This window comes from Nesoenas mayeri (assembly GCF_963082525.1).
Source record: "Nesoenas mayeri genome assembly, chromosome: Z".
Classification (NCBI taxonomy): Eukaryota; Metazoa; Chordata; class Aves; order Columbiformes; family Columbidae; genus Nesoenas; species Nesoenas mayeri.
This window is the reverse complement of record NC_137542.1, coordinates 55165289-55226236: the sequence shown is the minus strand read 5'-3', so window position 1 is coordinate 55226236 and position 60948 is coordinate 55165289. Positions and strand designations below refer to the sequence as shown.

The 60948-nt window shown below is 40.0% G+C and overlaps 3 protein-coding genes across 5 annotated transcripts; 2 read left to right on the top strand and 1 right to left on the bottom strand.

Annotated features, from left to right (window-relative positions):
* Nucleotides 1–505: 505 nt before the first annotated feature.
* Nucleotides 506–15374, top strand: CCDC152 (coiled-coil domain containing 152; the record flags this gene model as incomplete). Its single annotated transcript, XM_080363097.1, has 8 exons — nt 506–568; nt 1503–1608; nt 10158–10226; nt 11298–11362; nt 12835–12937; nt 13642–13769; nt 14687–14773; nt 15252–15374. 8 exons carry the CDS (start codon nt 506–508, stop codon nt 15372–15374), a joined length of 744 nt encoding a protein of 247 aa, XP_080219223.1.
* Nucleotides 15375–16739: 1365 nt separating this feature from the next.
* On the bottom strand, nt 16740–24102 carry SELENOP (selenoprotein P; the record flags this gene model as incomplete). Its single annotated transcript, XM_080363010.1, has 5 exons — nt 24058–24102; nt 22403–22606; nt 20466–20678; nt 18162–18279; nt 16740–17276 (listed from the first exon to the last, which is right to left on the bottom strand). Exons 2-5 carry the CDS (start codon nt 22591–22593, stop codon nt 16740–16742), a joined length of 1059 nt encoding a protein of 352 aa, XP_080219136.1. The 5' UTR covers nt 22594–22606; nt 24058–24102.
* Nucleotides 24103–35649: 11547 nt separating this feature from the next.
* Nucleotides 35650–52888, top strand: ZNF131 (zinc finger protein 131). Of its 3 annotated transcripts, XM_080362432.1 has the most exons (8): nt 35650–35758; nt 39214–39352; nt 40725–40826; nt 41641–41785; nt 43934–44294; nt 44397–44619; nt 48868–48998; nt 50954–52888. In XM_080362432.1, exons 2-8 carry the CDS (start codon nt 39229–39231, stop codon nt 51605–51607), a joined length of 1740 nt encoding a protein of 579 aa, XP_080218558.1. In that variant the 5' UTR covers nt 35650–35758; nt 39214–39228; the 3' UTR covers nt 51608–52888. The 3 variants fall into 3 exon arrangements, with proteins under 3 accessions (XP_080218558.1, XP_080218557.1, XP_080218559.1); XM_080362431.1 differs by having other exon boundaries at nt 43934–44619; XM_080362433.1 differs by lacking the exon at nt 40725–40826 and having other exon boundaries at nt 43934–44619.
* Nucleotides 52889–60948: the final 8060 nt, after the last annotated feature.

Here is a 60948-nt window from a genome sequence, read left to right as displayed (position 1 = left end):
AATTGCTTCAATTGATTGAATTTCTTACTCTTTAAAGTGAGGAAGGGAAGACCAGTCTGTTTTAGCAGCATATCTAAAGAGAAATTGGATGTATGTTTTAACAGAATGCTATATGCAGATCACTAATATATTTAGGTAAAATTGCATCATTTTGTCTGTGCATGTGAATTCAGGTTTGTTTTTTAATTGCAGAAAAAAGTTCCAAATTCAACTATATCATCTAACAGTTCGATTGATAGGTTTTGGTTGGGCTTTTTGACATTCATGGTGTTTTCTAGAAATGCAAGATCTTAGGTTGTTGAAATTTAGCTTCACATGCATGCAAAAATAGTTTTAATTTTTTTTTTTTTGAAGTCTTATTTGTTCTGCTTAGTTTTGTGCATATGAAATCTTTCTACATAGTATGAATGAGAAATATATTAATTCATAAATCTACTTTTATATTTACAGTTATTATTGGATTGTAAGTTCAGGCAAATAAATGAATCACATCCATGAAGAAACTATGAAGAAAATCAGCGTAGTGAACCTTGATAAACTTTTAGATAATTTCTCAGAGATAGAAAAGGTACGTGAAGAAGGCAAAGAGTGTTGAAACTGCTATCTGTAAATATTTTGTGACATTTTAATAAACTTTTCAAGTGAAAATTTATTCTAAGTGATACCAGCTTATTAATATGCCTTGTAATATGAGCTTTGTTTGGAAAGTGTCTTGACTTTATTTCAGAGTGATGAGTGACTTCTGTGGAGTCTGAGAAGCCTTTGTTTCTGTGCTAGGATTTTAGTAGTGGAGAGGCCAATTTTGGCTTCTCAGGAAAAGCATGGAAGTGTCCCTTTGTATCAGAAGCTGCTATTGGAGATAACAGTATTACACAGCTCTGCCTGACTGTCCTTGTTGAAATTGATCCTTGTTCTAGAAAAATCTCATTGCCATAGCAGGAGCATCTGTTCTTATATTCCGTATGCATTGAGCTCTCTTTATTTTGTGTATATAGCCATTCTTAAAAGATTGATCCACTGAGGAATATTGATGCTGTATTTCTTATTAGACCCACTCTGGCTAGCTCTCTGGTAATTTCCTGATCAGTAAATACCTACTATAGATAATATAAATTTAGCACTACTTATGGGAAAAAAAATATCAGACCAGTTCCTCTTCCTGTGCATTACTCATATTGGTGTTCAGCGAGGGCATTGACAACCTCATATGCAAAGCAGTAGAAGAAACCTTGCTGAGGACTCATCCAGACTGTGAACTACAGAACTGAGAAGAAACCAGTTTATAACTAGTGATAGGTTGGCATTTTTAGTTCTGTAGGTTAATCTCACAATAGCACAGGCTCTCAAGTCTAGCATCACTCTTCTCTATAACAGAATAACCAGAATGGCAAATAATACAAGTTTGTGACTGCAGTGTTGTGAATTGTTAAATTTTATGTTAATTTAAAACTCAAGATCTAAAACTTAAAATATATTAATATAATCTTTTTCCAATTTTCTAGAAAATATCGGAAATTAACGAAGCAAATAACCTACTGGTTCTTCAGCTGGAGAAATGTAACAGGTTGTTAACATTAAGCCAATCGAAGGAAGAATCAGTAAAAGAAGGTAAATTTTTTTTTTATGATTTTTTTTTTTTGCATATATTCAGGAAGTTCTGATTAATATTTCCATTATTTTCAGTCATATAAAATACAAAAAATAAATTAGCAAGGATCTGAGATATTGCCTGAAAAGCAGTAATGCTTAATCTTGGGTCATGTGTTAGAATCCGTCTCATTTGCTTAAACTAGAGAACTTTAATCCACAAACGTATCTTGAGAACTACATTAAAGTAACTGTTTTCCACTTGATGTTAATACCCATCCACTTTATGATTTTTAAGTGCATGCAATACTGAAAAAACTTTCCTTTTGTATTATCTTTTTTTTTCTCTTCATCTTTTTTCTTTTGATTGCATTATTTCTTTTTACAAGGAAAAAATATGTTGACAAGGACAAAAGGAGAGGATCAGATGAGCTTAATATACCTGATGATATTATTGTCCTCAAATGTTTACCTTTCCCAGCCATACAGGCCCAGAGCTTCTAGTAAACTGACACAGTTTACAAAGACAGTATTTTTAAGCAACCTAACATCAGTAGTTTTACTTTAAGTGATAGCCTGTGACTTATGTTCATCCATAAGCAGCTCAGATGTCTTTATAGAACAACAGGGTCAACATTTGGGAAAAGTAAGGTCAATACTGACACAGTTGTGCCCCCCCTGAACTGTTTCATGGGTATCAGTATGACACGTTATTTCTCACCTGGTCACCAGGAATGTTTTGCCCAATGAGAAATGAGCCACATGCATTCTTGAATGCATATTTTGCTGCTGTCTGAAATGTCAAAGTTTGCCTGTAATTGGAGGGGGTATGTCAGACTGCTGGGGCTCATGCTGTGAGATAACATGAAGAATTATATTTCTTAGTTGCTTGTGTGATTTGGTTTGTTTAGGGACAATTTGATGGCCCAGTTTGGGGTTTGGAATATATATTCCCTGTAACATGCTGATTGGTATACTAAAGCTTTAGTATTAGTCTTTGAACTTTGCTCATTTATACTTATTCTGTAAGGGCATTGGGTATTTGTGGAATCTCAGTGTCTTGTTCTGCCTAGGCATTTGTTTAACTTCTAGAGGACAGAACAGCTGTCCAAAGTGATTATACTTTTTATGTGTGAGATTAAATCTCTGAAGAGACCAGATTAAACAAAGTGACATTCCATTTTGTGTTTATAATGTCACCATCAAGATTTTTCTCTCAGTGACATTTCCAATTCAGTAATAAAGTGTAAGGAATAGCATTTAATCCTTCATGTTTGCGTTCAATTAAGCTGATACCACTCATGTAAGTTTATTCCATAGGCTGTACTCGTGTTACTGTCATCTTTGACGTGATCAGTTTTGGTCATATTTCTTTTACTTTGTAGAGCATGTCATTATGAGGCCTGTAACTAGAGGAGTGCCTCAAGGGTCAGGACTGGGACCAGTATTATTCAATATATTCATCAATGACTTGGATGAGGGAATAGAGTGCACTGTCAGCATGATTGCTGATGACACCAAACTGAGAGGCGTGGCTGACACGCCAGAAGGCTGTGCTGCCATCCAGAGAGACCTGGACAGGCTGGAGAGTTGGGCAGGGAAAAATTTAATGAAATATAACAAGGGCAAGTGTAGATAGTCTTGCATCTGGGTAGGAACAACCCCAGGTTCCAGTATAAGTTGGGGAATGACCTGTTAGAGAGCAGTGTAGGGGAAAGGGATCTGTGGGTCCTGGTGGACAGCAGGATGACCATGAGCCAGGACTGTGCCCTTGTGGCCAGGAAGGCCAATGGCATCCTGGGGTGTATTAGAAGGGGGTTGGTTAGTAGGTCATGAGAGGTTCTCCTCCCCCTCTACTCTGCCCTGGTGAGACCACACCTGGAATATTGTGACCAGTTCTGGGCCCCTCAGTTCAAGAAGGACAGGGAACTGCTGGAGACAGTGCAGTGCAGGGCAACAAAGATGAAAAGGGAGTGGAGCATCTCCCTTATGAGGAAAGGCTGAGGGAGCTGGCTCTCTTCAGCTTGGAGGAGACTGAGTGGTGACCTCATTAATGTTTGTAAATATGTAAAGGGTGAGTGTCACAAGGATGGAGTCAGGCTCTTCTTGGTGACAACCAATGATAAGACAAGGGACAACGGGTATAAACTGGAACATAGGAGGTTCCATTTAAATTTGAGAAGAAACTTTTTCATGGTGAGGGTGCTGGAGTACTGGAACAGGCTGCCCAGGGAGGTTGTGGAGTCTCCTTCTCTGGAGACATTCAAAACTTGCCTGGACACATTCCTGTGCAACCTCATCTAGGTGTTCCTGCTCCGGCAGGGGGATTGGACTAGGTGATCTTTTGAGGTCCCTTCCAATCCCTAACATTCTGTGATTCTGTGAAATCGTTATGAATGGTAAAAATAGTTAATATTAAGAGGGTTCAAACTGTTTCATGGAAGCTAAATAATGAAATGGCATTTAGTGTTTTACAAGTGGGAATTATAAGCTTCTACATCATAATAAAAAACTTGGCACATAAAGGAGGAATTTAAGACAAAACTATTAAAGATTTTTTTTCTTATTCTAGAAGTATGTCTTTTTAGATGAGTATTTGAAAAGAGAAATAGTATCTGGTACTTACCATAGATTTGTGGTTGCTTTTTCTTCTATAGTTTGTAGAGCTGCTGAAAGGTGCATCTTTTTGTAGAACTTTGGTCTCTGACAAGTCAACATGCTAAAAGTTAGGAAACAGGGTAGCAATACATTTATGTCCACACTGGAGTGAGATTGCCAGTTGAGTTTTTTAGATCTTCACTAGGACGTAATTAATTTAGCATGATCAGAAAAGCTATTGAGTGAATGAAGTTTGCTAATGATGCTAATCTATTCTGTTATACTAAGAATATCATTTCACAGAATGACAAGTGATAGAAAGTGGAGATGAAAATCAGTAGCAGTGCCTATGGGAAGCATTTTGTATCAACAGTTGGCCTTAGTTGGCTACTTCTCAGGATAGAGATCTTGGAGTCCTTCTGGACTGAAAATACCAGTGGTCAAAAAAGCAAACACAGTGGTAGACATGTGATCAGATTATAGAAGAAACAGAGAAACAAGCATCATGTCTTTGTAAAGTCTGTGATTTTCTTGTAATGTTCTGGTCTCCACATTTCAAAACAGACAGACCAGAACTAGAAAAGATAACAGAGAAGGTGGCACAGTTTGGTATTGTCAGGACAGGAAATCGGGACCAATCATATAACAAGGCCCACAAGGTAGGGGCTTCACCAGCCAAGCTTCACCAGCTTCACCAGACTCACTCCTACTGTACCCATGCAGAGCTGGCTAAGTGAGGGATGCCAGGGATGGCCAAAAGTTCACATTACTAAACAGGTACATGGTGATGGAGCAGCTCCAAGACCAAGACAGGAGGCGAGTCCTGTCAGGTCCAGAAATGGTAACAAGGGCCAGACATGGTGTAGTGATAATTAGCAGGTTCGTAGCAATGAGGCAGGTCTGAAATCAAGCCTGGAATTCACTCCCTAGGTCATGACCAAGGTCTAGATCTACATGGTAATGTGGCTGTAACACAGCTGCAACATAGCTCAAGGTAGGCCCAGGGCAAGAGCCTCATCTTAAAAGCAGGCCCCAGGGGAAGGAGGGGCAGCCATTTCTGAGTTGCCTTCCAGCTTTCTTCAAACAGCTTTTCTCAAGGTCATCAGCTGCACTCAGATTTCTAAGTTGGCCTTGAGCCTAGCCAAACACGCAGGAGGTAGGGGGCAGAAGAATGCACTTGGGGCCCTCACAGGTCTGGTCACAGTTTTGGAACGTCTGAAGAAAGACTTAAGTTGACTGGAAACTTCTCAGCCTAAAGAGAAAGAGTAGAGCTGATATGACTCATAGATGCAAAATCATGAATGGCATAGAGAAAGTGCCTAGAGAATGAATATTCACTGTTTAATGTAATAAGAGAACAAGATAGAAATCAAATGTGTTGATTGATTTAAAGCAAACAGAAGGAGGAGCTTTTCCGAACATAACAGATAAAGTTAAATCAATTCCGTAGAAGCTTGTGGGTAACAAGTAGAGATCTGTCCAAAAAGATTAGAAAATTCATGTAACAAAACCTAACAAATTTATTAAACACAGACAGTACATCTCACTCAGATCTCCCTTATTTTTGCGTTTTGAAACGCTGAGATTATGTATTAAGGGTAGCGTTAGTCCAGCTTTTTTTCCTCTTTCCTGAAGTATGTTCTACTGGGTATTGTGAAGTGGGATCGTGAACTGGATGGAACTGTTCTGACTCATTAGAGCCACTTGTTTCTGTGTTAAGCATAAAAGACAGTGCAGGACAGTCATTCAGAAGCAGGTTAAGAGGCTTCATTATTGACAAAAAAGAGGGAGGGGTTTTTACAAAACACATTTTTAAAAGGGAAGGGAAAAGATGGACAAAAGGAAGAAATTGTTCTTGTCATAAGACCTATGGGATAAAAAAAGCAGAGAAAGAGACAACTCGGGAAATCAGAGCAGCTGGGATGACTGCAACAAGGCCTGTGGAAGCAGAATGGGCTGAAAACAAATCAAAGAAGAGAGATTTGAATTTTTTAAACAGTAGTGCTTCACTACTGAGGAGGAGATAGTTACGCTGATATAACTGAAGAGAGCAACCTCTGGAGTTGCTTTGAAACACAATTGGGAAAAAATATGGATGGCAGAAGTCCAAGTAAAAATGCCAGTGTAATTAGCATGAAATATGAACTAAAGTTTTAGCAGCAGGGATACTCAAGAAGAAACAAATTCAGTAATATTTAAGTCATAGTAGTTGCCCAAATTAGCACAGATATAAATAGGCAGGATAGTTGGAAGACTAGGATTCTGATCAATGACTAAGTGAGATTGGAGAGCTGTTAGCAACAGTAACGAAAAAAGTGAATAGCTGGCCGTTGGAACAATGTTGGACATGCAAGAGGTGGTTCTGAAAGCTACTTGATTATAAGGAAGTAAAAGGTAAATGAGAGATGCCAAAGGGATATAATGTATCTAGAAATTAAGACAGTTATCATGGCTGTGCTGTTAGGTTAACCTGCTAACCAAGAAGGTAAACACTTCAAGTATTGTGGCATGAAATGCTTATAAGTTTACATTTTTTAACTGGATTTATTAACGGTGATTGGAAAGCAGATTCTCACAAAACATCAGGGGCAGCAAATTGCATAATCTGCAGCAGATGCTATCAGAGGAACCTTCAGGTAAATAGTTACCACATTACTGAAGGTCAGCAGTGACTATAACATTAAAAGTATTTCAAAAGGACATTACGGTTGGTGTAAATATTATAATATTATAAAGTATATAGTGTTTCTAAATGATTTTGCTTTTCCTTTTTGAAATTTATGTAAATAGTCTTTGCACCTTTATCAAATTCACCTGCAACATTAACCCTTGATAAGGGGTAATGGCATACTGTGTATTCAGAATCAGAGCACTAAAAGTGTTGCATCTAATAGTTCAATTATTTGTAAAACCTTTTTGAAAGTCAAAGCACTGTGGGATTTAAAAACATTATTATTGATGGGCTTATAGAGGGATCCTGTGCAGAACTGAATAAGAGGCAAGGACTAAATGTAGCATCGATACTTGCATTCTTACTCTAGCAACAGTTATGCTAATAGACTCTAGTTGTGAGAATGACTTTTATACAGTGATGTTGCCAACTGTGGCTTGGAAAAAAGATCTATCCTGGCCATATGGCCCAAGCTGTTTCCCAGAACCCAGCTCAGCTGCATTTCCTGAAAGTATCATTTGAACAGTTGGTCCAAGGACAACTGAAATTGCTGGGTTTGGACTGCTTGATGAACAGTGTAAGAACACAGTCTCAATGTACATACATTCTCAAGTTGAAGAGCATTCTCAAGTTCATCCTATTACAAATTTAAGGCAAAAGCAAATGAATTTACAGGATATGTACACAACCTTAGAATGAAAGGCTTATCAGTAGACAATTCACAGAACAGCTAAGGAAAATACATGAAACCACATGCTGATGCATGGTTCACATATGATTCCAAATAAATATGCTGCTTATAGCGGGGGAGCAGAGAGAAAGAGCACTATGGAAGGATAGGCTGTTGTTCCCTGTACCCAGAAGGGTTTGAGGCTGTTAGCGGTAACAGGGTGAAGGAAGTGGAATTTTATCCTGGCTGAAGAACTCTTTGTTAGTATGAGAAACAGAAACAGGAGTAGCATTTTGCACCCCAATAAATCTCCAGCAAGTGTGAGAACCTGAGGGCTACTTGATATCCTTGATTGCCGGAAGTCTCTCTCTAGAATTATTTAAGGTAAGATTGGGAATTCTAAAGGAAATGCAAAGAAGAAAGAAATCTTCTAAAACTCCGAGGGGAGAGGAGAGTGAAACACTTGAACCATAGACAAGGTGGGAAAACATGAGCAACTGGGCAAGGGTATACATGTTCTGTAAGGTCATAAGGTTCTGTTTTGTCTGGATATGTGCTTTGCTAAACAAAGGTAATACTCAGGACCACAGTTTTGTTTAGTGTAAATCACCACAGATCCAGTAAGACAGATGCAGGTCTGGCATTCTATTTTTCTGCTGCTAAACCTTTTCTATGGTGAATAAATGGACTCTTGTGGTGCAGGTTGCAATTTTGAACTAAAATCTACTGTAATTTTTAAAAATAAAGCAATCACATTATTGTCTATGAAACACTTAAGGTTGCTCTATTTAGCATCTTCCGGCTTGTGTTATTTGTTGTGACTTAGTGTTTTAAAGTTGTTAAATTAACAAGTGGTTGATGTAACTACCCCATTAAAAAAGCCAATAGCTCCTATTATAAATGGAAATGGAAGAAAATGTAACAAATTTTATATATTCAACATGGAAAAAGATCATTTAGGGAGTATATTCTTTACACGCAAGGAACCCCACAGAATCCATAACATGCTATGCCAGTGGTCCAAAGGTGCAACCATTTAGCAAAATTTTGCTTGTTTTTCCCTAATGTAGGCAAGCAAAATTTGTTCCCAGTAATTTTTCCAGTCACAACTGTAATTGCATAAGGGATTTGACAAGATACGTCCTTTAAGGATAAGAAAGATAAGCAGATATTCTTAGGACTGGACAAAAGAGCAGTTTGCACTTAAATAGCTGCGATTCATTGCATTACTAGCTGCTGTCCTATTGTATACTCAAATGCATAGGTGTCTTTCCAATTTGTGCATTAATTAGAAGCGTTTGGGTTTATTTCCATACATTTTCAAATAGGAGAAAATTTGTAGTAGAACTAGTTGGTAAAATTGGGCATGCTAACCTAGTGCGTCCAACTTTGAATAGGATTTTTCCGGAAGTGCTTTTGAAACAGTACAGGAACTGAGGGCAGGCAATGTTTCTGTGCTCTTCGTGCTCCCTCTACTGTTTTTTTGGAAGCATAGAATGGGAGAATGAATGCAGCTGGCTAACGTGCTTGGCTGCATCAACAGCCGGCTTGATGGAAGGGTAGGCTAAAGGTCAAAGAGATTAGTGGAAAACTGGATCTCTGGGCTGGGGTCGTAATTCATCTTCCCAACTCCATTATTTCTAATGCAGTCTTTAACTGTATGATCTACAATTTTCAACAGAACTTTGATCTTATGAGATGAGCAACAGTTGTTTAGCATACCTTGTCTGTTGCAGAAATAAAAAGCCACTTAAGAAATGCAGCTGTGCTCTGGAATTAGTAAGGTTTTAAGAGTAAGCAACTTCAGTTTTAGTGTCCCCAGTCTTTGAATGGTTTTTAACTTTACTGACAAGGTTACAAGGAACATAAGAGATAAAAACAGTATTTCATGAAAGCCAAATGTTGTATTACAAGTAGTCCATATAGTGTTCCAATGTTAAACATACAATTAAAAAATAAAAATATGAGATAAAAATATGTGAACTGATAGCAAGTTGCATGTATATACATACATACATACATAATTATTTTGTTTAAAATGAAATATAGTAGCATGTTATGAATCTCCCCAAGTTTGTGTTGAGCCACAAGGTGTATGTTAATATGTACTAAAAACAGGGAGAGGAACTGCAATGAGTGGGTAGTGTTGGTCTTGTTAAAAAGAATCTTGGCAAAAACACTGTCAGGAGAGTAAACCTCGGTTTCATTAATTACATCAAATTCCTGGAATGCTTATATGGAAAACTTCCATTATTGCCCAGCAAACAAAAACCTCCTTGTTTTATGTCTAGAAACAAAAATGTAATAGCTTTATGAAATTATTCATATTGTTTGATGAAATTGGTTTTAACCTATTGTCAAACTAAATGCTAAAATGTAGCAGTAACCATGTGATAATAATCTGGGTTATTTCTAGTCAGTAAGAAGATTTAGACTAACAATCAAGATAATTATAAAATACTTGAGAAAAGTTTATAAACAAAATAAAAAATTAAAATTGTTAATAAATTATTCAAAAATAATTAGATAATCAAGATAATTATAAAATACTTGAGAAAAGTTTATAAACAAAATAAAAAATTAAAATTGTTAATAAATTATTAAAAAATACTGTTTTTTCATTTCTTTTAGAATGTACTGCTCTACAGAATGTGATAAAGGGTCTAACACAAACAATTGAAAACCAGTGTAATGTGAAAGGTAAAAGAATAATGTTCTTATATATACTGTACTGTACTGTAACTAGGCTAAGCAGGCATTGAATTGTTTTGTGCATATTTACTGTTTTTTTCAGAGAGAGAAACTCACTGGCAGACAAACAGAAATGAAAAAAAGTATCTAAAATCAATCTTGTGCAGATTTTGGTAGTCTATGTGCTTAAAGAGTGTCTGTTGCTATTATCCTACTTAGAATCCATGTATAGAGAAGTTCTGCCTCAGCGAGGTTTTTTAATCAGTAGTTGGGCTTTAAATTTATTTCAGCCTAGCCCAGGCAATTTTATAAAAAGTGAGAAAGTATCGTTCAACTTTGGACTGTAGTCTATTACAGCATTTATACATAGTTTTTACCATTTTGTTAAACCAAAGGGTCTTAATCCTCAGTGTAATGTCAATAAGATTTAGCTGTTATCCATACATACCTGACAATTACTGATTGCTTGCTATTTTAAAATAAAATACATAAGTATTTGCTATATCTTTATACTGCAGCTTAGTTGTACACCAAGTAGGTGATTTTATACCCATTTTGTGTCCAAGCCATGTTAGCATAAATACTAATAAATCTCAAAAAACTGGAAATATACAGCTGTTTTTAATACTCAAGGTGACTTTTGACAATCAGAAAAACATCTGCTTTTTCTAAATTCTGTTTTTGAGATACCAGCTTTCTAGTTTTAGGGAAACAAGTACTTTAAAAGCAGCATCTTCCCATTAGAAACTGCTGTAGTCGTGATAATAATATTCTGTTCTCTGAGTCAAAGAACTTTACAACTAGATTTTCTTGAATGCATCAGTTATCAGAAGGCTAAAGACATTTCAAAGTAGTAATACCAGGAAAATATTATGATTAAACTAGGAACCTTTGCCCTAGAAAAATGATGACTGAGATTATGTAGTTCTGTGAATTATTATTACGTCTACAAAAAAGTTTCTCGAAGTTCAGACAAGTCAAACAATGAAAGTAATTTATTTATTCTGCTTCCATGCTAATAATACTGTCAAACTGTACTTTTTAGTGTATCATATAGGTTATTGGTTTTTTTTTACATAGATGAAAATGATAGACTGAAAGGTACCATTCACATCTTGGAACAGAAATTAAAGGCTTGTGAACAGGTACATCACAAATTATCATTCTTTAGGTAGACGAATAATATTTTATCTCTATAGAAGCAGTTCATATATTGTTGTATTCTTGAGTTTGCTACCAATACCATTATTGTTGCACTTTTGCTAATGTTTATAGTGTAAAAACAGAAGAGTTGTTCTCATCACAGTACCAATGTGAGAATGTGATAGAGGTCAAAACAAGTAAGTTCTGAGAACCCTGTCTCAATCTAAGATGCACTTTTTTTAAATCTGTTTTTAGCTTTAAATTCAGCTTTACATTCTAACATGTAATCCTTTGCATTAAAATATATTCTTGTGTGGAAATAAGGTTTTGATATTCACAATGCCTGCTGTACTGCCAAAGAATCAAGAGGTGTCTGAATTTTGTGTATAGTTTCTTTGGGAGTAGATGCTACAAAGATAATAGATCTCTACTTTTTATCTGTGTCTCATAATAAAATTCCATTTACCATCTCTCTCTATTTTTTATCTATGCCACTCATTTTTGGAAAGGAGGTAACACCAGCAGGTTGTGATAGTTCTCTCTGCTACGACTGCAGATCCATTACCTGAATAGGATTAAGAAGCTCGCTGCTGATTGTCTTTGCCTGTGTTTATAGTAACTATGAGTTAAAACTAAGTTTTTATAACAATCGAGTTGTTGTCTTGACAGTTTGAGAATAAAGTAAGTAATATCTTCAGAAAGACATGAGGAAACTATGATTTTATACATTATATACATGTATGGGCATGGTGAAACTGCCTGGTGTGGCTGAAGGCACTTCCTTGACCATGTCTGTATATATTATCACCACCAATCAGTAACTGCCTTTGTGAGTGCCTCCAAGCATTCCTCTGGTGAGTGGCTACCTACCTGGTCAGAAAGCTCGGAAGGGCTTTGGAGTAAGCACCACTACAGTGGCAGCCACAGCCAAAACCTGAATAGTTCTGGAGTACTTACTGGAGCAAACTTAAAATAGGTATACTCAGACTCTTCACTTGAGTATCAGTGCCAGCAGCCTCACTAATGCTGGTATCACTGATGTTTCTACTGCTGCTAGTATGAAGTTGCAGAAAACAATATTAACAAAATTCATACTTGAAATATGATTTTTGTTGAACAGTCTTGCAGTCAAAAATCCCCAAAAGTAAAACTGTAGTCACTTAGCTAACTGCAGCATTTTATCAGATCCTGGCTTGGGGAAAGAAATAGTACCTCTCTATTTGTCTCTTAATAAGTACAATTTCTAATTCTGTATTAACTGATAGCTATAATACAGTGGAATCTGCTGCATTTTTCATCTTTGGACTTCAGCGGGATTGTGTAAGAAGTAATTGGGCATTTTGAATTTACTAGATGGAGGATAAAACAAGTACTGAATTATAGAGTACTGTACATTTTGACATTAATATTGTGCTTTGCAGAACCTAAGAGCACAGAAACGTCAAGGTTTTTATGAAGCTTTTTACATTCACAGGAATATAAAGATCAGATTGAGAAACTTATGCTAGAAGTTAAAAACAAAGAGGAAGAACACATATTAGAAATAACACAGTTGAATTGTGAGATAAGAAAAAAATGTAAGTCCTCTGAAGACTAAATGCTCTAGCATTGGGTAAAAAGATGTAACCTGTAGGAGCTATACTTCATCTAGGATAAGTGCGAGTTCCACTTAGTGGAAGCATGAAAGCTAGAAGTGGACAGTGTTTAACGGAGTTTTATCTTTGCTCAAGAGAGTAAACAGTAGCACTGAGGCAATAGTACAGCAACACAGGATGAGCAGAAATTCCCAAACAGGTACAACAGCCACTGGGAACTCGGACCTAAAAATGTGAAGGAATGAAATTTTGGGTTGAACTGTAGGCTGGAAAATTGCTTCAAACTATAAGCTAGACTGTTGTTAAAAAGTTCCACCTATACACAGAGTAGGACATTGTTTTCACAAATAATACTGCAATGGGAAAAAAAACTTATTTCAATATTAATTATTTGCAATACTGGCACAGCGTTGAAGAGTAGGATTTTTTGGTCATCCACTTAATTGAAAAAAGCCAGACTGATTCTTTGTAAAATGTGATGCTTCTTTAAAGAGACTCCATCTTACTAGGATGGAACAGGGTAGTTTTCACATAGTTTTGAAGTATTGTTTTTTGCTTGAATGAAATTCTTTTCCCATGAAATATTGATCTGCTGCTAAAGAAAGTTTTAATATTTGGGAAATTATGTTATTTTTCCATCTAAGCATCTTCTGTAATCATCGTATTTGGTGTTGCTATGTTACTAGTTGAAGTAAAAGAAGTGGAGTATAGAGAACAGAGAGAGAAAAAAGAACTGGAAATATTAGAGCTAACTAGACAGCTGAAAATTCAAAATGAGGAGAAGCAGAATGAAATAATTAAACTCCAGATAGAGGTATGCATTACAAAGCTCAGTTAAAGATCAGTTGGGCATTGAGTAAACTTAGAAGAGACTGTGTAGTGAAAAATGTTAATTAGTACTTAATGAAGTAATATGATGCAATCTAGGAAACTTAAAAAACAGTTGTCTTTGCAAATATCACTGGTGTGTGCTCCCTTCCTTAATGGTACTGAGTTGCTTCTGCTAAGGATTCAAGTTCTACCTACTGCATAGGGAGACTGAAGTTTGCTGTGTTCTTGGTTTAAATTAAATTATTTTGAAAATTTTTCTAGTTTTTGAGCTATAAAAAAAAATTCTTAGTGTTATTCTTTTGAATTTCTGAACGTTGGGAAGATACATTTTAAACTTCCAAGAGCTTAAAGACTTGTAATCCTGCAGAGATCTGAGTCACAGAATTCAACATGTATTTCATAGCTCAGGTTTTAAGCCACCCTTATTACAGAAATAATTAAGGAAGTACTTCAAACCTTTCACATATGAAAAAAAATAAATAAGGTGTGAAAGTGTTTGGGCTCAGTTATCTTCGGAATGTGAGGGAAAGATGATGGTTTTAGAAGTTTTTAGCATCCTCTGCACTTTCTCCTCCTGCAGATATTTGGCTGTGTAGCCTCCATTTTTTTTTTTTTTTTTAGTAGTGGTCTTGTTCATCTAAATGGATTTGGTTTATAGTGTTTGTAGTATTTCCTTTTTGCAATATTTTTATGGGTTTTTTTGAAGAAATGTAGCTTGTAATCACATTGTTTTAAATAAAGTAACTTCTTTGTACTAGGACTAAGTAGCAAATAAACTTGCTATTACTACTTTCAGGAACAAAATCCAATTTTTAAAAAAGTGAAAAATATACTTGTATTATTTAACATTTTTTTTTTCCTGTTGGTTCTTAATGTTTTGTCTTTTCCTGATTCTTTCAGTTCAATGCTAAATTAGCACAAGTTCAGAATAAAACAACAAAATCATTTTCAGATGCTTCTGTTTTGCCACAAAGTGTATATCGAAGGGTATGTGCCTGTAGTCTGCAGATACCAAATACTATTACAGCCTGTTTGAAAGGGGTTTTACTTTGTCCTGCAACAAAAGTTTGGAGGGTGGGGAGGAATTTCATGCCTTATAGATCCATCTTACTCTCCCACACACTGCTCCCACCTTTAGACAACTAATTTAACATCTCTCTGCATTGATGTTGATATAGCTGGAGTTCAACAACAAAAATTCAGAATTGGTAGTCTGGGAACTTAAGACAGAACTGACATAAATTGACTGATATAAATTACATGTGTGCATTATTGGTTTTGTAGCCTTGGGACTTTGGGATGTCACAAAAATAGGATTCTGGAGAAGTCATCTTTGTAATTTTGTGATATAAAATACTGAGAAAAATATTTTTACTAGAATATTTCTCATTACTAATATCATATTGTATTGTTACTTAAGTCTATGTGATATTTAACAACTGAGCCTTTGCATGTATTTTTACAGAAGCTGCAGCATCTCCAGGAGGAGAAAAATAAGGAAATTGAAGTCCTCCGGAACACCATAAGAGACTTAGAGCAACGTCTTAAAAAAGGCCAAGACCTGCACCTCAAACGGAGGCGATTTTGAGTAAATTACATGAAATATTTCAGCAGTACACAAAATGAGAAACAGAGTATTTCAAACTTGAAACTTGCACCTGAAAGTAAAAACAAGACATGAAAAAATGCAGAAATTTTTTTATTGAAAACACTCTTGTCAAATATTCCAAAGGCATGCATTCTTTGAATATCCAGGACTGCTTTCTTGCTAATCAGCATTCACAATAAAAAGATTCAGGTTTCACAGGAGTAATAATTTCCCTATTAAACCATCATTAATTATGGTGTATGCTTTCAAAGCAGTTTTCCATTCTTGTATATTCTCTTCTTCATCCAGGAATCCTTCAAACAATTCTATTTTTACTTCAACTCAGTTAATCAAAGGTTAGGGATGCTAAGGTACGGACAGAGAAGTTATACAAGTTCAAGTGGTACATTACCTTACTAACCAATACAGATTAATCAAATTCAGCACTGTAATAAACAATGATAAACATTAAACCAAGATTAAATGTTTCATCCTTCCCTCTTTTTGAGACTGATAATGATTCTGCATGAAGTTAACGCTGCTTCTCTCTTTAGGCACCATCTTCCTCGTTTAGTGGAATTTTACAAGCTGTAGTAGTATGTATTAATGGACCCTGATACCATCTCTAAGTCACAAAAGTTAAGCATATAAATCTGTTACTCTAAAATAATGCAATTACTTGTTGTATGCTACATTTGAGATAAAAAGTTATTTTGGCACATTGTTTAGGAATAAGCTTTTCTCGTACAGAATTTCTATCCCCAGGTTAGAAAGAAAAGCAACAACTTTTGAATATATTCAATCTTCTTAATAATTAAAAAAAAAAAAAAAAAGATTAAAATATCTGTTTTGGTTATCTTCTGTTCTTGATTGCAGAACATCAGACAGGAGCCCCTAGGTCATAGTTTATGCTCCTGGCCTCACAAATGCAAACAGAATGTTAGAAGACAAACAAGACAGACAAATTAACCAAGAATGCAGACACCTTCCCAGTGCAACTGAAAAACAAACTAAGGGTCAACTAAATTCCTGTATTTTATTAAGTTTTTTAGTGATCGAATTCGACAGGTATTGTGTAATTTTGAGAGCACTGCTCTAAAAGTGTAATTGTTTGCAACATTTTAACTCTACAAACCTGTCTTTGTATCATTTTAATTGGAGGCAATAAAAACACTTAATCCGTTAATTTTTCCACTCTCACGACCATGTGAATTTAGCTGGTAGGACTCCCTTGCATTTTTAAAGTGCTTAGTTTGTTTTTCAGGCTCAGTTTCTTGCGTTTTCCTGTCACTGTCAGGTGTCACTAGTTTCACTTCCTCCTGCTGCTGGCAACTGCTGTCAGGCAGCAGTGAGCAGACGTCACTGTCAGGATTCAGTGATGTCCTCTGCCAACAGCTGCCCGTGTCACCTGCAAGAGTTTGGAAGTGCTCCGCGACACTGTCAAGTGACAGAATTTCTTACCTCTTCAAACAGAAGGTGTCGACAATGACAGCATCAGCTACTCGAAGTTGAGTCTGATGCTGTCTGCCAGTTTCAAGTTAACTGGTTTTTACAGCTGGTTTTCCCCTTTTTTCATAGCTTTTTATCTTGTGTAATTTCTACACCTTCTCCTGGAAGAACAGTGTCTACCTGTTCATGACTACCTGTCTGATCATGCCTGTTGCGGCCAAAAACTCTATGACGCCGACCGCTGTGAGGATGATGCCTGTGAGATTCAGAAGCCTGATGGTTTTCATTTTTGGAGTGACGACCACCCTCACGATGGTGGTGGTGGTGGTGATGTCTGTGTCTGTGCAGGTTGTGGTAGTGTGAATGTTGACCAGCTGGCTCAGGTGCTATCTCTGCTAGCTCTTCTTCTGCTGTTTTAGTGATGTTTTCACATAAGCCATCAATATCAGGTTCCTGCAAAAGAGAAGCTTGTGTTAAATTCAAGGCATTATTTTGATTGAACTAGTTATAAAATATTATCTTAACATTTTTGCAGATCCTGAAACCCAATTTTAAATCATCTGTGCTACTTTCCTGAAGAAAGATATGAATATATCAAAAGGAACCTTGTTTTACACCACCACTGATAACTAGACACGGCTCTTCATATAAACTTTTAGGAATGATAATTCAAGTAATTGTTGATTAAAAGTATTATTTTTCTAGGATTCCATATCTGACCTAAGGCCTGCATTTAGCTGTGAAACTGCATGATGGGATAAAAATGATTCTTCTCCTTGAACTTTCATGACTATCCAGGCACATTTCTTGATAATCCTTAAAGTAGTTCTGATCTTCAGTTATATATAAAACAAAGCTACCCTTCTTCTGCAATCCTCACAATAATTTTTTACCTTTTATTACCACTTTTTAAAATACCCATTGGACACTGTGTTTAAACTAAAAGGAACAGTAACTCAAACAAGCTGAGATTTGATTCCCGGGGTGGGGGGGGAGGATTTAATTACTATTTGTTTAAGTACCTACCTGTACCCAAAAACTAGGGTGGTTCACTGCTCACTAGCTGTATGTAACCCCAGAAACAGAATTAGCCTCCAAGATTGCATTTAGATTTCTGAAAATTATTTGCATTTCTATCAAGGGCAGGAATTCAGATAATCAGTCTATTATAAATTAGATCTAATTTACTTTGAAAAATCTTTAAAAGCTTTCTGCCAAGAACCATGAAATGTGTAAATTCTAAATCATATCTTTGGGATTAATCACACTGAAGTAATTTAAGTATCAGCCAAATCTGGTCTCCTTTCCTAGTATATATAGAGTGAAACAAGGAAATACCGTGTAAGAGCAGTTTCCACACTTGTTTTCACAGTACGCAATCTTAATAGCTTCTTCTACATATTGGAAAGACAGGAAGGAATAGGGCAGACCCAGGTGATACACTAAACGGCCGCACCTAAGGAGAGAAAGAACTTTGTGGTTACCTATACATAAACACACACCTAAAATTAAGTATCTCTTCTTGCTATACTGTATTTTATTCACATCAATCTGCCCACACTATACAGTCCCACAGAAGGTGTTTCTGTCCAAGGGGTTTACAGGCAAAGACAATATCTGCCTTACGCACGTTTGCCCATTCAACTGCATCGCTCAGTAGTGTGAAGTGTGATCTCTGGCTGACATAGTAACTCTACTGCCAGAAACCTCTCGTTTAGCAGTATTCAGGCTAGCAAAGGTTACACTCATTACAAACCTATCTTGCTAATGAGGAGGGTTGTTTGCATAGTGGTACATGTCGCCACTTGATTGTTGCAGTCTTAAAATAATATTTTTGTGCCACATAACGTGTATTTTGGTTGGAATGTGCATTGCGGTCCCTCTGCATTGCTGATGCAGTGTGCACAAGGAGATGTTTACAGCACCTATTTGCTCCTTGTCTGTGCTTGAGGGCTCTGGTCTGCACTTGTCTACACCACTGGTACCTTTGGAGGAGGTGGAGTAAATGCAGGACTTGAACACAAGGGCACCTGGCTATGTACCCCACCTGCAATGCCAACACGCAGTCCTCCTGCCTGGCTCCCTACACGTCTGCAGCACGTGTCTAGGAGCAACACCAGCCAAAGGCTTCATTGCCAATGAAGGCGCAGTAAGGACATACGTTCCTGGAAGCAGAATGGGTCATGGCCAAACTAGTGCAAACCAGTTCACAGTGTAGGTGTATGCTATGTGGCGGCAGCTCGAAACTGTTCAACCTTTCAAAGGCCATGGGTTTGAGGCCTCTCCACAAACTACTTACAGCTCTGTTCTGTTTATCATATGACAGGAATGGCCCACACTCAGGTGTATTTGCTGCTGCTGTAACATGCTATCCCTTTCTAAATTCTAGTGCTAGTTTCATCCCACAAGCCTAATTTAGCTAATTCATTTAATTTCATCATATTACAAAAAAAAAAAAAAAAAAAAAAAAGTAACTTTCTAATTCTTCATTATACTTAATTATGCTTCATTATGAACTGAGAATGTTTCTTACAGTAACAAAATAGTAATTAGGATGGACATGTTAGGAGTGCAGGACTTCTTGAATAATTTCCATCACATCAAAACTGAAAAATCATAATTTCAATTGAAGAGTTATTACTGGTTCTGCCAAAAAATACGTGTTCCAGAATCCTATGTTCAAAAAGCTATTTTCTTTGAAGGTTTTAAGTTTCACCTAAATACTATTTTTTTCTGTATGGCTACACGACATTTTCAACAACTCTGGTCAAAATGTTTTCATAATAATCCAGATAGCTTTTCTCATTTGTTTCTTCTCTCACATGCAACGATGTAATGAAGTTGTCTGAAAATAAAACCAGTGTAAAAGACCAGAATCATGCTGTCAAACTCTACACTCAGTTATATTAGTCTAAATCCACAGTATCATAGAATCATAGAATGTTCCAAATTGGAAGGGACCCACCAGGGTCATCAAGTCCAACTCCTGTCCCTGCACAGGACAACCCCACAGTTCACACCATGTGTCTGAGGGTGTTGTCCAGTCTCTTCTTGAACAGTGCCAGGCTTGAGGCCGTGACACCTCCCTGGGGAGCCTGTTCCAGTGCTCCACCACCCTCTGGGGAAGAACCTTTTCCTAATGTCCAACCAAAACCTCCCCTGGCACATCTTCCCGCCATTCCCTCAGGTTCTGTCATTGGTCACTAAAGAGACGAGATCAGCGCCTCCTGCTCTTCCTCCCCTTGTGAGGAAGCTGTAGCCGCCATGAGGTCTCCGCTCAGTCTCCTCCAGGCTGAATAAACCAAGTGACTTTAGCCGCTCCTCATATAGTTTCGCCGACAAACCCTTCACCAACTTCATGGCCCTCTTCTGGACGCTCTTTAGTAGCTTTATATCCTTATCAGTAATTGTAAAGAAAAAATAATTTATCCCTAACTTACTTAAGCAAAAGTAACTTTTTGTTTTGTAGCTTCCTTTTTCCAGTAAATGCAAGTACTTTACTTAGTGCAACTCAGAAGTTGATTATGTCTTTGTTGTGGGGTAATCAGATTATTTGAAAATCAGTTAAATAATTTAGAGATTTACAAAGCATTACTCTAAACATATGCAAATATTTTCCTGTGTTCCCCTCTAAACACAGACCTGTCATAGATGAGAAAGTCATCTTTGTTTCCATTTAAGGTAGTCCAGACATCATCTTGCTGTTCATCTTGCTGGTAGACAGTAATATTTTCTGAAACACTTTCTTTCAGTAGGTGAAATTTCCTCTGTGAGTGAGTTCCCTGATGATTGACAACAACATACGAGATATTGACCAGTCCTTCATCCTTTAACTTCACTCGCAGGTCCTCCAATCTAGTGGAGAATGTAAAGAAGCAAAACTGTATTAGGAAAGCATAAATTTTGCCATATTCAACAGAAGTTAATATGCTCCATCTTGATTTAGTACAGTGAATGTTATTTTCTGAGTTTTAATGGCAACAATCTAACACTATCAAAACAACTTTGCCATTTGCCATGACTATTAACTACACTGTCACCAAAGCAGACTCTGCAATAGCTAATATGTCATGGGCCCCGTCCTTGTAAGTAGAATGCAGTACTAAGTAAAGAAAATATCTGTTTTCAGGATGAATTCAGTGTTTTTATTTCAGTTCTTTCACGCTCTTCATGGTCTAACACAGTTAGTTTATCTGATGTCTTTATTTAAATGCTGAGATTTTGATCACATATTTGGTTAAAGAACGCACACTATAAATACAGGAGGAAGATGAATAATCAAGAAAGCAAACCTGCAGTAAAAGGCCAATATCTGTCCCACTCATCTTTTCTGTAATAGCCAGAAAATGCATATTACAGCAACTAGATCAAAAGGATGGCTACAGAATGTGTGCATGACCTGTCTGGCAGTTATTAGTCTTTCCCTTTGGCATCCCTTCACAAAAGTCTTTCTTTGGTCTATAGTACAGAAAGCTGCCTCCTTGCTGTATCATGTGGGTTGTTTTTTTCCTTTTCATTTGTATTGTTCCTATTGAACTGCTCTGGAAAACACTTTTTTTTTCCATTTTCAGGAAATAGTCTGGAGCTTGAAGGATTCTTTAAAACATACCTAAAATGTACAGAATCAAACCCAAATGCCTTGAAAAACAACCACGAAGCCCATTTTTGACTTTGATGGACCCAGAGATTTACCACTGCTTTTTCAAATCTAGATATTAAAAAACTTCCAAAGGCTATTATACTATGAAGTCATGCAGCCTAGAGGGGAAAACTAAGATGTTATTACTGTGATTAAAATCAAGCTCTGAAGCCAGTACTACGAATTTTTAAACCAGAAGGAGGATTTCACAATCACTAAATGAATCCAAGACACGAGGTGTATGCAATTCCTGTTTGGGTCAACTCAAAATTATTTTTTTGTTGCTGTTACTGTCATGATACCTAATTATTTGCACGGAAGTAGGTTCTAGAAACCAGAGCACCAACGTCCCAGGTCTTGTATGAACAGAGAACAGTGATGATTCCCTTGAGTGCTTCAACTATTTTGAGATGGCCATTCTCTACCTTACCTTCTGTAATACTTCTTCTATCTAGGACGTTTGAATAGGGTCTGGGAAAGCACATTAAAAGTGCATGTTTTGATTTGCCTTTTCCCCTACAGATCATACATAACAAATGGGTGATCACAGATCTCTCTTTCAGCTGTACTAGTGGTGTCAGAGAATTATGATGTTCCTTGTCTTCAGGATCTTTGCCACATGAATCATCTGTTGCTAACTGAAGTATAGTCTTGAGGAACTGTTTCTGCTGGGTTTTCGTGAGTCTTAAATTCATCATACTTTCATGCTGTAAGTACAATCTGGAGAAAATGATCTGCCAATCAGCACTAAGTCAAGAGACAAAGAATCTGAGCCACTGCCCAGAATGCTCCTGCTCAGTGTTACATTGGCCCCTGGGCCACACATACCAGCTGGGATGGTGGCATTTGAGGAAAGCAGTGATCACCGACTGCAGCTGTAGTTGGGCACATGCATTACCCTGGCATCAAAAGCTGACCTGTCATGTTTTAACAAAATTACCTGGAAGCCTGCAGCAGGCACAAGTATCAGCTAGCCTGGAGAAGAGCCACCACCGTCACGGAGCCCCTGGAGTTCAGCATGGGGTTCTCCTCCCCGATGCGCCATTCTGGGGCCTCCTTGCAGTTCTGTGTCTCTGTCCCTCCTCCTGGGAGGAGACAGAGAACCAGAACTAGCCCCAGCCTTGCCCACATGGCTGGGCTTTATCTGAAGAGAGAGAAAATAAACAAAACAAGATCAGTGCCTGAACAAAGTTCAGACTCTGAAATTCACATAACAAAGCACAGCAGGATATTCAGTTTAAAAAAAAAAAAAAAAGGAAGAAACACACAAAACAAAACCAAAAAACTCTAAGAATTAACTTGAGCTATTTTGTTTACTGCTTGATCATATGCCTTTCATTTTGCAGTGGAGTTCCCCCAAATAGGCAGTACTTTTCGTGTTGTTGTTGTATGTAAACAGCAGAATATAAAGTGTTCAAAATAACTGGATTTTCTTTTAATGCTACTAATCACACTACGTTGTTCCTTCCTCTTTGTAATTTCTTCTTGACTGTTTTTAATATTTCAGCGATTTTAAAGTAGCCTCATTTCTTGCATTTCGAAATCACTTTTGCTGAGCCAGTTTACACCGATAAGCATCAACACCAGTTCACTCCAGATTCCAGGGTAATCCCGTTGCCTTAAAAGTACTTGCACCAACAGTGTATTTTGTTATATAGCAAGTATTAAAGAACCTGGCAGAAATAAAAAACAAGCAAACGAAAAACTCAAAAACTTTTACAAGTCAGTCTGTAGTATTTGGCTCCCATTGAGAAAAGTCTCTTAAGAACACAGGCACTGGAAACAATTTTGCAAAAACACGAAATGAAAACTGAGTTTCAGGATTCCTCAGATTTTATAAAATCTCCTACCCACACTTAATCCATTTAATGTTTATGAAAATCAAAGCATACAAGACATTTCATAATTACCTTTTCCTTTTATCCATTACCATAAAAAATTTTGGCTTTGTATGTTCAGAAAATACCCACTATCGAAAACCACATAAAATTATAAAACTGCTCCCCAGCATGTCATAGGTTGTGGAATCGTATCATTTGGCCACTCGCATCGAAGTTTCAAAGTAAGCACAGCATGGTTTGGAAATACTAAGTTGTGATAAATAACACCCATTTCATCAATCTTGTCATATTCTAAAAAAGTTTAAATATCTTACTAATTGATCTTCTAAAACAAGAGCCAGCCCCTCCAAAGCCAACACCATTGTTAAATCTCTATCTGTCCCTAATGTTTCTTTCCTGCAGTTCTAACAAAAGCATTTTAGGTACACTACTTTGAAGATTAAACCATGATCCAGTAGGTATCAACAGGGCCGTTTTTTCGCTCTTTCCACACATCTGGAAAGCTACCCACATTTATATCCATTGTAAACACATTAAACTCTTGTGAGAAACTCCTTGAGGTGGTTGTGTGCAGCTTGCAGCAGCACCGGCGCACAGCTGTCTGCTCTGAACTACACTGCTCTTCGCGTTTCAACTTTCTACTTGGTTTCCAATGGAAATTTCCACAGTTAGCCGCCTCAGACAAGGAAATGAGAAGAAACTTTGCCAAATCTTAAGTCGCGAAGCTGTTTCACAGCAAAACCTGCACACTTACCCTTTGCTCCCCCGCTCCTTGGCAGCTTCTGCTCAACTCCGTGGCAGAGGAAAACAGCGTGAGGAAAAGGGCTGTGGTATTTATAGGGCTCTTGTTTATCTCGCTTTGCAGATACGGTTCAAAGTTCAGGGAGCTTATTCTGAACGACCTTGCAAGCAAAGCAAACCTCTTCAGCAAAAGTAGCCAAAATATTTCTCCGCTAACTAATTCCAAGTGGAAACCATTTGTCGTGCAGAATGGTGTGGTGTTTTTCTTACGGTGACTTTGAACACCGGGGTATGCAGTTTGTCAGTCACCCCAGTCAGCTGGAGGCAGTGGTACAGTCAGAGCAGGGGGGTGGGCCAAACAGCCATTATTTTGTGAGCACAGTGGTAACCGCAGTGAGCGGGGGAAGGTTCTTCTCTATTTATAAAAACGCTGACCTAGCAGGTTTTCTCTCATATGTTTTATCTTATATTTGTCTTAGCAAATGGCTCACAGCGTCTAAGGGCATGTGAGCACAGAGCTCCTTTTGCCCAGCTGCTCTCGATTACATCACTTGGTTCTAAAACTTGTTTCTGCAGAACGTGCCAGTCTACCAATTTATGTCGAAAGTTAGAGACCAGATCTTCAGCCATTTAAATCCATGTAGCCCCATGAAAGCCATGAAGCTCTACCGACTGGGCATAGTTACCTACCTCTCTGTATTACTCTGTTATGTTTTCTGAACCCCATGGTCACTGAGGTATGTGTGGACACTCAGGTTAAACTGCTGGCCTACTCTCTTTCCTCAGTGAGAAAACTCTTTATGCACAGCATGTTTCAGTCTGACAGCAGCATCCTTGAGGTTTTTTCCCTGCAATGCACGTGTTATGTGTGCTTATGGAGAAATAAATGTTTAAAATCATGGTGTGCCCTTAGAGTTTAAGGTGGTGAGATTTATATGGCTTAGCTGCCTCCTGCGGAGATGAGATTTATGCTTCTGTTTGTGTGCGAGTTTGGGGTTTATCCTGTAGAAGTCCTATGCTCAAGCCAATGGAAAGAAGAACAAAAATCTGAAGTTTTATTTGCTAGTCTTGGAGGACAGCATGCGGAAAACACACATCAGACTGGGACAGATTTTTTTTTGAAGGTGGAGTGTGCTCACATTCCTTATATTGTTAGGGAAACTTGTCTTTGTATTCCTTGCTGGGTTGGGACCAAGCCCTCATAGCTCTGAGGATGCCCTTCACTATTCCAAATGATAGATTATTTGCTGGGCCTGCTGCCTTAAGATTTATTAAGGAAAAAAGTTCTCTGTGCTAAAGCAAGTGGTAGGGTATATTATAATTCTGGCTGTGAGTTTAGATAGATCTAATTCAGTTGTTTTAGAAGTATATACACCCTAAATATTTTTAAACTTCAATCTGGAGCATTACCCTTTCTGAGTGGAAAAAAATACACTTCCAGCTTTTTTTACAAATAGTACAATAAAGATGTTAACAAGTGTTAAATTTACAGTCTAAGAGTCTGACCATTCCATTTCTTATATTAATTCCCTTTGAATTCGTAGGCTCCTGTTGCCCTTTGTCCATAGCTTCTAAAGAAATAATTGTCTTAAATCTTAATTTTGCTTTCCACTGCAAGTATTTTCTTAGTTGTTGAGTATGTTCCAATTTCACTGCAGGAGGCAGTTATGAACTCTAATTTGGATAAGACTTCAGTTTCAAACAATTTTTTTAATTATCATCCTCTTTCTACTTACTTTCTTATTTGGGAAAAATAATGGTCCTGGTGGAAATAACAGCACCCTTCCCTTCTTATTGAACATAACTATCCCCTTTTCTGGCATGTTTCAAACTTTTCAAAGCATTACCACACAGAAGTTATAGTGTCTTCGGAAATTAAGTGGTTTTTGTTATTTCTGTTATCTAGATTGGTCTAGGTATTTCTTAAAAAAAAAATTTCAAATGCACACGGAATTATGAGGCTGTCAGTAATTAATATTCTGGTGACATGTGCTGTAGTGATTTGCAACATGTGCAAATAATGACAGAACAGAGGCAGAACGTGGACCCAGCAGGAATTCTATCATGAGACCTTAGGACTTCGGTGTCTGTTTTGCTCTTGTGACTGAGGGATGTCACAAATGGGGAACTCAAAGTCCATGGGCAGATTGTCAGTCTAGTGATTCATCTCATGTCTTCGCATTTTATAACAGTGTAACCATATCAGCTCAGTGGGGTTACTCATCCTTTATAATGGAATAAATTACAACAAAAACGGGCCATTGAGGTTTACTTTCTGCTTACATAAACAAATTTATGTTTGTTTATGAGGCCTTAAACACTTGCTTAAATGCTGTAAATAAAGGGTAATTTAAGTGAAGGCTGAGAAGATATATTAAAGTAAATTCAGCAAAATAATTAAAACCACAAGATCATTAGTTAAAGTAACTCCAGAACGAAGGATGGTGGTGCAATATTGGTCTCGTGATCCTCTCATGTGAGATCCAAAGCAGCAGAAGATATTAATAGCTAAATGCATACTTCTCAGAATTCAAAGGAAGCAACAAAAGCTGACATCCTCTGATATAGGCCTGGAAATTGTCCCAGTGAATGAAGGAATAGCTAATACATGCATGTGTCTACTTAAAAACAAAATGAGATTTCATCTAGTAGATAAATGTTTTGTTTTTCTGTTTGGAAACTCCATTATAATAATGAAGTGTCTGTCTCCACTTGAACCAATATGTAGCGCACTGTAAGCAACAAGGAATTTATTGTTTTTGTCAGGCATGCCGTAAGTCATAATCACTGCACAGATTACAAATGCAAACTGACCCAGGTTGCTGAATACCTATATGTATTCTGAGTTATCTATTGGCCCTGTTTACTTACTGCATTTATCCTGCAATAATTCTATCAGCCTGCAGGTTCCCCATGTCACCTCACTGGGCCTAAAACCAATGGTCCTCTCATCCTTTGAAGGACAGACAAATTACCTGATGATACCCAAGAGGTGGTTAATAAGAGCGTAACTGTACAACTTCTGTATTTTTTTATCTTTCAGTGTATTTAGTAATACTTGACTGTCCTGTGATTTACAGAAGAAAACAGAAAATTCCTTCAGTTGGGCTCCTGGTGTTGGGGACAGTAAATCAGGAAGATGCAAATATAATACCCAAAGTAGGGTATCTGTACAGATCTCCTGTATGGATCTCAGATCCCACACCATGATCAGTGACCCCTTCTTCTGCAGTAATCATGTAGTTGCATGAGGAATTCGGCAGGCAGCTTTAGACTTTCCAATACATTGAGTCAACACATAACTAAAGTCATTCAGGATCTGTACCAAGGAATATAAAGGAAGTTAAACAAAGGCTTTGATTTTTCTGTATTCAGACAGTTCTCTTTACATTGTCAGGTCTTCAATAGGGTGTACCTGTACTCATAACTTCAGAAGTATCATCAGCAATACATAAAATTCCCATCTAATCTTTGTACAAAATAACTCTCCTTAGGAGATGCAGAGGAAAACAATTCATCAGCTAAACTAACAGCAGTTCATGCCAGGTGACTTTAAAGGCTTCTCATCAGAAATACCTGTACAAGCAAGTTCTTGTTAATGTTTTATGACAGATCATCCAAGCAGAGTTCACTGCACTGAACCCTGGCCAAGGAATGGAAGTTACGACAGCACAGTGCATGGGATTCAGTGACAATATACAGTGAACCCTACAGGAAGTTCAAGTCTGTTCTTTGCTTATCTGTTGTAAAATACATGAAAATTGAACTGAAAACTGAGTCCAGCTAATGAATAAGAGAGAGATTTGTGTTTGTAAGGGAGCCTAGGGACAGATTCAGATAGCTGAGTGCAAGATGGAGATTGTTTTACATGAAATGGAGTCTGACGAATTAAAATACTCATGGCTTCAGATACATGATATTGGAGGTTGATTGCTGATGATACTGCTTTTCAGATGGCATAGTCCTGGAATGCTGAACTTTGAAAAAAATACTGTGTGCTCTTCTTAAGGCAAGAGTATGTGAATGTGCCACCAGCAGCAATAATGAAGGTACAATGTCCAAATCAACACCTTTGGAAGCCAGCTGCACTACCCTACATCACTGCAAATAGCAAAGACATGAAAAAGTCTGCCCTGCAAAATTCAAGCAGCCACTATTGGTTGCTTCTGTGAAATTGCTGTTATTTTATATGATCACCTGTGTTTGCATGGGCCTCTTGGCCTGTCTGAGAATTCACATTGAACAGGCTTCGTATCATGTTCTCTAGTTACAGGTAACAACAGCAATACCCACTTTTGAGTCTCCGTTCCAAAAGCACTGGCTCAACTTGTGGAACTGGAAACATGAGTCCTGGTCCTGACAAGAAATAATCACCACACTAAGCCTCAACATCTCTACAGTCAATAGAGGTTTGCATGGCTGCTCATTTGTAAGGACTCTTGTAGAACTATAGCAGAGAGAGTCTCAGGTTGCCATTTTACTTCAGTGAGTCCTCATCTCTAGCTGACCTCTATTTTAACTTTTTAGTGGCTGTCTCTTGGCAGGAAGACATTCAAAATATTACTCATGTATGCCTTATATTATTTACTAACTATCATTTAAATATCGGGCATAAGATCCAGTCTTAAGAACTGGATTTACAGAGGTGGTGGTATCCCCAGTAGAGCCCAGAGTCAGTGTCTCATGGTGGAACAGCTGAGCAGCTCCGCACACTTGTCTTTGACCATCAGCATTTTATACAGCCCTCTAAACTACAAGTGGAATTTCTCGGAAATATTTCTTGTCAGCAAAACAGAAAAAAAAAAAAAAATAAAGAAAAACAAAGTAGGGATTTGTGCTGATCCTGCATCATGTTCATTGCCAGATTTCCTGTCAGAGCTCAAGAAGAGGAAACAAAATATGAATGTGACTTGAAAAAAACTTGTAGCACTTTAAAAATCATGGCAACAAAGCTGCAGAACATTCTCTTCAACACAGCTAGCAGGCATTCAGGAGGAGACGGACCAGAAAACCGAATGCATAAGTGATCCCATGACTGCAGTAACAGTAATAATTAACAATAAATGGTTTTTAATTATATCCCCCTTTTTTGCAAAGACTTCATCATGTCTTGCTTGTAAATGTTTCAAGTTAATAATAAATTGTTTGTTCATTCTTTAAAACACAGATGTGTGGAAGGTAAGTTGCAAAACACATAATTAAATGATCGTGTGAAATTTCAGATGTCTAGTTGTCCTGAAGCCAAATGTAGGACTTTGTTTGCCGTTTCTCAGGCAAATCATGGTGCAGTCAGTGGCTCAGGCACTGTTTGAGGCTTACAGTGTGGATTGTGTGTGAGGCTGGTCTTCGGAACTTAAATGGCAGAACAGACAGCGGCTGGGTTCTCTCTCAGTAGCGCCAGTGCTTTGGTAGCTGCTCCATCTGTGTGTCTGCACAGGGAGCACTTGAGCTGAGGTTACAGTCAGCACAGTAACAGTCCACATGCCACACAGCACACGCGGTCCTGCATGGATGAGAGATGCACTTGGCGGATGGAAGGCTGTGCCAGAAAGAGAAAAGCTCCTGAAGAAAAAAAATCTTCCCCTAGATACTGAGAGGAATTATTTCTAGGTTGCACAACTTTCCAACTTTTTATTGCTCTTAATATTATCTTAATTGTGTGTGGAATGTTTCCTTGATTGTCTCCAGGTTCTGAAGTAAACCTTCATCTTTAGCGAACATTTTATGGACCTATCAGGCAGACATAATTTCTTCCAGTAATAATACGGTCCATAAGTCTACGGCTTTCTAGGAACATTGCATGGCCTGAAAGGAGTAATCTAAAATTATCTGTTAATATTTCTGTCTGTGTAATACATTGGACTTCAGCACTGATAGTGTGCTAGGTCAAAACCTTTTCTGCCAGTTTAGCTTTAATCCTTTCCAGACTCTGTAGATTTCCATGGATTATTAAAGACAGCTAGAAAAACCACCATATTTCATGTCCTGATGTACTATGTTCACAGTTGTTTATCAAAACAACAGGAAAACATCTTTACAAATCAGGTTACAGATTGCCTTGTGAAAAATCTCAGTTACCTCTAAAGAGGTAGTATCTACCTATACAAAATCTTTATGAACAATATGTATGTATGTTATTTCTACTCACGATGCACAATGCATACCCATGCAAAAATGGCGTGGTATGTATTTATTTTAACCATTAAGACAGGTAACTTTTTAACAGAGGTTTTCCTTAAGGCATTTACCCGACATGTACTGACCTAGCCAAGGCCTGCTGAATTTATATTGGAAGCTGAACTAGATACTCTTTAAAGGACCATGCCAACCAAGTCCATTCTGTGATTCTGCAATTCTATGATTCTATAGTCTGCAATAAAAGGAAAAAATAATAAAGTACTTAAAACCTACTGTTATTTAAGCACTAAGCCACTATACAATTCTTTTAGGCGTGCTTCTCTTAATTCCGCAGAATCCAGATTGCTATAGTTTATGAAACTGATAGGCATGAAGTTCTTAGACTTGCTTCTTCTTCCAGATTTTTAAAATAATATAGAAGAAAATACTTGGGTATGAATGCTAGAATTCAACCACCCTGTCTTGCAATGTTCACCAGACACTGATCTCCCTGGTTTCATTAGTCAGCTGATCTTCATGGGGTCACAAAAATATGAAAGTTGTACACAATAGATAAGATTTGGTGTGGAGCTTGTAGGGCAGCAGATAATACTGAGTAGATACAAACGCACATCCTGTCCTAACTGCATTTCCTCTGAAAACATAAAGATAATGCAGGAACAAACTGACATCTTTGTGTCACAGATGTAAGTTTTAAGGATTTTTAACATCAACTGACAATTCGGCACATTACAGTTCTCAAGCACTGCATTTTACACTGTCATTTTGGCTTTCATTAACTCCTTTTATCTTCCCTCCCCTCTTGAAAGAGTAAAGAGATGAGGAGGATTAACAGAACAGCTCTCTGTTAGAGGAACAACCCATATTTCTGTTCTTTTAAAACTTTATAAACAGTCACTGGTATTGTTTCACTAACCATACCTATCACGGGGGCTCTACAGAAATGTTTTTCTCTTGCATAACAGAACACGTCTGGCCTGCTCTGGGCACGGCAGTAAAGCCTTTTCATGCACAGAACACGTCCTTGCGCGATGAAGACATGCTGCGTCCACTGATAGAGCGATTTCTTACAAACGATTGATATCACTACAGGAATGGGCGGTTGATTTCATAACACTTGTTTTAACAGAAGTGACCAGAAAAGACCACGTGGGAGCTATCTGAATTCTGCCCCTCTTCGGGTGAATCATTTGGTCTCAGTGTGGGACAATGTGGTTGGAGATCTGTGTCTGTAGCAAGTGTGTTAAGTAGTTTTCAATACTGTTTGGGGAGCCAGGCAGTGCTCATGAGCGCACTGGGCACAGGTCGCAGACTGCTGGGGGAAAAGCCTTGCACTAGATAAGCTTGTGGCTCCATTTGTCCTTCACTTATAGTCTGGATCAACTGCTTTTGGAAAATAGTTATTAATATCTACTCAGTCTTGCACATAAGCACACCTTCTGAATTCTTAGTTTCACATCTGCAGTTTATTAATTCCTTCATTTCTTCAGATAAGAGGGTTTTTCGTTATTAAAGAAGGGAAATGTAAGATCTACACTTTTCTGCAACTAGTTTAGTATTCATTTTCATCTGTTTGCTGCTTCATAGCTCTCCCAGGGAGAGGCAACCAAAGGTCTGGCTGGATGTTCTCTGCCTTCTTCAACACCACCGTGAGAAGACCACAGATGGAAAAGATCATCTGTGCTTTGGTATTATTCCCAAACTCAGCTTATCAGGTTATCTTTATGAATACAGATTTATCCAGAGCAAAGTGTCACTGAGGTGATTCTGGACAATGAAAGAAAAAAGAAAGGGGAGGGGGGTGTATTTTTAGCCATACAAATGACCAATATGAGTTGAACTAGACATAAAGATCATTTTGATGTTTGCTTAACATTTTTTTTTTTCCTTTTGTGAATAAAATGAACTGTAATCCAGGTTATTTTGAGACTTACAACTAAATTGTATTGTTTCGTAACATAACTGTCAGAAATCCTAAAGGTAGTGCTGGGAAACACCACACCCATCTCCAAGAGAGGAAAAGGAGAACCTGAAAAGTTATAGTTCAGTTAGTCTAATTCTATATTTGAAAAGCTATTAGGACAAATTATGAATCATTCATTTAAAAGGTCCCATCTACCCTGACAGTACAATTAGAAGGGTGAAGCCATGGGAAAAAAGTAAAGAAGGAAACAGTATGCAAAATGCCCTGGCTAAAAAGGCAAATTGTCAGAAAAACCTAAATTAATGAAAAATAAGCAGCCCACCAACCTTGTCTGGATAGGTGGGAGGTGCTGGAATGGAAATTTGTAATCATTGTCTTTTGGTCCTACAACAGTACCTTTAGTGATATTTCAGTTTGAATTACAAGCTATTGGAGATACGGTTCCTCAACTAAAAATTAGGTCTATAATGGTTTAAAGCAAACCTTTATATTTCTAAATGTAGGAGGCATCAACACTCCTAATGTACTGCTGTGTACAAGAAAACAAGAATGGGTGTGGCGGAGAACTCCTAGATTGAAAACAATTGCTTGAATACCTACTGACAAGAATAACAGTAGTGTTGCATTAGCAAGGTCATTAAGCAATACCACAAGGAAATAAAAGAGACATAAATTTGACTTCAAGCTTTTTAATATTACATTACAAACCACCAGTATCAATAAATCTTTCTTGCATTACTGTATTACAAAACACTGCGCAGAGTCATAGGAGTTTATGTACTAAAGGGTATATAAAAATTAATTGTAACTTGATTGAATGTCTATTATTCATGTTTTGTTTGATGTTGCAGCATTTCTATGCTGAATGGCTGCCTCAAATTCATAGGCATTTACCCTTAGTGGGGGATGAACACAACAAAAGTAATCATGTAGTTCTGGCTCCAGGGAAAAGTAATGGAGTTCATAAACAAGTTCATTCACATGGGCAAGCTCATGAGTACACATAGCCATTATCGCTGTCTACAGCTACCTGAAAGCAGGGTGTAGTATGGAGGGTGTTGGTCTCTTCTCCCAAGTAGCAAGTGACAGGACAAGATGAAATGGCCTCAAGTTATGCCAGGGGAGGTTCAGATTGAATATTAGGAAAAAATTCTTCACAGGAAGAGTTGTCAGGCATTGGAACAGGCTGCCCAGGGAGGTGGTGGTGTCACCATCCCTGGAGGTGTTTAAAAGGTGTTTAGACGAAGTTCTTTGGGACATGGTTCAGTGCTAGAGTTAGGTTATGGTTGGACTCAGTCCTGAGGGTGGGTCTCTTCCAAATGAAATGATTCTGTGATTCCATGATTCTTCTGTTGTCATGACTGACAGAGAGGCTGTTAAAGGGACAATCGTTGTGTCTGTTTTGGCAAATTAATGATACTGGTGTATTAGGATTAATATGTTTTCACCTGGTCACAACACACAAAGCCTGGCTCCCTCGGGATGCCCCTGCAGACCCTGGCCTAGAAGCGAAACCGAGTTTGACGTTACCAGCGCTCACAGAGGGGCTGGCTGCAGCCAGTGCTGCTCACTGGTTACCTTTTCCTAAGGTGCCTTATCCAAATAACCCAGCAGCTCTGCTGGAGCGGCAGGTGCTGTTGGGCTGTTTCATCCCTCAGCCACGGGGACTGGGTGCCCAAGAGGCAGAGCCAGGCAGCACGGGCAGGAGAGGCAGCCTCACCGGGCAGCATTTCAGCACAGCTTCGGACACCATTGGGAGAAGTGGCTGACACGCTAAAAGGCTGTTCTGCCATCCAGAGAGACCTGGACAGGCTGGAGAGTTGGGCAGGGAAAAATTTAATGAAATATAACAAGGGCAAGCACAGAGTCTTGCATCTGGGTAGGAACAACCCCAGGTTCCAGTATAAGTTGAGGAATGACCTGTTGGAAAGCAGCATAGGGGAAAGGGACCTGTGGGTCCTGGTGGACAGCAGGATGACCATGAGCCAGCACTGTGCCCTTGTGGCCAGGAAGGCCAATGGCATCCTGGAGTGTATTAGAAGAGGGGTGGTTAGTAGGCTGAGAGAGGTTCTCCTTCCCCTCTACTCTGCCCTGGTGAGACCCCATCTGGAATATTGTGTCCAGTTCTGGGCCCCTCAGTTCCAGAAGGACAGGGAACTGCTGGAGAGGGTCCAGCACAGAGCAACGAAGATGATGAAGGGAGTGGAGCATCTCCCTTATGAGGAAAGGCTGAGGGAGCTGGCTCTCTTCAGCTTGGAGGAGACTGAGGGGTGACATCATTAATGTTTATAAATATGTGAAGAGTGTCACGAAGATGGAGCCAGGCTCTTCTCGGTGACAACCAATAATAAGACAAGGGGCAATGGGTACAAACTGGAACACAAGAGGTTCCACTTAAATTTGAGAAAAAACTTGTTCATGGTGAGAGCAACAGACACTAAAACAGGCTGCCCAGGGAGGTTGTGGAGTCTCCTTCTCTGGAGACATTAAAAACTCACCTGGACACCTTCCTGTGTAACCTCATCTGGGTGTTCCTGCTCCAGCAGGGGGATTGGACTGGCTGATCTTTCGAGGTCCCTTCCAATTCCTGACATTCTCTGATTCTGTGACCACGACACTCAAGTACCACCCGGTTTAACCAATAAAAGGAGAACGCCGCGGTGTGCGTGCCCCGGGTGGAAGTGTCTGTGTGAGGCAGGGGGGCTGGTTTGGCGCGGGGAGCTGAAGCGCATCCCCTGAGCGCCGGGTGGTGTCCGGGGGGCGCGGGGCGGTCGCTGCCCGGCCGCCGGGATGTTCTGCTGGATCGCACCGGGCAGAGTCACCTGCACTGAACGCGGCAACACCAGCACAGCGCGCCTGTCCCCCGGCACCGACCGCCCCCGTGTGTCTGTGTGTCTGTCCGTCTGATCGGCGCCCACAAAAGCCGGTTCCCCGGGCCGGCCCGAGCTCTCTGCAAAACCACGGAGTTTCACCTTATCTCAGTGGTGGATTTAATTGCACTCGCCGGTCACAGCCAGGAGCCAGGAACAGCCGAGGCCGCCGCAACACCGCCCTCCGCCGGGCGCCAACCGGCCGCGACAGCCGCTCCCACCGCCAAGCCTCCCACCGCCAAGCCTCCCGCCGGGCGGGGCGGCGGCCGGGGCTCCCGGCACTGCTCCGGGCAGGGGCGGCACCAAGCGACCGCTGGAGGTGCCGCTTCCCGCAGCAGCCCGGCCTCAACCGACCACCACCCGCGCCTGCGCGGCACCGCGGGGGTCCGGTCCGCCCCGGCCCCGCCCCCGGCCCCCCGCCCCCGGCCCCCCGCCCCCGGCCCCCCGCCCCCGGCCCCCCGCCCCCGGCCCTGCCAGGCCCTCCCGCGGCAGCGGCTCCCTACGGCGTCACCGCCCACTCCCGCCGGCCGCTCTGCGGCTGCGCGGTGCTGACACACGCGGCGAGACTACAACTCCCAGAAAGCACCGCGCAGCCGAGCCCCCGCCCCTCCGCCGCCTGCGCGCCCTGTCGTGTGAAAGGTGATCGGCCGTCACTTCCTCCGCGCGGTGCAGGCCGGGAATGCGAGTCGCGATTGGCCGACGGCCGCCCCGCTTTCCAGCGTGCGGGGGAGCAGGAAGCGGTACCGGCGGAGCGGGCGCGGCGGGGCGAGGGGCTGCGCGCGGTGAGTACCTGGCGGAACCGCCTTCCCACCCCGCGGGGCGTCGCGCCGCCGGGGCGCGACCCGGCCGGGAATTGAAAAGGGATCGATTTAATGCGCGCTTTGATGACGTAATAAGCACTAACGAGGCGGCGGCGCTCTCAAGCGCATGGCTCGGGGAGACGCCGGCCTGGTCGCCTCCCAGGGGTGCCCCCGGTGGGACACGCGCACCCGCCGATGGCCGCGTGCAACGCCCTGAGAGCGCCCGTGCCTGGCGGGCACTCGGCGCTGGTTAGGCCTTCCGCCTTCTCCCGCTCCTGGGACTCGGCGGGCGCTTATTGGCTCCTCCGGCTAGGGCGGGCTCTTCCACCGCCTTACGATTGGCGGGGGTCGCGCTGACTGCCATCGGCGTCCGCCGATGAGGCTGCGGCTGTGGCGCGGTGGCAGCGCTGGCCGCGGGGCGCAGGGCTGAGGCCGAGGCCCTGCTGTTCCGGCGGGGGCGGGGCCTGCGGGAGCGCGCCGGGGCGGGGGGGGGCTGGGCGCCCCCTGGCGGCCTCGCGGTGCGGCGGGAGCGGGGCCCGTTCCGTTCCGTGTCTGAGGGGCCGAGCGGCGGGCTGGCGGCCTGGCACTGCCGCTGGTCATTTTGAGGAAAAATAATCAGCAAAGCGCACGATAAGCGCTCGGTTCTGTGTAGCCACTGTTGCCCGCCAGACACCCCCCAGATTCCTCTTTCCTGCGGTGGCCACAGCGACATGGCGGCGGCTTGGTGGGTGCTTCGGCAGCTCTTCTGGGTTGTCGGAGGCCCTGTGACGCTGCTCTGTCTGCCTGCGTTCCTGTGTGACCCCTGTGGGCAAAGAAACCACATGTCTGCTTCCTAAAGTACAGAGTGCTGCTTGTAGTCCAGGAGGATAGTAATAAGCTGGCTTTATTGAAGTATATAAAAACATTTGCAAATCATATGCACATCATGTAAGATGCATCCAGTGTTATGAAACAATAAGGTTAGGTTTGTAGTTTACAGCATCTTTCAATAAAATCAAGGTAAACAACTGAAAGAGTCCGGTTTCTGTTACTCTTCTATGGGGCTCCTCATAAGTGGCAATTTGGATCACTTCTGTCTGCCCTCCATGGCTTCTCAGTTTCCTTGTCTACTTTTCACTTCTTCCTCCAAAGAAGTCATGCTCTTATCAAATGGATGCTGTTCTGTTGGAGGTTTTTTTCTGCAATATCGCTGACTTTTTAAAATAAGAATACCCAATGAATGCTGCAACTGCATTTAGATACACAGTAAATTCACAATTTTTACTAGTTCTGTGTTAATTCATGGCAATAAACTAACCATCATAAGTTGTATGTTTTCTTATTCACGTTTAAGTGTTCTGAGAAAGACAAACTTAAAAAAAAAATCTTAGATTGGGTAGGGGGAGGTTACACTATTGTTTTGAGGGTTTGTTTTTTTTTTTTTTTTGTAAGATATCCCTAGAAACATTGAATTTGGAAGTAAATTACATATGGGTAGGTGGAAATCATGAGAGCTGGTGGTCAAAACTTTGTTTGTTGTAACTTTTAAGGAATTATGCTTCTAACTGCAAGTCATCTTATCCTTTTATAATGTGTCAAAAATGCCCAAGAAGAATCAAACAGTGAAGTAAATAGCTGACAGCTTCTCCCATGAGACTTTATGTAGAATACCAGATAATGGAAGAGAAGCAGGAGCTGTTGCTTCTCTGTCTTAGACCCATCATTACAGATGAAATGCAATGACAGCAGCAGCAGAATCTGCTCCCTCACACCACACCTTGCCACTCGCCCTCACAGGCCGATCTCCTCTGTCCCCTTGAAGACCCTGATGGGTATTTCAGTGTCTGCTTGGCAAAGCAGTAATGGCAGGTAGAGCTGGACTTCCATAAGCAGTTGCTTCTGCTCTATTTTTTTTTTTTCTTTTTTTAATGCACTTGGCAAAATGACTTCTGTGTGGGCCAGTTTTTCTGAGATGCAATAAAGTGTTTTGTGGTGAAAACAGGAATTCCACAATTTCATTTACTTCTTGTCTTCTAGTCATAAGAAGATAACTTTGTCTTACCATAACTGGGTAATTCTCCTCTCTGTGTCTACTCAAGCCCATACACCTGTGTTTGTGAGTTAGAATTTACACACAAGAGGAGTCTGCAAGTGTGACAGCATCAGCTCAGATGTGATCAGTACATGTAAGGAACAGTTTTGCACTCAGGGCCTTCCCATTCCAATCACATACAAAAATACCTACACCAGCAGTCAGGAAGCACCTGCTCTCTAGTTTCTTCTAGCACTGAAGAAAAATGCTTCATTGCCACACCAGAAATGTCCAGCTCTTTAATAATGGTTGGTTTGATACCAGCTGCTCTCCTGACTTTCTTCGTTTTGTCCATACTAACTGTATAGTGAAAAGTATGTAATAAATGCCTTTAGGACAGTCAGGCCTAGTTAGAAGACACGTGTTCTTCAAAGTGAGTTAGACTCTGAAAAGAAAGTTTCTGTTCTAATGTGATTTTGAAATGTCTTTGCTTTTTCTGTGGCATTCTCAATGTGAGCCATGTGAGTGTGGGAATTGAAGATGGGTGATGCCTCACAGATCTGAAGTCATTTTGCCTGGAGTTAGTTTGTGAAATGTTTTCATTGAAGCACCTGGACTCTCTCAAGAGGTTCTTTTGCATAAGCAGCAGACTAAAACCTGCGTCTTGTCCACAGGCACAGAGTTCTGCTAAACCACTTCAGGTCTGAGAACCTGTGCAGCTCCCATCCCCAGCTATGGTTATTGTATTAGTAAGGGAGGAAGAGCCATCAGATTACGAGAATACGTGTCTCTTTCAAAACGCTGGCTAAGAATATTTCGCTTTGCATGGGGAGGAGTGTAAGTAGGCTGGATTAATAAGATGCTCTTTGCTCTTGGGTGTGACAGCACATGAAATCTCTGGCAACTCCCATATACTCAGAAGCTGAAAAATGCTGCTTTATTACAACCTTATTTAAAGGATGCAAACATCTTGTGTTCACTAGCTGCAAAATGTGACTTTAATATGAACATTTTAAGAAGTGTTGTTCCACCAAGTGAATTGGTAGAATAGTGAGAAGTAACTATATAAAGATTCTGACATTATGCTGCTGTAGTGGTGTTGAATAGTTAGCTGTGGAGATGCTACATCACTGCAATATTTACTTTGAGGGAGGTAGGTCCCTGCTGAATCTGTGGAATAAATAAATACACTTACTACTTTGTCTGTTATGTGTATAAATAAGGCAATATTCTGCATCATTAACCCTACTATTTCCTACCTGTCAGCTAAAATCAGGTAAACCTGTTACCAAGACAGTTTAGGGTTTCCATTTATTTTATAGTCCCTGAAAAATGCAAGTTAGTTCATGTTTGTATACTAACCTAACTGTGCATAGTATTTACTGAGTGGTACATTATCCTTACGCTCATACCACATCTTTTGCAGTCTAGTCCTTTTGCCATGGAAGCCGAAGAAACGATGGAATGTATCCAAGAATTCCCTGAGCACTATAAAGTTATTTTGGATAGACTGAATGAACAACGTGAGCAGGACCAGTTTACAGATATCACTCTGATTGTCGATGGTACGTACAGGCCTAAGAACCAGTTGTTATGCAGAGAATTCTGAAAGCTGTGCTGGGAAGCTGTTGGTCTTGTCACAGGTCAGCTGTCAAACCAGGCTGCTGACACATTCTTGGTTCTGTACCGGTGTGCAAGCTGCATGCAGAGTTTCATTTAAAATCTCAGGGTGAACAGAGTCTTCAGCAGTGACTAATAATTTTGCTTCTGCTTTTCAAACAATGGTCTAAATATTTTTAGTTAGAAGCCCAGTCTGAAACTGCTGTGCTATATTTAACATGTTGCCCAAGGGTTTCTGAAACATTGTTAAAATATTTCTCTCTAACTTGAGCTGACTGTTTGCATTCAGAGAACTTGTACAAATATTGTGTTTAGAAAAAAAAATCTTGAAATAAGATTTATTTCTTTCTTCTCTGCTACCTGCCTACTATAGGCTATAATAGGGTAGAAGCACTCACTTTTCTGTGTGTGTTCTATGGACATAAGTATTAGTTTAAAAGGCTGACATAGGTATAAGTCCTTATTATCACCTTAGAAAAGGTGGTGTCTGATTGATAACCTAAGATTGCTTTTCATCCCAAACAGGTCTTAGAACAGATGAGGACTTCAAGGAAGATAGGCAGTATCTACCAGGGCAGATTTAGCTAAAGGAGTAACACCTGATCTTTAAAAGGATAGCAAGAACTCTTTTGAAGTAAAAAGGTCCTCCAGAGTCTTGATTAGAAAAAAAGTAAGCAAACGAAATAAAAGTTACTCTTCAGGAATTGTCAGAGTTTCATTGGCAGCGCTTGCACAAAACTTATCCTGAATGTTTTTGTGTGCAGCAGCTGTGTAGTTCTGATCCCTGTTACTTCTCCTGTCTCTGTCCCTTGGAGCCTTATGAATGTTCATGCCTGTGCCAGGGAGAGCGCAACACAGTGATAGGGAGTAAGGAGTCTGGAAAACAGGAGCAAACCAGCACAACTGCTGCTGTTCTGCAGTTATGCTGTCAGAAGTGGTGATAAAATACATCAGTCTGTAAGAGCAGCAAAAAACAAACAGAATCTGGGTAAAATCAGAGAGCTGAGGCCAAGAAAGGAGAGGGTTCGCCTTGGAATTTTGCACAGCTTAAATCTGAAAAGAGAAACACTGGAGCGAGTCCTCCAGCTAATTGAGTTGCAGAGCTTCAGCAAGGTCAGTGATGTCAACAAGGGTCTGTGTGAGATGGGACAGGCTAGTTGCAGTAGTATTCAACATTACAAGAAGGCATACTAAATGTCTCTATGCTGCTGGAATAGATTAGTACACTGGGTGGTCTCTGTTCTGCATCTGCACTTCTTCTACACTATGAGTGAGGAAGGTGTTATCCTAAACCAAAATTTTTGTCTCTCATTGTAGGTCACCATTTCAAAGCTCATAAGGCTGTTCTTGCTGCCTGTAGCCAGTTCTTCTATAAATTCTTCCAAGATTTCACTCAGGAACCTTTGGTGGAGATTGAAGGTAATCTGAGTTGTGCAAATAAAAAGCTTCAGAGTTGTGTCCCCAAGCTGAACATGAATGGATTATCCTTGCTACGGGCTTACATACATACTTGTTCATGTCATGTAGTGTTCTGGATCGCAGCTCTTGAGTTGTTCTGAGGCAGCTACCATCACTGGAAAAAAAACTTCTCCCCCCCCCCCAAAAAAAAGGCGGGGGGGGCATGTTGAAATAGTTTTCTTGGAAAAGAAAGTTTGAGGTTCTATGGGTGGGTTTTTCCTTTTTCGTTTCTCTTTTTTTTTAATCTTCCACTCAACACATGACTAACGGAGGTCAGGCAGACCCTGTATGTTTTTAGGACTTGCAGTGTGACATGCAGTCTTTTCCCTGATGACAGCCATTCTAGTCAGATGAAAAAGGCTGCCAGTGATGGCCAACAGCAGATGCCTTGGCTGGGATGCAAGAACAGCATGGCCAGGGAGCAAATTACTGGAGCAATATTTCAGCCTCCAGTAACTTGCTGCTCCAAGGTCTCTTGAGAAAGAGATCATATTTTTATGTTTAAATCTATACTTTTTATTATTCAAACAGCTTTTTGTCCATCTTATCCTTCCTTTTATCTTTGTCATGGCATAGCTGAAATTGTTCCAGATTCATATGTTTCTATAGCAGACTTTTTATTTCAACATGAGTCTTCTAAGGGTGTTGTGTTTTTGAAACTGGCAGCTACAGTACTGTGAGCAAAATGGTGTGCAGGCAAGTACACAAGATTCATCAGACAGGTGAGACTGAGAAACTGCTAAAAGGAAATGCTCTTTTTGTTGCCTGTATACAGGTGTAAGTAACATGGCATTTCGTCATCTAATTGAGTTCACCTATACAGCAAAACTAATGGTCCAAGGTGAGGAAGAAGCAAATGATGTTTGGAAAGCAGCTGAGTACCTACAGATGTTAGAAGCAATCAAAGCACTTGAAATCAGGTAAGCACACAGGCCTCTTTTTCTTCCCAATGCTGTAAGGCAGAGTCACAAGAATCTTTTTATAAGAGCTGGCTCCCTGTATTTTTCAGTGCTGTTCCTTATCCTGGAACCTCCTAAATTTATGTGGCACCATATACTCTTCTACTGTAAGATATAGGTCAGAATTATGCAGGCTAAAAAATGAGTGTCACACACTTCAGGCTGTACCTCGATGGCAAGTGACATAGGTAGTAAATGTTGCAGACAGTGTAGGGCTGAGAGTTTCTGGTAACTAATACCAGGTCTCTGCAGACTGCCCACACCTAATTGACAGCTGGGTGTATGGTGATAATGTGAAGGTAAAAAAGAGCAGACCTTAGTTTTCTGCTTAAGAAATTGAAAAGAAACTTGAAATTAAAAAAGTATGCTCTAATTTATATCACTTTGAGTCAGTGTAGATTGGTAGAACTGTTGAATTAGGATTCACATCCACCCATCAAGCTAAACTCTTCAGCCTGAAGTTATTTACCACTGTTGCATGATGTTATGCAGTTTGTTGGTTATGCATCACCAGTAAACACCATAATTCTCACGTTACAAGGAAACAAATGTTTTGCTTAACAAACGCACACACAAGCCAGTCTATTCTTGGAGTTATTTCCATTGTTCATATGTTTTTGAAAGGATTTTTTGGTGGGAGGGTTTATTTGGTTTTGATCAGAAAGACAAGCTTGAGTACCACTGTCAGTCTCTTGTTTTCTCCTCCACAGTAAGAGGGGGAAGAATTATGATACATTGCCCAGTCAGAGCTTTGACTGAAAGGGGCAGGTTTCAGAAACTTCAGCTCAAGTGGAGATGGTTATAGAACTAAATATTTGTATAGTGCATCAAAAAGTTGAACATCGTATGATCTAGGCTAGAAAGAAAATATCAGCTGTTATTCCTTAATGTGCAGTTGTATTGTATGTGTGTATCCGAATTTAAAGTTTCACACAATGCGGTCAAAGTCTTCTGGTACATGATCTTGGAGATCCTTGCAGCAATATGCAAAGTAACTGTCACCTTCTAGATGTCAGAAATCCAGGCTAGAGGAAACTGTGAGTTTAGCTGCTCCATCTTCCTGTGTCTCAATAGAGTAAGGTAACATTTGATATGCTGTATCCTGCATTAGATCATTAGCCATTAACTTACAGATACTGGGTGAAGCCTTATGTCTCCTGTTACTAGAAAACATGAAAGTGGTAGGGAACAGGTTACATTAAGGGATTAATCGGGCTGCAGAGGAAGGTAAAAGCACATCTTACTCTTGTCAGCTTGACTTGAGGGGTGTCAGTCTGATTTGAGGGGAACATAGCCACTCATTTTTGAAAGTGATAATCAGTAGGAAAACTTCCAGCATATGAGTGCTGTGGATGATCTTGAGGGTATGACTGGAAAGCATCGTCCTACTCAGCTCTGTCTGTGTTTGAGATGGCATGCTATCCCTGACATCTTGGAGGAAATGGGTTGTGAGTGTATGATGCAGGCAGGACAAAGCAGAGCTGGGGTTTGTGTTTAAGCCCAGAAAATTGAACTAAAATACTCCTTCCATGTCCCAGTGGTTTTTATTTTTACCTCAGGTGTTGGCTGTCTGCTTTCCTAAAGTATGAGATGTTCTAATAATCCTTGTGTGACTTCACAGATGTAGTGTTTTCTAATAAACTCTAAGCACTGCAGGCAACTGCAGACATTCCAGAGCTTAAAAGGTGACTAGTGTAGGAAGGACTTGAACCTTATTTCTGAATATGCAGGCCAAAGAACTCATTCTTATGGGGAAGTTTTCTTTCCAAGTACAGAATTTCACAAGTTTCTTAGATAAATGTATGTCATCAGGTTAAGTGGCCTTTTTTCCTGACAGGTGCTTTTTATCATTCAAGCAGAGCTACTTAAAACACTTTAGTAGCCTTATGTCAAAGGCTCTACAGGTTTAACCATGCTGTTTTACAGCTCTGAGGAGTATAGATTAAGGACAAATTAGCTTTTGAGAGGCACACAGATTATATGGTTATTCATTGTTCAGCTTCTTTGAGAAACAGCTAGAGAGTGTTGGATGCAGAAGCTCAGTATTGGGCTGGAATTGTTATGTCAGTGCTTATGGATCTTAACCATGCTTATGCAAATATTTTGCAGGAACAAAGAAAATTCATCAACTTTAGAATCAAATCAAGCACAAGGTAAAAATAAACCAAAAAAGAGGAAGATAGCTGAAACCTCTAATGTTATCACAGAAACACTGCCATCTGCAGAATCAGAGCCTGTTGAAATTGAGGTTGAGATTGCTGAAGGGACAATTGAAGTGGAAGATGACAGCATTGAAATACTTGAAGAAGTAGCTTCTGCAGAGCAATCCATAAAGTACATCCAGACAACGGGTACATCAGATGAATCTGCTCTGGCTCTTCTGGCAGACATCACCAGCAAGTATCGTCAGGGAGAGAGAAAATGCCAGATCCAAGAAGGTGATAGTGCAACTGATCCCTCGTGCAAACAGGTAGAAGGTATTGAAATTGTGGAACTTCAGCTGTCACACATGAACAATTTATTCCACTGTGAGATATGTAACCGTTCGTTTAAATTGTTTTACCATTTTAAGGAACACATGAAAACACATTCTACTGAGAGTTACAAGTGTGACATATGCAATAAAAGGTACCTACGAGAAAGTGCTTTGAAACAGCACCTCACCTGTTACCACCTCGATGAAGGTGGTGCCAGCAAGAAGCAAAGACCTGGTAAAAAAATACATATATGCCAGTACTGTGAAAAGCAGTTTGATCACTTTGGACATTTTAAAGAGCACCTCCGGAAGCACACAGGTAAGAGCACTGCGGTAGTCCTGTCCTTGTGGCTTCGCTCTAGCATTTTGGGTTTTTGCATGTTTTGGGGAAAAAGAGAATATGCTGAAGAGAATGCATGAGTCCTCAGTGCTAGAAATACTTTGCTTCTACTTACTACTGAAGTGCTGGTTTGTCTTTTTGTTTGTTCATTTGTTTTGCTTTCCATTGATGTAAACTTTTCAGGGATTGACAGGGTTACAAATAGGCACCTAAAACCAGAAAGCATGAATGGAATGAAGCTTCTCTCTGAAGTGTCTTAAATCTTAAAGATTTTTTCAAAATCTTAAGGCATGTTTCCTTCCTCAAAAGTACTAAACTGAGGAGCTGCTTTTATTTTCACTGTTCCACTAGCAAATGTTTCTGTTGAAATACAGCCTCAGCTGTGAGCTTCTCAACGGAATACAGTTTAGAGGGCTTTGTCTAACGAAACTTCCGAGCAAATGCCTTTTAATGCATTAGGCATAAAACACTCCCTAAAAGTTCCCTTGTATCATCTTGTTTTGAAAGTTTCATCCTTGCTCTTGATCTCATCTATGACTTTTTCTTTGTTAATTAAAACGGCAAAACGTTTCTAGTGACTATAGTATGCTTTTTTTTTTTTTTTTTTTACTGTGAAATCTGTCTCTCTGAAATCTGGATAGCATCTTTTGAGTACAAAGTGGTTTGTGCTACTTCTTTGCTCTTTATATTATGGGAGGTTAAGATGCTACTTTGTCATCTCACTGAAAAGTCTACTATCTGAACAGGTACTGATCATTATACAGATGAATGTAAAATAATGTGGTCCTGATCTTCCAGATGGTTTTGGTTAATATGTCAGTCACGAGTCATCAGGAAGAGTTTAATGGAGGGTAGCAGCCCTAGTTCTTTCACAACATCTCATCATTGTTAAAGCCTTCTAATACTAATTTCTTGGTGCCTATATATGAGACTGCTGAGTATATATGGCAGTGTCCAGTCTACTCCAAATAGCACCTCAAAAGTTCTGTTTATAAACAGTCTTTGGCAAATCCTTGTTACCTATGAAACAGCAAGTGTTTCTCCTTTATGAGCCATCCAAAACCAAGCTACTTAACAAAAGACTTTTCAGGTAGAAGTTTGTGGCAGATTAAGAGAGTAACCCAAATATCACAATATGTTGATTGCTGTTGCAACAAAAGATTTTGGGAACAAAGTGACTTAGTATATCACAGGAGGTACAGAATACTTTCTAGATATATTGATACAACAAGTGTAAGGCATGGAACTTAATTACTTTGGGGTTAGCATTTTCAAAAGCCATAAGATTAAAATCAAAACGGATACTAGCATTTAACTGTGGTCTCCTAAGGTCAGTGGAAAAACTCCCATTCAGCCAAAAGATTGTAAGGTCTGAATTCTGTATAGCACTGGTTGAATATTAAAATGGAATTAAAAGACCTGGGGGAAAATGTCCTACAAAGTATTTGATCTTGTTGCTGGTTCTTCACAACACCAGCAATAACATGAAAATAGCAATTGGAGCAGAAACTGGCACTTTATCAATGCTGGTTGTTCTTTTTGATGTAGGAATTTGACATTGCCAATGGATATTATCTTTGTCTCAATAAAATATAGGAAAGAGATATATGGAGTTTCTCACTCATGCATACAGTGCCCTAAGCAGCTTCCAAGTCTCTCACAAAATACCTCAAAAACATCTTGCATATCATTTAACTCTGAAAGTAATAACGAAGTCATCTCCAGAATTTATAAAGAGGGAGTTTTACTCTCATGTAACTAGTATGGTTTTCCCCTTTATGAGAAAAGGCTGCACTTAAATTATGTATATCCATCAAGTTAAATACCTCTAATTTGTCTTGCACAAGAAGAGAAATTTCCTCATACAGAAATCAATCTTAAAATGAAGCTACTGCTCTTAGTATGCTGGTCGAATCCTGATGTTTTGCAAAGCTTATATCCTGTAGCGGAAAGAGACACTGAACAGCTTTGATTCCCTCTGATTTTACTGGCAATTTTGACTGCTGAATATTTCTGAAAGTTAGGCCTTCTTGATTTTTTTTTCCCTTTTATGGACAGCACGTGTGTGTGCTCATGTGAGTGAAGGTGCAAGTAAAGGAGTTGTGATGTGCCCCCAGCAGCTGAATTAATCTGGTCTGTCCCCTTGCCTGAAAACTCTGTAACTGAAGTAATTTGCATACAAACTTCTTAGAAGAAGTTAATCATAGTCTTTGCCATTCTTGGTAAACCTAAAATATGTTTTACAGAAAGAGTACTTTGAACATGCAAATAGCATCCTCCTTAGGAGTGAATAAATGGACTCTGTTTACATACCTTGAATAAATGACCCCAATAAGTTAATTTGATAAATGCTTGCTTTTAGTGGAAAAAAAACAAAAAACAAACAAACAAAAAAACAAATAAAACCAACAACAACAACAACAAAAAAACCCCACACCACTAGGTTTACTATTTCTCTCCAAACCCAGCCTAAATGATGATATGGTAGCTTTATGGTTATGGCTGAATTACCTGGTATTCCTTACATATTAAGCAAATAAAAGTCACTGTGGTAGTTGTTACAAATTTGGGGGGGTCAAAAAATATTTATTTGTGGAAGTCTCCTTCCCGTGACTGTAGGATTATAAAGGACCAGCACAATATTCAATTATCTCTGGTCAGAATTTCCATCCTGTGAGTTCCTTATGGTTGGCAAATGGAATCTCATCTGTTCTCATAAAGGGAAAACAGATGATCATTAGATCAGGCCCAAAGCCTCTCTCATCGTAAAATCTCACTCAGATGCGACTCAACTCATAGTGGGGTAGGAGAAGCAAGCTGTCACCTTTAGCAGGGGAGTTCAGCCCCCAGTTTGCCAGTGTGTTTCTCAGAGAAAAAGACAGCGGGCACGCTCTTTGTGTTTTCAACCTGTGCTGTGACTGGTGCAGCCCACGTCACAGTGTTGATTTGCACTGTGCCAGGATGTGCTAAGTCCTTGATTTTTGACCTGCAAGACTGATGGCAGTTCAGCATCCTCTGCGTTACCTGTACACAGTCTCCAAAAACATAACATTTTGTAACCATGAAAGGGAATATTCCCACCATTTAAGATTTTTCTGTATGTAAGTGAAAATTATAGGCTACTTGTGCATTTCTTTTGAAAAGCTAATTAGAAACTTCAGAATATCTTTATTTCTGAAAGTATGGGTTTATTGGCTTCTATCTCAGTAGTCACTAACTATTGCATTCCTGAAAATGCAGGCATTTTTACTAGCTAGTACAGATTTTTTTGTTATTCACTGAAATGTCTCAGTCTCTTTTGGAGTTCATTAAACTGTTTCAGTAGTGATGTTAGTGTCACCACCTCCACAAATGAATTATTAATATCAGACTTTCAGAATAAGCACCCTGTTCCTAATTTTTTATGCTTTCATTTCCTTGAATTTCATTGTGTATGTGTGTATGTGTGTGATTAAATTAGTAAATGGAGACACCAGTTGTTCTTTGTTACTACTTGATGAAAGTACCAACAATATACTATTTTGGATTAAAAAGAAAAACCAACCTGCTTTCAGCCTCCCCTGCTGTTGTCCCTAGCTTGCTTCTGTGTTTGGTATCAGGTTGGAAGTTAAGTGGCCAAACTGAAAGGAATTTTTATCTTGCTTGTGCCCATTTATGTTCTTCTGTGCTTTCTCTTCACTGTATTTTGGAGGAAGGGGTGTTGTTCATTTGTTTTAAATACCGATGAATTGTTATTGTATGGTCATTCCTTGCCAGCTTCTCTTCTGGAGCTCAGTATCAGCTCTCAAGCATAAGCAGTTATTGTTCTTGAAAACAAAACTCTGTTATTTAAATATTTCCTTCTTTAATATGTCACTTCATATATTTACTAATGTTGGGTCTTTAATTGTAAATATTATCAGATGAAAAAAGACAAATTAGTGCTATTTTTTCTTAAGCTATTTCATCAGAATAGTGATGTAACTTTCATAAAAACCTAAATGTATCTTAAATGGCACTGCAAATTGTTACATTGTCTTATTTCTAAATGAGGGTTATGAGGTTTTTTTCCTTTTATTTATGTAAATTGAGTTTACATATAATGTCTTTATCTGCTTTAGAATAACTCAGTTGGCGATGTCTTTACAGTGTATATAATCAACCTACACGAGAGAGAGGAGGAAGAGAGAGCTGACAGAGAGCTGCCTAGTTTTATACACTTACAAATCCTTGTATCTGTCTTAACAGGTGAAAAACCATTTGAATGTCCAAACTGCCATGAACGTTTTGCTAGGAATAGCACTCTCAAATGTCACCTGACGGCCTGTCAATCTGGAGCTGGAGCTAAAAAGGGAAGAAAAAAGCTGTATGAATGTCAGGTGGGTGGCAGAAGTATCAGAGCCTGAGGTTAAATACCTCTTTCCTGTACTAAGCAGGAAAGGCAACGAGAGGGGGCTTATATCACCAAGAACTACTTTTACTAAATTAAATATAAGGATTGCCTTAAACTAAAACATGCAGATAAATTCTTATGTCTAAGTAGTTCCATTGAAAATATGGAATTATTAATATGGAGCCTCATAATTCTTACAATCAGAGAGATTATTACAGGTGTGTAATTGTTCATCTGCATTTTACTGATCTTTCTACTTCCTTTTCAAGGTTATTGATGCACTGACCTAGGCGTTTACAGCTTGTGAGCATGCTTCCATAAAGTCCAAAATACAAAGTACTATTTTATTTCCTCTTTTATTATTCTTCTGTTTGATACCAAATATCTTGACTTTGCCTGGAAAGTCATTCCAATTTAAAATGGCAATCTGTAAGGTCTTTTAAGCAAGTACAAATACAGTAGATGGACAGCTATGGTACTTGGTCAGTAACTATATGTAACTGACATTTGAAAAGCTGTTTAGATAAATCTTGCTTAGCATTTAAAAGCTGACTCTGGAAAGCTAGAAAATACAAGAGCTGAGGCTGGTTGTAGCATTTTTATATGCCAGTTGCTGCCTCACTGCTGTAACAGTCTCAAATATAAACACACTTATTTTCTTCCATTTTCCTCTCCCCCGCTTCCTCTTCCTTTCTAGTCCTTTAAGGCTCTCACCTTATTCAGTTCACAGAATGGCTGAGGTTTGAGGTTAAGTAGGGTTGTGTAGTGAAGAAATCTACTGGATATCGGCTTTATTTGTTCCAAAAGAGAGAGTGATCTTATTCACCAAAAGCATTGAATACTGCAAGAGATTAATTAATTTTGCATTGCTAATCAAATAATTTAACCAGAGGTTTCACTGATGCTGTTGCATCATTTAGTTGTAATGCTAGTCTGAAGCTGATTCTTGGGAGCATACCTTTGTCTGAAAGATTACTTTATTCTGAATGTGAGAATTATTGTATAACGCACAGTTGTACCAGATAGCTTCCTGGAACATACTGTTTTGTCTTTGTGATCCTTTGGTCTAGTAACTTTGTATCATAGGTTTCGCTTTCTATATTGATACCACACCCTCTCACAGATGTCGTGATTGTGGATTAGTGTTTCTTCAACTTGCAGAAACTACAGCAGTTCTTGGATAAATTTTTCTTGCATTTTTCTCTCCTTAGAACTAAGATGGAATAGTGTGTTCAGTAGATAAATCTTGGCTCAGTGAACAAAGAGGTGAAAGCAAAATGGTGCCTCCTTGTTGAGCACTTTTGGTGCTCTTCAGTTTATGTCTGGAGTACTGAATCAGGCTCCATGTGGCCAGAGCAAGAATTATGTGCTTGGGCATTACCAATATTCATTACTTTTAGGTACGACTAAGTAATTCTGAGTGTTTATCTGTAAGGTTAGTATTTTAAGAAGTCTACCGAGGTAAACCTCATGATGCCATAAGCAAATGAAAGCTGACAAGGAAAAGTTGGCTAGTAGTACTGAATCTAGAACTTCAGTAACAGGACAGTTTGTATTACACTTTTATTATACAGTATTATTACATAAATAGCTTTCCACTCAAAACTCTAGCACCAGACATTTATTGGGGCATGATACTGTATGTGAATTTCATGTAAGGTTAAAATAAGAAAACTTTGAAATGCTGTACTGATTCATAAATTTTGTATGTATTCTGTGTGTCTACAACTCAAAAGTAGCACATTGTTTCTCAAAAATAAATAAATGCCAGGTCTTCTGTTCATCTGAAGCTGACTTCTCAGCTTTCACCTCCTAGCGTATATATTTTTTTTAATCCAAGTAGCAAGAAACTACAGTATGTGAGGCCGTAATCTGAAATAGGCACTATACTTTGTCATATTTCTGTTGGCACTGTTTAACATACAGTATCTTCTGTTTCAGGTTTGTAACAGTGTGTTTAACAGCTGGGATCAATTCAAAGATCACTTGGTAATACACACCGGTGACAAACCCAACCACTGTACCCTATGTGATTTGTGGTTTATGCGAGGCAGTGAGCTGAGAAGGCATCTCAAAGAAATGCACAATATTTCTGAACAAGTAGTGACAGAAGAGGTGCTTCCAGTGGAAAACGAACCAGTAACATCAATGACTATAATAGAACAAGTGGAACAAGTCCATGTCCTACCAGTAATTCAGGTACAAGTGGATCCTGCACAGGTTACTGTGGAACAGCTGCATCAGGATCTCATACAGGACAATCAAGTGAAAGGTGCGCAGATGGAGGAACTTCAAGAACAGGTGCAAATTCGTTACTTGGAAGTGGAACACATTCAGACTGAACAAGGTGCTGAAGTTCATGTGGAGCAGTTACATGTTGAACATGTAAATCAAATACAGATGGAAGAAGTACAGGCAGAACTTGTAGATGGAACAGACCTTGAACAAGTACAGTATGGAAGTGTTGATCAAGGAGAAGCAGAAGTAAAAGAACCTGATCAAGTAGATCATGCAGTTAAGGAAGATCATGAACAAGCTGAAGACTTAAAACCTCAACAATTAGTGGACATGCAGAATGAAAAGGTGGATGACTAGGACAAATAATGATACTGTGCAGGTTTAGGAGTGAGATACCAAATTATTTTTGTTAACTTTTACATTGGTTTGTGAACCATCAGTGGTTATCTTTCCAATATGCTGCCCTTAGGAAGCTGGACAAGTGGACCAAAATTAGCTTTCTTCATATACAACTAAACTTCTCACATATGTGAAAAATAACTTTCACATTCATGTAATACCATGGAACAGAAAATACCACAGACATGGACAGCTTTGTGAGGATTTTAAAATGAATAGCTTGTGTCATTGCTACTCCACCCTGGCTATATGTAAGAGTAACTTGAGCTCTTTTGCCCTTGCTAGAGGCAAACTCTTGTTCTAGATTTGCAGGGTGTCTGTGGCAGAAGAATCAGTAAAATCTGGTCAGTTCTATTTTAAGTGGCAGTTGGGCATCTGTGAATTTTCGGATCAATCTGTTTGCTGTATCCTACAGTGGTCCCTGACTTTCAGGCTGGGGAAAAAATAATGTTGCTGGAGGCCTCAGAGCACAAGAATCCTGTGCCTTGTCAACACTGACTGGTTACATTTCCACAAAGTTCCTAGAGTGTTCAAGAACCTAATTCAGTAAAAGGCAATGTAGGTAATGTTATAGCGCTTTATATTTTAGCTTAAAAATGTCAGCTACTGATTTTTTTTTTTTCCATTTAATGTAGAGGCGGGGGGCTGAGTGAGGAAACAGAAACAGATTTCACATGTAGGCAGCAGGGCACTCTAAAAAGGACGCTTTGAAATAAGAAAAGCTCAGTAGAAGCTGTGGTAAGCCTGAGCTGGAAGAAAGCTACCAGCAGACTTTTCTTTTATAAATCATCACTTTTTATATTGAATATGTTTAACCATAGAGACTTGTCTATACGATATTGGGTTCCTGTTTGTTTGAAATGACGTTCTGACACTTGACAGAAATATGTTGTGCTAAACATTAAAGTAAAAGCCATAGGTATGAGTGCTAAACTGTGGATTGAAAAGTAGAAGTGTAAATAACTTAATCAATATTAGACAATAAAACAATACCAACCATGAAATGGTGCATCATTTGTTTCATCCAATAAACTAAGAACAACTGAGTGATTGGCAATTATAGGGCAAGCTGCCAGTGGTAAGAATCAATCTCATTTTTAATAAGATTATTAGCTCTTTAAAGTTCAATTTGTTTAGAAAATAATTGTCTAGCTCTGTGTTCAAGGATGCTAAGGACTTCTAATTCTCAATTATTGCCTTGAAATTAGAGGTGCTCCACACTTCTGAAAAGCTTTCTTTTCAAAGCCTTAACTGAAAGCAGGAATTTTTGCAAGGATTTTCCCTAATGCTCTTAGTTAAAATCAGGCTTTTCTATTCAGTTTTCTCCAAATGTAGAATTGTTTCCTGGGATTTGTGGTTTTATTTAGTCTCGCTCAAAATGATTGTGTTTCATCATAGCATTTGAGAAACTGTTGCAAAAAAAAAAATAGATCTCAATTAAAATTTCAAACAATTTTATTAATGTAACTGGCATTCTTTTTAATGATGTTTTTGTTTTTTGAGGTACAAGTAATATGTGATGAGATTCTGTGCAGAGGAAAGAATGTTAAGAATTAAAATAAAAGTTGGCTATTGTATTTACACCTAGTTTCTGATAAGAAGGTTGTATTTTGATAACATGGAGGGGACAGGCCTATTTGCTTAGCTGCATAACTGTATTTTTTTAGGTATTTGTGCATATAGACACAAGGTGTGTATCAGTGGAATTAGAGGAGCAATCTGGCAGTCTTTCTAACCAATGAAGCTGACTCAGACCATTTAAGTCCAATGTAAACTGAGCAGTAGGTGGCATTGGTAGCAAGGCAGTGTTATGGTAAGCACAGTTGGGGCTATTTTTTTGTTCTATTTGATCTCCTATTTTCAGTAACAGATCACTGATTTGGTAGGAGGGAAACAATGCTGTATTATGCTCAGTGCTGCCCTGGGTGGGAGCACGGTGGGACTGCGAGCCATCCCCTCCTTACCCCGCGGGCCGGGTGAAAGGCTCTCCTCAAGCAACATCTCCACTGGAGAGCCCTTCTCTTTGCAGACCCCTCTTCCCTATAATTTTCTAAACTGAAACTAGTCGGCTAAAGCAGTGGGGTTTAGGCAGTGAGAAATGGAAAAGTGGGAGTCAACAAAAACCCGTGAGGTGTGTGTCTGGATATAATATAAAATCGAGCACCAAATTGAGAGTGAGGTTAGTGGTAGACTTGTAGATTTATATGTGGTATTAATGAGAGACCGTAAACTTTCTGAAAGTAGAGCAGGGAGAGGAAAGTGAGCTGATCAACCGTTTGAGAAATGCTGAGTTATTTAGGCAATATAAGAAATAACTAGCTGATTTTTTTTCTGGAAAAGTCTTCCTGAGCCACAGCATGTTTCATCTGCAGACTTTCGAGGCTGACATTGGATGTCGATCCTGTGTGAACTGGTCACTAGAGGAGTATCATGCAGCCTCTCCTTTGTTTGACCTGCCTGCAGTTAATGGTGCAGAATATAGTACTCCCTTCCACAAGTTCTGTAACTCGGTGTTATTTTCAGTGAGAACATATTTATAATGATGTTCAATTGGGTTGCTTATTTTTAAGGGTGTGAAGAATCTCTCCTACAGGGACTGTCATGAAATGTGCAGTTAGATTCTGTCGTTGTTGTTAAGCCATAGTGTTTGCTGCTAGCAAATAATTTAAAAATGAAAGCAGCCTGTCTGTAATGAAAACAAATAATTTGTAGCTTGTCAAACTGGCAGCTCGGGCAGGTCCAGCAGAAGCTGGAGCCCTTTCCTGACTCACAGATTGGTCCGAATTCAGCTTCAGCCACGGCTGGACCCCTTGGTGAGCAGGGCCACGTTCACATCTTTGCCACAGCTTTGCACACAAGGTGAGAGATGCTCAGGCAGCTGTCTGGTGCTTTCTGCTCCCCAGGTTTTTCTTCTAACAGGAGCCTTGGCGTCCGTAACCATCTCTGCTGGGGCTTGTCTTTAAACGAGGGCTGGCAGCCTTTTAGGGCAAAAATTCGTACCGTTAAAAGACCCGGCGCTTGGAATGGGGGTGCAGGCAGCAGCTCCCAGGGTGCGGGTCTCAGACGTGGGGATAAGCGCACCTGGGGGCGCAGGTGGGCTGCGGGGCGCTGCCCGCCGGACAGGCTGGGAGCGCGGCCCCACGGAGCGGTCCGCGGTTCACCGGCAGGTCCGCGGCTCCCAGCCCCGTCAGCTGGGTTGCCGAGGCGGGCCGAGGGGCGCGCTGGGGCAGGAAAGCCCATCCTGGGAAGGGAAGGGGGCAAATGGCGGGCAGCCTGGCAGGAGGAAATGGGGGCTGTCGGTGCTGAGGCCCGCGGCCCGGGGCTGGTTTGCCGTGCGGTGGGAAGGGGCGGCGAGGCCCTGCGGAGGCAGCGGGAGGGAGCCGGCTCTCAGGTACCTGCTCTTGCGGCGCAGCCGGGTCTGGCAGCCTTGGCCAGAGGCTCAGCCTGCGCTGCGGTGCCTGCCGGGGCTGCGGGTCCGTCGCGCCCGTGTGAGCCGCCCTTCCTCCGAGCCCCTGCCGGCGCCGCTGCACACCTGCGCTGACGTGCAGCGCTTGGCTGCCGCTGCTGTAATCTGTGTTCTTCTGCCTGGAGGAGGTACACTGGCTAAAAGGGATTATTTTTCTTGGTAAAGTCACTGGCATAACATCCCACATTTTTCTGATTGTGACTTGGCCTACGCAGAGTGGGTGGATTTTAATCGTTATTCAAATGCAGATTATTTGAGGGACACTTGTATTTTAACTGAGGCCCTTTTCCTGTGCTGGGACTAATTGGAATCTGAAGCCAAAATATTTTCAGTCCTTGGAATCCCATGTTATATGTACAAAATAAACAACTAAATCCCATAGAAGGAGCCAGGACATGCTTCAGTGTTTTCTGGGTTGCGATATTATTCCTTATCTAGTATAACCTGTTCATATAGTGTGGCTGGCACAGTTACTGTAACAGCAGTTGTCACAAGAAATGTTTGGTTTCGAGACTCTAGGACTGTTGTTTCAGTTGATCCATCATGGGGGCACACATGTTACAGCATGTTTGGACCATCCCTGTCTGCGGTTCAGGAGGAAAACAGAAAACCAGTACTCATTTTCAGGGAGAGAAGTGTGTTTGTGCATGTGTATATAAAAAACAGAATTTAAAAAGTGTCATTCTATCAAAAAGGGTCCTAAATTACACATCTACGTTGTTGGTGGTGTGTGTTTGTTTGTTTTCTTCCTCCATTGGGTAATTTAATTTAAATATTTTCTCAGATCTTAAGCAGTTCCAGGGGCTGAGCAACCGCATGGCTGTAATGAGCAAACAATTGCTTAGTTTTCCTGACCTCTCAAAAATTATCATCCATCTTCTAGTGCCTTTAATTCAACTGATAGTTCTTTTCTAAATAGTGTATTATCCCACAAATAGGTGCAAGGACCTAAGGATTTTAGTTCTAGACAGCTGGTCTGTTTGGGAATTAGAAACTAGGATACCCATATATGCCAGTTTTACTGTTCTTACAGTTACTCGTTTGGGATCTTTTCAAAGTGTTATTTTAAAAATTGCAGCTTCTGGGGTATCTTAAAAAAATATTGTCATTAGCTTTGTCATATGGAAGCACTCAAAATGATTTCATAAAATAACACAGGGCCTACGCTGTTGCAAATATAAATAATTTATTATAATACATTCTGGTCTAGTGATTCCGTCTTGAAGGCAATTAAATTACACTGGAAAAGAAGTGTTTGCTCCTATGGCAGTCACGTTACAATAAATGGATCAATTAACCCTTCACCAAAAATTATTTTTCTTTGGGTGCTCGTAGGCTGAGCTTCATGGGAGAATTTTCTGGACTTTGCGAGTGGGGAAATGATGTGCTCTCCGGAGTGGAGGTGCTGCAAGTCCCCACTCCACGAGACACAGGGCACTGACCCAAGCAGATGTGGCACCGTGGCAGCTGCAGTGCTTCACTACCAGTAACCACAAGTGACACAGGTGGTGGTAAGATACATATTCAAAAAGTGCTTTTTGCAGGGGGATTTGGGTGGTTTTTTGTTTTTGTTTTTTTGAGGTTAAGGTACACAGGAGTGGGGAACATAACAAATGAAAGCACATGCATTTGAACCATACTGACAAATGATGGGATTAGCTCCTTGCAGCTGGAACACCACACATCTTTTTCATGGCCAGTGTTGTTCTGGAGCCCTAGAAGCCGGGAGTGTTTTGCTCTTCTTCCTGATCTTTATTGTGAGGCAGGGGATAAACTTCAGCCTTTGAAACTCTGGGCTAACACTGAGAAAATCTCCAGCATGACTCCTCTGTTTTTGGAAGTAACCAGTTCTTCATGCATAGACAGCGATCTTTTAGGACACCTGGCGAATATTAGTTAGCTCAGCCTCTAACTGTTCCTGTAAAGTAGGTAAATGGCTTTTATTTTCCTTTAAAAAAAAAAAAAAAAATCTGTACTTTATTGTGGTTACACAGAGTAAATAACTCTGTAATTGGGCAGTAGTGGAACTGAAGAGACTGTCCAGCTTCCCGACTTTCTTTCCTGAAGCATAAAACCAAAGACTCCTCCTCATAGCAAGGAAAACAAGTTATTTAGAAGGATAACATCGAAATAGAAATCAGTGTGTCTCTTGCTTGAAATATGACAGGACTCTGCCTAATGTAGAAAGCCTAAGGTATTAGTCACTTTATTGTGTTTATCAAATAAATACATTATTGCATACTCAGTACCCTGGAAAATTAATTGGAAAACACTAATATTTTCTAAGAAATTGTGCATTTCAGGTAACATCCAAGGATGTCTCGTTGCTTCGAGCTTTCATGCATAAACTGGGCCTCTTTCCTTCTGATTGTGAGTTTGTATTTTAAACTGCAGAGAGAGTTAGTGATTATACCGGTCTAGATGTCTGCAATGAAATTACTGTAAGTATGCCTGTGCTAGTGATAAATCTCATTAATGCTGCATGGGGACAGATCTGCTCAGGGAGGATTAGTGGGATGCATTTTCTGCTGGTTGTCATGACAACCATGAATCCATGCAGCTGTACAGCAGTGTGTTGATCCATGCAGTTTAATCCCATTTCCAAATGATCAATATAGAGCTGCTAGATAACAGCTGCTTTAAATGTTCTCCATTTCCTTCTCCTAAAATAGCACCCACAGTCCAACTAATGCACCTCCAGCCTTCTGGGAAAGACACAGTGTTAAACCATGGAGCAATTTGTTGCTGTAATAGCAGCGTATGACTTGGCCCAGTGTCCCAAGCACAACATTTTTGGGGTATTTATGATAAGTCATTGTTCTCAGTCTAAATTATTATGTCATTTGTTTTAGAGATTGTATCAAAAGTTTAAGGACTCTTTAGGCCATTATTAAGATATTATTATTACAGTGTGCAACAATGAGTGCTGATACTATCATCACTTTCGGAGCTTTTTTTGCAAAATGAGAAAGTATTTAATCTGGAAGGAAGTTAGATGGCATAAGTGTTTCCTGCAAGGCGATAGAATCATGCTTGAAAACTCGTCTGGCTCTGAACAATTCAGGAGAACTACTCCTGGTTTGAATTGATTCTCAGTTATTGATCCCTCTTTTATTATTTTGCAGTTACTATGTTATTAGTTCCATAGTTTTTCCTATAGTTTGCTGAGATGTACTCCTGAACTTTGGTGTTTGTGAAAGCTTTAATGAAGTCAGGGTGACCAGGGCCAGTTTGTGTGTGCAAGGTGGCCTCTGTGAGATGCTGTGTTTGTGTAACATGACAGTCCTCTCCTCCACAATAGGCTCATGTATAATGCTGTATACTGTACAGCACAGTTGAAAGAATCAGCTTTTCCGAGTCCTGCAAGAGATGATTGTGCTGGCAGTTGTCTTCTCTGCCCTGCTGGGCCACCATGAGTTAATTTTGGGCTAAGAGAGACAGCACGAAGCTGCACTAATAATTACAGAGGGAGAGTCCACCAGTGCTTCTCATTTTTGTCCACGACAGAGTTGTGTAAGTTGTTTTTTCTTATTGGTTACAGGTTCCACAGAATCTTCATTTAGGGACTTGGTGTTGCAGAAGTCAAGTTGAAGAGTCTCTGTCAGCTCATGCCCAAGTCTGGTCCAGTGTTCAGAATGCACAAAAATTACATTGTAGAATTGAGTTTGGGGCTCTGCTCTTGAGTAAAGTTCCACTTCTCTGGCCAGGCATGGCATAATTGCACCAAAGGAGAGCTGACCACTTACCAGCATCAATAAATGTAACATTTAAAATAAGCAGTCAGTGTTTAAATCCCATTTTCATGTGCATTTAACAGAGAAGGCGTACTTTTCCAAATGTGGTGAAACAAGAGGAGCAGGAATGAACATTAAGAAACAGTTTATATGTTTGCTGCCCCAGCCTGGTGATAAACCCCACAAGTCCCCTCTCTTCTCTGCTGCACCACCTTGCCTAGGGTGTCATTCTGCAGTGTGTCCTGGTGGCCTTAGGCTGCTCTCCCCACAGCTCCCGATGCTGCCTCTGCAGACAGTTCCTTCCTCTGTGTTTGCCCACCCTGTGTTTGCTTCTCCCACAAAGCATACAAGTGTCACTGATCTCATACCCAGGTTGATTTTATTAATTCATTATAAAAGAATTCATTATTAAATGTAAATTATTTTATTATTTTTTTTTATTTCGTTGACCTTAAGCATAAGAAAACATTCTTCATGAAGTATTTGATTTAGATGTGTAGAGTGCAAAAAACCTTCTGCTATCAGCCGTTAGTGTCAGGTTTTCATCTATAACTTGCTCTTGCTTCTGATTTTTTTGTCCTTGTAGTTTATTCCTTCATCATGCCAAAATTCTAAGTGGTTTTATTTTTGCCAAAATATTGTCCATCATTTTGCTCCCAAGGCTCCTGCACCATACGGCGGACTCGTCTCTCAGTTTTACAGCTCCGGCCCTGGCCATGAATGAGCTCAGTTGAAGGTCAGTCTCTGATGTCCCTTAGACCTGTCACTCTGGTAGCTCCATGAGGCCCCAGGCCACCACATGTAGCAGCCAGGCCTGTGTTTGCTCTCCCAGTACCAGTATTCAACTCCAGGATAGGATTTAGCTCTATAGTATCATCATTTTGCTGATGACATGTTTGCTGATGACACCAAGCTGGGAGAAGTGGCTGACACGCCAGAAGGCTGTGCTGCCATCCAGAGACCTGGACAGGCTGGAGAGCTGGGCGGGGAAAAATTTAATGAACTATAACAAGGGCAAATGTAGAGTCTTGCATCTGGACAGGAACAACCCCAGGTTCCAGTATAAGTTGGGGAATGATCCTATAGAGAGCAGTGTAGGGGAAAGGGACCTGGAGGTCCTGGTGGACAGCGGGATGACCATGAGCCAGCACTGTGCCCTTGTGGCCAGGAAGGCCAATGGCATCCTGGGGTGTATTAGAAGGGGGTAGTTAGTAGGTCGAGAGAGGTTCTCCTTCCCCTCTACTCTGCCCTGGTGAGACCCCATCTGGAATATTGTGTCCAGTTCTGGGCCCCTCAGTTCAAGAAGGACAGGGAACTGCTGGAGAGAGTCCAGCGCAGGGCAACAAAGATGATGAAGGGAGTGGAGCATCTCCCTTATGAGGAAAGGCTGAGGGAGCTGGGTCTCTTTAGTTTGGAGGAGACTGAGTGGTGACCTCAATAATGTTTATAAATATACAAAGGGTGAGTGTCACGAGGATGGAGCCAGGCTCTTCTCAGTGACAACCAATGATAAGACAAGGGACAATGGGTTCAAACTAGAACACAAAAGGTTCCACTTAAATTTGAGAAGAAACTTCTTCTCAGTGAGGGTGACAGACACTGGAACAGGCTGCCCAGGAAGGTTGTGGAGTCTCCTTCTCTGGAGACATTCAAAACTCGCCTGGACACATTCCTGTGTAACCTCATCTGGGTGTTCCTGCTCTGGCAGGGGGATTGGACAAGATGATCTTTTGAGGTCCCTTCCAATCCCTAGCATTCTATGATTCTATGATTTTACTGTTTTATAAGTTAAAACATGTGAAGTTATTGCTTCCATGTTAGTATTGTTCCCTTTTGCATGTTGGTAGGCTGCAAAATGTCACAGCCTGGAGGCTGAATTTATAATTACAAGTTTTCTTTCTTGTAACATGTTTAGAAATATAAATTCTTTAGGCAACTATCACTCAGTTAAAGGGGTGTTTCTCTTGAAGCACAGTGCTTGTTGATAATGTAGTTACTTGTATTTTCAAGGTGTCAGTGTTCTTTACAAACTTGTGTTTGCCTATATGTTTTTCATCTATATAATTTGTATTTGACATTTGGAAATAGCCTGAGATGTG

Coding starts and splice junctions, on each gene's coding strand:
- ZNF131 (XM_080362431.1), top strand. CDS start 39,229: ATGGAAGCCGAAGAAACGATGGAATGTATCCAAGAATTCCCTGAGCAC. Junction 40,827..41,640: donor ACCTTTGGTGGAGATTGAAG/GTAATCTGAGTT, acceptor GCCTGTATACAG/GTGTAAGTAACATGGCATTT. Junction 41,786..43,933: donor ATCAAAGCACTTGAAATCAG/GTAAGCACACAG, acceptor AATATTTTGCAG/GAACAAAGAAAATTCATCAA.